The following is a 72,089-nucleotide window of genomic DNA, read 5'->3' as shown; positions in this document are numbered from 1 at the left end:
AACTGCAGGAAATAATCCCATATCATTCTTTAGTGTCTAGCTCAACCTCAGTCCTTCTATATCAGCATTCTTCAATGCAGGCTTGAGGGTCAGTGGCTGTGCCCATTCATGCTCTGATTCTTCCCTCTTTCCTTAAAGAATGATATGGAGATGGTTTCCCGCGGTTATCTACGGGGATGGGGATGGGATGGTCATGAATTTTGTCACTGTCATTCTCTTGTCCTGACTTTGCTCCCTTGGATTATTTCCTTTTCTGAGTTTTGAAGAAATCTTTCAGTGGATAGTGAAAAAGACATCAAGTGAAAAAGACATCAAGGAAGCTGTGACATCCTGGTTTGAAGGTCAAACAAAAGAATTCTGTTCAAAAGGGTTAAAGTCATTGCAGGAAAAATGGATGAAATGTATGGAGCTATATGGGGACTACATTGAAAAATAAAACAAAACGTTTTTGAATACAGTACTCTTTTCTTTCCTACTGAGGTAGATAAATTATTGAACACCCCATATAGTTCTTTTATGGTAAATAGAATGAGAAAGTCCTAATTCTGTTCTGCATACATTGTTGGGAGCAATGCATTGACACAAACTATATTTTCCTTTCTCGGTACAGTAGATTAGTCTATTTCATGATAAAAATATAGCATATGCAATTTAGTTTTAAAAGTTACATTCTTTATCTTTATATCATGCTTGCAACAAAAATTCCAAAGTGAAATTCTACATACTAGCACAACACTATAATAAAGAAGAAACTGACATTAAGATGATTCAAAGTCTGTTATTACAAATCTGTAAGGAGTTTTCATTAAATTGTAACTTTGTCTCTGCTTGGACACTATTATCTTATGTTGCAGTCTTGTGGTAGTCTTTTGTTCAATGAGTCAAAATGGAATTGATTTTAAAAATAATGACAAATCTGTTCAGATATAGTGAGTAGTTCTTAGGAATAGATATTGGAAGAAGATTAGACTTTGTAGTCACAGAAATTGTCTACTATACCATTTTAGAAAGAATAACAGAAACATTTCTATCACATACTTGAAGATAATTTTGTATAGGAAAATGGGCATTTTATATTTTTATATTCAAAACCAAAATAGTATTTTATAAAATGCTCAGCAACAAGCCATCTATAAAATATATTTAGCACTGCCAAAGAAGCATGCATATTTAGTGCAATGTACCTACAAAGATAGCCATTGTGTAAAAGAACATGTTCAAAAAGCACAGTTACTTACCGTAACAGGTGTTATCCAGGGACAGCAGGCAGATATTCTTTACGCATGGGTGACGTCACCGACGGAGCCCACGGTACGGACCTTTTTACTAGAAAGTTCTAGTTGGCCGCACCGCGCGTGCGCGAGTGCCTTCCCGCCCGACGGAGGAGTGCGTGGTCCCCAGTTAGTATAAGCCAGCTAAGAAGCCAACCCGGGGAGGAGGGTGGGACGTAAGAATATCTGCCTGCTGTCCCTGGATAACACCTGTTACGGTAAGTAACTGTGCTTTATCCCAGGACAAGCAGGCAGCATATTCTTTACGCATGGGTGACCTCCAAGCTAACAAAGAGGGAGGAGGGATGGTTGGCCATTAGGAAAATAAATTCTGAAGTACAGATTGGCCGAAGTGCCCATCCCGTCTGGAGAAAGCATCCAGACAGTAGTGAGTAGTGAATGTGTGAACTGAGGACCAGGTGGCCGCCTTGCAGATTTCCTCAATGGGTGTGGAACGGAGGAAAGCAACAGAAGCGGCCATAGCTCTTACCCTGTGGGCCGTGACAGCACCGTCTAGTGACAGACCGGCCCGAGCGTAACAGAACGCGATGCAAGCTGCAAGCCAGTTGGATACCGTCCGTTTAGAGACCGGTCGACCCAAACGATTCGGGTCGAAGGTCAGGAAGAGCTGAGGGGACAAGCGGTGAGCCCTTGTACGATCAAGATAGTAAGCCAGGGCACGCTTGCAGTCAAGACTGTGCAATGCCTGTTCTCCGGGATGTGAATGAGGTTTCGGGAAGAAAACAGGCAAAACAATGGACTGGTTGAGGTGAAAAGCTGAGACCACCTTTGGAAGGAACTTTGGATGGGTGCGCAGAACCACCTTGTCATGGTGAAAAATAGTGAACGGTGGATCGGCAACCAGTGCATGAAGCTCACTAACCCTCCTGGCAGAGGTGATGGCAATGAGGAAAAGAACCTTCCATGTCAGAAATTTGAGCGAAGTTGTGGCAAGTGGCTCAAAGGGAGGTTTCATGAGGGCAGACAAAACCACATTCAGGTCCCAGACGACCGGAGGAGGCTTCAGAGGTGGTTTGATGTTGAAGAGGCCCCTCATGAATCGGGAAACCAGAGGGTGAGCCGTGAGAGGTTTTCCTAGGACAGGTTCATGAAATGCCGTGATGGCACTGAGATGGACTCTGATTGAGGTAGACTTGAGGCCTGCGTTGGACAGGGAGAGTAAGTAGTCCAGAACAGTTTCCACCGCTAAAGAGGTGGGATTGTGATGATGACGGAGGCACCAAGAGGAGAACCTGGTCCACTTCTGATGGTAACATTGGAGGGTGGCCGGTTTCCTGGAGGCGTCCAAAATGAGACGGACAGGCTGAGACAGATTTCCTGAAGAGGTCAGCCCGAGAGAAACCAAGCTGTCAGGTGGAGCGAAGACAGATTGGGATGTAGTAGAGACTGATGTTGCTGTGTAAGTAGAGTAGGAAACACAGGTAGAGGAATGGGGTCCCTGGAGCTGAGCTGAAGTAGAAGGGAGAACCAGTGTTGACGAGGCCACCGGGGAGCTATGAGGATCATGGTGGCTCCGTCCCTGCGGAGTTTGGATAAAGTCCGCAACATCAGAGGTAGAGGAGGAAAGGCATAGAGGAACCGATCCGTCCAGTCGAGAAGGAATGCATCCGGGGCCAGACGATGAGGAGAGAAGAGTCTGGAGCAGAACTGGGGCAGCTGGTGGTTGTGAGGAGCTGCGAATAGGTCCACCTGCGGAGTGCCCCAGCGAGCAAAGATGGAGTGGAGCTTGGGAGGATCCAAAGTCCACTCGTGAGGTTGAAGGATGCGGCTGAGATTGTCGGCCAGGGAGTTCTGTTCGCCCTGGATGTAGACAGCCTTGAGGAAGAGACTGCGGGACGTGGCCCAGGTCCAAATGCGAAGAGCCTCCTGACAAAGGAGGCGAGATCCGGTGCCGCCCTGTTTGTTGATGTAGTACATGGCAACTTGGTTGTCCGTGCACAGGAGCAGAACCTGAGGGCAAAGAAGGTGCTGGAAGGCCTTGAGAGCATAGAACATGGCTCGTAGTTCCAGGAAATTGATGTGATGAAGACGCTCCTGCGGGGTCCAAAGACCTTGGGTGCGTAGGTCCCCCAGGTGAGCTCCCCATGCATAAGGGGAGGCATCCGTGGTGATGATCATGGAATGCGGGGGCAGATGAAAAAGAAGGCCCCTGGAAAGATTTGAGGAGTTCAACCACCATTGTAGAGATCGCTGAAGAGACGATGTCACAGAGATGGGATGAGAAAGAAGATTCGAGGTCTGTGACCACTGGTTGGCCAGAGTCCATTGAGGTGTCCTGAGGTGGAGTCGTGCCAGGGGAAGCACATGCACCGTCGAGGCCATGTGGCCCAGGAGGACCATCATTTGTCTGGCAGAAATGGAGTGATGAAGGAGCACCTGACGACACAGGCGGAGCAGAGTTCGCTGACGATCGGAGGGGAGAAACGCCCTCATTAGTGTGGTGTCGAGAACCGCTCCGATGAACTGAAGTCGCTGTGTGGGAAGCAGATGCGACTTGGGGTAGTTGATCTCGAACCCCAGAAGATGGAGGAGAGAGATGGTATGATGAGTGGCTTGTAGCACAAGTGGAGACGTAGGTGCTTTCACTAACCAATCGTCCAAGTAGGGAAACACCTGGAGGTTGTGAGACCTGAGGAAGGCCGCCGCCACAATGAGGCATTTGGTGAACACTCTGGGAGATGAAGCCAGGCCAAAAGGTAGCACTTTGTACTGATAATGGCGATGGTGCACCTGGAATCGTAGGTAGCGACGTGAGGATGGATTGATTGGGATGTGAGTGTAGGCCTCCTTGAGGTCCAGGGAACATAGCCAGTCGTTCCGAGAGAGATGAGGGTACAGCGTGGCAAGGGAGAGCATTCTGAACTTCTCCTTGACGAGACACTTGTTGAGGTCCCGGAGGTCGAGAATGGGACGTAGGTCTCCTGTCTTTTTTGGAACTAGAAAGTAACGGGAGTAGAATCCCCGGCCCCTTTGTTCCAGAGGTACTTCTTCGATGGCATTGAGTAGAAGGAGGGATTGGACCTCCCTCAGGAGGAGGGGGGTTTGAGTTGAAAGAGAAGCAGACTCTACAGGAGGATTGTCTGGTGGAAGAGTCTGGAAGTTGAGAGAGTAGCCGTGGCGGATGATGTTTAGGACCCACTGGTCCGATGTGATGACCTCCCAACGGCTGATGAAGATGTGGAGCCTGCCTCCGATTGGCTGAGGAAGAGGCAATGAGGGTGGAAGACTGGCTAAGCCCTGGAGAGAGGAGTCAAAAGGGCTGAGATGGTTTGGCAGTAGGAAGAGCCTTGGCCGGTTGATTAGACTGGGCACGAGCCTGGGCGTGCTGGTGTTGGCGGGCCCGCCTAGGTTGCTGTGGAGGTGGATTGAGCGGCCTAGCGGAGAACCTGCGCTGATATGAGGTCTGTGGCCTGTAAGGACGAGCAGGTGGAGCCTTTTTCTTAGGTTTTATGAGAGTGTCCCATCTGGTCTCATGGACAGAGAGTTTTTGCGTGGTGGTATCCAGGGACTCTCCGAATAATTCATCACCAAGACATGGGGCGTTGGCTAATCGGTCTTGATGGTTGACGTCCAGATCAGAGACCCTGAGCCAGGCCAGGCGGCGCATGGCCACGGCGATGGCAGATGCACGGGAGGTGAGCTCAAAAGAGTCATAGATAGAGCGCACCATAAATTTTCTTAGTTGAAGCAGGCTGGAGACGTGCTGTTGGAAAAGTGGAACCTTATGCTCTGGCATGTACTTTTGCATGGCGGAGAGTTGCATTACCAGATGTTTGAGGTAGAATGAAAAATGGAACGAGTAGTTGTTTGCCCTGTTGGCAAGCATGGCATTCTGATAGAGCCGCTTGCCAAACTTGTCCATAGTTTTGCCCTCTCTGCCAGGAGGGGTGGAGGCATAGATACTGGAGCCCTGAGTCTTTTTTAAAGTGGACTCCACCAGGAGAGACTCATGAGGGAGTTGGGGTTTATCAAATCCTGGGATTGGTATAACCCTATAGAGGCTGTCCAATTTACGGGGGGCCCCAGGAACAGTCAGCGGGTTCTCCCAATTTTTATAAAAAGTTTCCCGTAAGATATCATGCACGGGCAACTTTAGGAACTCTTTGGGAGGTTGATCGAAATCTAATGCCTCCAGGAAAGCTTGTGACTTCTTAGAGTCAGATTCCAGTGGCAAAGACAAAGCACCCGACAACTCCCTGAGGAATTTTGAGAAGGAAGATTGTTCAGGTTTAGATGCGGTATCGGGTGCCGAAGGCTCTTCGTCCGACGACGATGCATCCTCCTCGGTACCGGTAGGGGATTGTTCCCATAGGTCCGGGTCTCTGACATCGGTATGTGCGTGTCGAGAGACTGGAGTGGAAGGCTCGGCATGGTGAGTTTTAGACAAAGACTTGCCTGAGCGTACCGAGACGTTACCGGGTGATGCAGACCTGTGTCTGTCTCGGTCCCGGGAAGTACGGTGCCGGTCAGAGTCGTGGGGAGACCGGTGCCCTGCCCGGTCCCGAGGAGGATCGGTCGTCGTCAAGGCCATAGCCTCGGCATGGGAATGGAGATGTGGTGCCGAGAGAATGGGCATGGAGGAGTCCATAGGTACCGATGGAGTGGATACCGGTTGGACGGTGTGGGGCTCGGGCCGGTCTGGTACCGAGAGCAGCGGTGCCAAGATAGAGGGTAAGAGCTGCTTAAGTTGCTTGTGGAGTTGTTCCTGCAACTGGTCCTGGAGGATGGCCGCAATGCGGTCATCCAGGGGAGGCACCGGAACCACTTTTTTCTTCTTTGGTTCCATGGGTGCCGCTCTACACTCCGGCGATGAGGGGGCCGATGACGAGGCACTCACCGAAATCGGAGTAGAGCGTTTTTTGGCTCGGCGTGGAGCCGAAAGGACTGGTGTCGTCCCCGAGGTGGGAGGGCGCTCAAGGGTGGAAGGCTTCTTAGCCGGCTTACCTGGCGCCGGAGACGCCGATGTCGACTCAGGTGGTGTCGAAGTGGTCGGTGTCGATTTCGACGGTGCCGCAGATGAAGAGGTCGAATCCATAGTCGGGCCGGTGCCGAAAAGTAGATTTTGTTGGATTTGACGATTCTTCAAAGTGCGTTTTTTAAGAGTGGCACAGCGGGTGCAGGAATCCGCCCGATGATCCGGTCCCAAGCACTGTAAGCACCAGTTGTGTGGGTCAGTGAGGGAGATCGGGCGTGCACACCGCTGGCACTTCTTAAAACCGGGCTGCGGGGGCATGAATGGGAACACGGCCTCCGCAAAATCAAACCCCGAGGCCTGGATCGTGCTAACAGGCCCCGCCGGGGCAGGAACGAAAAATAAAGCAAAAAGAAAGGAAAATTTTTTTTTTTTTTTTTTAAATTGAAAGAAAAAAGCACCCGAAGGTGAAAAAACCGAAAAAAGAACGCGAGCGGGAAGGCAAAAGGAGTATTTCAACGACTTTGAAAAACACACGTCTTCTTCGCTCCGCGGAAACGAAGAAACTGGGGACCACGCACTCCTCCGTCGGGCGGGAAGGCACTCGCGCACGCGCGGTGCGGCCAACTAGAACTTTCTAGTAAAAAGGTCCGTACCGTGGGCTCCGTCGGTGACGTCACCCATGCGTAAAGAATATGCTGCCTGCTTGTCCTGGGATAAAAGAGCATTTGATGTTTATACGTACCATGTATAAGTAGTGCTATATAAATACAAGACTCAGTTTTCAATTAGTAAAAGTGATTTTAGAAAGGTTAGATGTCATTTACATGTATAATCAGCAAATACATATAAATAGCAATTTCCAATAAAGGTGCTTATACATGGAAGTGCCATTATTCAGAATTTTAAAGGGGCATGTTCTGAGTTTAATTTGGGTAGGTCTTCAGAGTGCCTGTGTATTACATGTCATAATTTACAACTGCTTTGAGTTAAGCATAACTTTATCAAGCCACTTGGAGTTATCTAAGGAACGGTCATGGCTTTGGCCATGAGTGCCTTAACTGGGCCTCACACACAGGAGTAGGTGGTGGATAAGGCAGAAGGTGGGTAGGAAGGGGTTAAGTTTGGGAAGATTTGATTGGTAGAGAAGGGAGGAAAAAAGGAGTTAGGAAAAGGGTTAAGAAGGATAATTTAGGTGGGATGTGGAAGAAGGGTGTTTTTGGAAATGGTGATGGGAGTAAAAGTAGAAATAAGGTTGTGTTGGAGTCAGTAAAAATGGTACTAGGATTTGGAACAGAAGCTCCTGGTATAAGGCGTCAAGAGCAGTGTTTTCAGTACCACAGGCCTGTCAGCTGTTGTCTGGCAGGTTTGCATTTTTCTTGGTTTGTGGGAGTTCCTTTGTCGTTTTAAGTTGTGGCAGCTATTGACATGGTTGTCAGGTGGAGTGGCCTGAAAACGGGTGCTGGCAGGGTGAGAGCAAGTTGTTGGTCGGCTCTGGTTGTGTTTGGCATCATAGTTAACATCATTGCTAGGTAGTTTATGTGTGAGGGCTTATTTGGAAGCAAATATGGAAAGGCATCAAGCTGCAGGGTGTGTTTATCCTGAGCTTGGGCCTTGGTCAGCTATGAGGTGGGTCATGGGGTAAAAGAGGGGTTGGTGTGTAGCTATTGGGGTATTTGGAGTGTGTGGATGTTGGGGAACAAGGACGTTTTTGTTGGTAGGAGGTGGGTGGGGGTCTGGGGTCTGTCAGGGCAGTTTGTCTGCTGAGGTGTGTGGGGAGGGTAGGTGCTGAGACTTTTAGTAAGGAACTGGGCAAGGGTTGTGAGTTTGGGAGGGTTGTTGGTTTATGTAGCTGTGGGCAGGTAGTGTCAGATGCCTCTGAAACATTGGGCAGCTGCTTGTAATGGATGTCCACAGGCAGCCAAATTGTGCCAGTAGGGCACTTCACAGATCTCCGCTAGTCGGAGTGGTCGGTCTCGTCAGTCAACAAGTACCAGCAGAACAGCTACTGTGGTGCGAGCGCCCACTACTAGAAGAGCGGTGTTGGGTTTCTACAAGCAGTGCCTCTCAGCAATTTCAGCACAGGCAGGTAGCCAGACACAACAAGAAGCTGCTCGGCCTTCAAAGAAGTGTGTTGAGGTCCTGCCTTCTCATGCGGTGCCTGTGTCTGAGGAGTTGGAAGCTGGTGAGTTGGCATCTTTGAAGGATATTTTTCGGTCTGATACCCTGCAGGGAGGTGTTAGTGGAGTTTCAGAGCCTGGGAGGAGATTGGGTGGGCGATTACCTGATAGGGACAGAGGGGTTCATAAATCTCTAGGAAGGCATTTACAGGACAAAAAATGTTTGCGTAGTTTGAGGCATATAGTTAAGCATTTGGTGGTGGAGAAGCAGAAGCGGAAGAATATTGGTAAGGACCCTTTGTGTGTATGAGAGTCCTCAGATTCTTGGGATTCCTCTGATGCTTCTTCATCTTCCTTGGAGTATTAAGAGGCTGATTGGAGACAAGGGTTGGGTGTATCGCAGGCAGTAGGGGGTGAATTGTCTGAGAGTGAATAAATTAATATAAACCGTTCTGAGCTCCCCTGGGAGAATGGTATAGAAAATTGAATTTAAAAAAATAAATAAAAAGTGTCTTTGCAAGGTCCCTGTGTGTGATTGCACCTTTAGATAATCAAATTTTGCACAAACTCCAGAGCACATTTTTGAAAGGGAAATTTGTTGATTTATTTTCTCTATTGGAAAAGAAGCAAGAGGTGGGGGATAAGAAAAGGAAGAAGCTTCTAAGGACGATTCTAAAAAGGAAAAGGTAAAGGTGTCTAAGAACATTTTTAACTGGCTACAAGGCTTTCATAGTTATAATAATAACTTTATTTTGTATAACACAATACCATGATAAGTTAGTTCTAAGCGGTTCACAATAAGAGGCAACTGACATCCAGGGAAGTACAAATAACGAGAAATACATAACAGTAGTAAAATGACAGAGAAAAGAAAAAAAGAAAACTATGCCAGTGTTATTGAGAGTGTTAAGCCTGCACTCTATCCTGGTTTATTTAATTATGCAGATTTCATTTAGTGAGCTTTTAGGGTTTACGGTTGAATTATGATATTCAATTCTAGAGGGGTTTAGAATGTGAAAAGTCGGAGATTTGGGGTTACATGATGTTGATATGTGGTTGAAGGAAATAGTAACATAGTAGATGACGGCAGATAAAGACCCGAATGGTCCATCCAGTCTGCCCAACCTGATTCAATTTAAAATTTTTTTTTTTTTTTCTTCTTAGCTATTTCTGGGCGAGAATCCAAAGCTTTACCCGGTACTGTGCTTGGGTTCCAACTGCTGAAATCTCTGTTAAGACTTACTCCAGCCCATCTACACCCTCCCAGCCATTGAAGCCTCCCCCCTGCCCATCCTCCTCCAAACGGCCATACATAGACGCAGACCGTACAAGTCTGCCCAATGATGCTGAATAGACATTCTTTTTGTGAGCCCCCATTTGGAGAAATTGTTGTCCTCAGTGGTAGTGGATTCCTGCCTATGATGGGAATGGGAAGAGGAGGACTTCCCACTAGTTTGGGTGGTAATGGCAGAACAGGGGGTCCTTCAGGGGGAGTGGGAGCTGGGACCTGCTTTCACTTTAACTCTGGGAGATGTGGTACAAGCCCAACTGTAGATTTCAACATTGTTGCAAAGGCTGTGGAGTCCCCACCCGGGCAGCCAGTGCCCCAGGTTGGGAGGATACTCCCAGAGTGGAAAGATGGCAGCATGGATGGGTAGAGGTTTGTTACAGTAAGGCCACTTTTCCTGTTAATTTGGATGTGCTGCACTTCTGGTTGCAAGACTATCCAGATCGCTGTGCAGCGCAATTATGGGACTGTTTTGCTTCGGGTTTTGTGATCCCCTTTTCTGGCCCTGTCTTGTCTCATTGATGTGTTAATAGTTCATCAATTCAGGCTCATAGGGCTATTGACCTAGAGAAACTGGAGAAAGAATTACGTTTGGGTTGAATTGCTGGTTCTCCTCAAAGGCATAACAAAAAAGGAAATAAGAAGACTCAAACTAGTACAAAACACTGCAGTAAAAATTATATTTAATACAAAAAAATACGACCATATTACCCCTCTTTTACATAAAGCTCATTGGTTACTAATAGAACATAGGATCATCTATAAAATTCTCCTACTAACTTTTAAAAACCAGAGAAAATAACCAGCCAGAATTCATTAATAACCTACTTATCCCTTATAATCAAACAAGGACTTTAAAATCTACAGCCTTCTTACCATCTCCTCATTGAAACAAATAAGCACAATAAGGACTTCAATTTTCTCTGTTAGTGCCCCCTCTCTCTGGAACAGTATTCCAAATTACTTACGTGAAAAATCAACTCTTGCCAACTTTCAGGTGAAGTTAAAGATATTTCTCTTTCTCGATGCTTTTGTAATATAAACTGTCTTTTTAAGGGCGACTTAGATCCAAGAAAGGTTTTTACCTTCAGCTCCACCCCCTCCCTTTGTTATTCTTCCCCTTGCATGTTTTATTTCTCTCTATCAATTGTAGTTCTAACTCTTCCTTCCCTTTTATTCCCATTTGTCAACATCTTTAACAATTGTTACTCTCAGTTTGTTTATGTTTAAAATGTATTTTATTAAGCACATTATTTTAGCATTTTTGTACACCGCCTAGAAGGCTTGATTGGGCGGTATAAGAAATTTTAAATAAACTTGAAACTTGAAACTTTTCCAACTCCTACTTTTCAGAATTTGGTGTTATCTCCTTTAGGTATTATTCCGAAGAAGGAGGAAGGGACATTTTGGCTTATTTATAATCAGTCATTTCCTTTGGGGGCAAGTATGAACTCTTTTATTGACAGGAGGTTTTGTTTGGTCCAGTATGCTTCCTTTGATTTGGCTGTGTCCATGTTGCACTCTTTAGGGGAAGGTGCGCTGTTTGCAAAGATGGATATAGAGTCTGCATTTCACTTTTTGCCAGTGTATCCCAATTCATTCCCATTATTGAGTTTTAAATTTGAAGTGAAATTTTATTCTGACAGTTGTATGTCTATGGGCTATTCAGTCTCTTGCTCATATTTTGAAGCTTTTTCTACTTTTGTCCCCTGGGTTGTCTGGAGAGTATCAAGTTCTAATAGGATTATTCATTATCTGGATGATATTTTGTTTGGTGGGAGCCCAGAAACTGCTGAGTGTGCGAGGCTTCTTGAGGTTTTTCAGCAAGAGGGCATCCGTGGAAAATCAAGGGCGGGAAACTACGAGGTGACACCAGGAAATTCTTTTTCACTGAAAGAGTGGTTGATCGTTGGAATAGTCTTCCACTACAGGTGATTGAGGCCAGCAGCGTGCCTGATTTTAAGGCCAAATGGGATCGGCACATGGGATCTATTCACAGGACAAAGGTAGGGGAGGGACATTAGGGTGGGCAGACTAGATGGGCTGTGGCCCTTATCTGCCGTCTATTTCTATGTTTCTATGTTTCTATGACCTCTGACAAGATTGAGGGACCAACTACTAAGTTGGTTTTCTGGGTATTGAGCTTGATTCTGTGGGTATGTTCTCTCGCCTTCCCATGGAAAAAGTCACATCCTTGAGACAGGAGATAATTTTGACGGTGGGTAAATTCAATTTTGTGGCTCGCATTATTCCTCAAAAGCATATTTTGCAAGAGTTTTTTGTTTTGTTGTTTGCGGCATTTGGCATTATTGTCATGAGGTTTGCAGAAGCAGCATCATAGGGTACACATTCTGATGTCAGAGAAAGAGGATCTCTAGATTTGGGATTTTCTTTTGGAGTCATTCAATGGTGTTCGGATGTGGCAGGATCTTGTAATATCCAATTGGGACTTGGAGGGTTTTTTTTATTACAGATGCTTCCAATGAAGTGGGTTTTGGGGATTTTCTTTTGGGGGTCTGGTGTGATGAAATTTGGCTTGAGAGTTGGAAGAGAGATAGTCATTGTCATAGCATTGCGTTTATGGAACTTTTTCCAGTGTGGGTGTCACTGAAGTTATGGGGTGATCAATTCAGGAATAGATGTATTGTGGTCTTTTCTGACAATGAAGTGGTAGTGAGGGTGCTTAATATGCATTCCATTCATTGTGGAATTATTTCAAAAAATTGTACTGTGTTGTCTCTCCTTGAATTGTACGCTGCTGGCTTGGCATGTGCCTGGCTCTATTAATGAAATTGCTAATGCTTTTCCTCATTTGTAGTTGTATTTCAAGCCTTGGCACCTGGGACAGATCTGGAGAGGACCGTCATGCTGAATTCCTAGTAGAAGATGGGAGAAGTCTGTTCCAGAGGCTGGTGAAGGATTATTTGGCGCCTGCTACGAGGAGGACTTACAATGTAGGCTGGCAGCATTTTCTAACTTTTCGTGGTTGGTATCAGTTGTTGGGGGGAGGCTCAGGGGCAAGTAGTTGTCCCACCTTCCCTGACATTTATTAGGGTGGGAGAGGTTTGGTTGGGAGGGATATTAAATCTAATGGTGATAGTTGGGGTAATGGGGTAGAGGGCTTATAGAACTGAATAACATGGTGGAATAAGGGCTATGAATTTCACCATCAAAGGGTGGGGAAGGGCAGGCATTTGGCTACTGGGTTATTTCAGCACAGGGTCTCATTGCATAAAATGGGACTTTGTACTAAAATAACTCAACTTGTGGCAAAATAACATGACTTAATAGTTCACATTTATAGCTCCCCCCCCCCCCCCCCCTATGTGTATTCATGGGGACTATCCACAAGGTACAGTGGATACCTCATTACAATTAGTTTCACAACTAGTTAGACAGTTGAGTGCAGCTGTAAAAAACTGAATTAGTGGGGCAAGAATTTAAGTTATTGCTCTATTTGAGAGGCCAAAATTTTGTTATTTACTGTGATGTTAAGTTGATATAATTAATAGAGTTGTGGCCCATCTTTATCATCACCTCTGTTTTTTGGGAAGCCTGAGTGGAGGTTGTCAGTGCTGTTAACAAAGTAAAGAATCAGGGATTTGATATACTCTTTAAAGTATATTCTTTAGAAGAAATCTTAACACACTGTTGTTCAAGAAATATGTTATGAGTTAACCTGTTATGTTATGCTATTTTTACATTATTTTGTTATTCTCGGGAGTTCGTCCTGGTTTTCTTGGATCTGTGAACTGCTTAGAAGTTAAAGATTATACCAGTCTAGAAGTACCATGGTCAATTATGTTATGCTACCTTTCTGTGGTACAGCCAAAGCAGCCTATACTGTATATACAGTATTATATGCAAGTACCTTCTCTGTCCCTAGCAAAATCACAATCTAAGATTTTTTTTTATCCTTGAAGCAATGGAGGGTTAAGTGACTTGCTCAAGATCACAAGGAGCTTGACTGTAGAAGACAAACGCAAATAAGGAAGAAGATGGTAGACTCTGATAGATTTTCAGAGGATTGTGTTCGTGAGGAGAAAATGATGGGGCCAGATGGTGCACATCTGAGGGTACTGAAGGAACTTACGGAAGATCTGGCAGCTCCGCTTGCTTACCTTTTCAATTCTTCTCTAAAATAGTAAGTGGTACTGGAAAACTGGACAAGGGCGGATGTGGCCCCTCTTCACAAAAGTAGAAGTGGCTAGTGAGTTCCATGTTTATGTAGTTTGATAGGTAAGTGAGTTGCAATGAATCTTTTTTATATTTTATTCCTTTTGGGGATAAAAAGGATAATATTAGACTGTGTTATGTTGTTTGGCAGATCTTCCTAGTAGTTCAGCAAATCTGGGGAACTACGGGGAGATGATAAGAACATAAGAATAGCCTTACTGGATCAGACCAATGGTCCATCAAGCCTAGTAGCCCGTTCTCATGGTGGCCAATCCAGGTCACTAATACCTGGCCAAAACCCAAGGAGTAGCAATATTCCATGCTACTGATTCAGGGCAAGCAGTGGCTTTTCCCCATGTCTTTCTCAATTAACTGACTATGGACTTTTCCTCAAGGAACTTGTCCAAATTTTTCTTAAAACCAGCTACACTATCTGCTCTTACCACAACCTCTGGCAATGCATTCCAGAGCTTAACTATTCTCTTGAGTGAAAAAAATTTCCTCCTATTGGTTTTAAGAGTATTTCCCTGTATCTTCATCGATTGTCCCCTAGTCTTTGTAATTTTTGATGGAGTGAAAAATCGATCCACTTGTACCCATTCTACTCCACTCAGGATTTTGTAGACTTCAATCGTATTTCCCGCTCATCCATCTCTTTTCCAAGCTAAAGAGCCCTAACCATTTTAGTCTTTCCTCATATAAGAGGAGTTCCATCCCTTTATCATCTTGGTTGCTCTTCTTTGAACCTTTTCTAGCACCATTATATCTTTCTTGAGAAAAGGAGACCAGAATTGAATGCAATACTCCAGATGAGGTTGCACCATGGAGCGATACAGGAGAATTATAACATCCTTAGTCTTCTTAATCATCCCTTTTTTAATAATTCCTAGCATCCTGTTTGCTTTTTTGGCTGCCACCACACTTTGGGTGGAAGGTTTCATCGTATTGTCTACGATGACACCCAGGTCCCTTTTTTGGGCACTAATTCCCAAGGTTGACCCTTGCATACAGTAACTGATTCAGGTTATTCATTCCAATGTGCATCACTTTGCATTTGTCCACATTATATTTCATCTGCCATTTGGATGCCCAGTCTTTCAATTTCCTAAGATCCACCTGCAATTTTTCATAATCGGCATGCTTTTTCACAACTTTGAATAGTTTAGTGTCATCTGCAAATTTAATCACCTCACTCATCGTTTCAATTTCCAGCTCATTTATAAATAAGTTAAATAGCACCAGTCCCAGTTCAAACCCCAGTGGCACTCCACTGTTTACTCTCCTCCATTGAAAAAAATTACTATTTAACCCTACCCTCTGTTTTCTATCCGATAACAAATTCTTAATCCACAACTGAACTTTGCCACCTATCCCATGACACTTTAATTTTCTCAGGAGCCTCTTATGAGGAACTTTATCGAAAGCTTTCTGAAAATCTAGATACACTATATCAACCGGCTCACCTTTATCCACACATTTATTCACACCTTCAAAGAAGTCAAGCAAATTGGTGAGGCAAGATCTCCCTCAGCTGAATCCATACTGACTCCATCTCATTAAATCATGTTTGTCTACGTGTTCCACAATTTTATTTTTTATAATTGTTTCCACCATTTTGCCCAGCACTGAAGTCAGGCTTACCGGTCTGTAATTTCCCAGATCTCCCCTGGAGCTGTTTTTAGAAATTGGTGTAACATTGGCCACCCTCCAATCTTCAGGTATTACAGATGATTTTAGCAACAGGTTACAGATCACTAACAACAGGTCAGCAATTTCATGTTTGAGATCTTTTAGTACCCTGGGATGTATACCATCTAGTCCAGGTGATTTATCACTTTTTAACGTGTCAATTTGGCTTAGTACATCTTCCAGATTCACAGAGATTTCTTTCATTTCCTCCACATCATCACCCTTAAAAACCATTTCCGGTTCAGGTAGAGCTCTTACATCTTTTTCCGTAAAGACCGAAGCAAAGAATTCATTCAGTCTTTCCACTATGGCCTTATCCTTCCTGACCGCCCCTTTTATTCCTTGATCATCCAGTGGTGCCACAGATTCCCTCATAGGTTTTCTGCTTCTGATGTACCTAAAACAATTGTTATGTAATGTTAAACAATGTACAGTGAACCCTCGATTTTCTGGACCTCGTTTATCTGGACTTCAGATTTAATGGACCACATATTTGGCATCAGGCACTTCCATGAATTGAAGTTCAGGCATGCGCATTGTCTCTCAAACAGCCATTTCTGTTTCTGCTTTAGAGAGAAAGAAGATCATTGTAATTGAATATGGTGGTGCGAATCTTTATACAATATTGAAAGTGGCCACTGAAATGACACACAAGATTTAGATCAGAGAATATCCCTGAGTGCCAAAACAGGTCTGGGTTTGGGGAAGTGCAGCTGAGTAAAGTAAGTTGTTTTTCAGATCAGCCATTTCGGGGACATTCAGATTTTCTGGGCATTCGCATTTAACAGACACCCCCCACCCCTCCACCCAAGCAGTCCATTAAATTGAGGGTTTACTGTAGTTTATGAACAGAAAAGGCAAGTGAAATGTCCAAATAAAACAATGGAGATTTTATTGAGTGTAGAAAACCTCTACAGGGTTGTTTGTCTCGTCAAATGGAATACGCAAACAAAGGTCCCAACTAGGATCCCAGTTTTGGCAGTATAAGCTGCCTTCCTCAGGGGACTTAATAAACAGCTGAACATATAAAATAAAAACAGATTATTATACTTTACTTATCAAAGAACATATAAAATTGCAAAAAATAAATATTACAACCATCTGTTCAAATAAAATATAAAAGTAAAAGTGAATATTAACATTCAATACAAACATTTATACAGGTAAAATATATAAAACAGAACAACGTAAAGAATAGTGTGATAGCATAAAATGCAGGATTGCCACTATATAGTTTGAATTTGATCCATTTGTCAACTGGGAGCCAATGTAACTCTATAAGTAGTGGTGTGATATGTAAGGGCTCCTTTTACTAAGGTGTGCTAGCATTTTTAGCGCACGCAAAAGATTAGCATGCGCAAACCACGCGCTAAATGAAAAATACTAAAGCAAACTCTATGGAGGCATTAGCGTTTAATGCGTGGGGCATTGTAGAGCGCACTAAGTGTGCGCTAAAACCGCTAGCGCACCTTAGTAAAAGGAGCCCTAAGTCTTGCTGCTGTGTTCTGTATTAATTGAAGCTATTTTTTGTTAATTTCCTGCATTAATTGAAACTTCCTGTATTAATTAAAGCTGAATCCTGTATTAATTTTTTTTGTTGTTAATTTATTCAAGGGTCCTGAAAGAATCACATTCTATAGTCTAGTAATGATAAGATTGTCAATTGGACCAGTATTCTGTAGTGTTGGTAGAGAAAATAAGGTCTAACACCCTTCTTAATATTTTGATCCACTCTCTTGTGATTTCCTGTATTGATTATTGCAATGCGCTCTACAAGGGCATAACTAAAAAAGAAATAAGAAGACTCCAAATTATACAGAACATGGCAGCAAAGATTATATTTAATGCAAAGAAGTTAGACCATGTCACTCCCCTCCTTTATAAAGCTCATTGGTTGCCAGTAGAACACAGAATCATATACAAAATTATTTTACTAACCTTTAAAACTAGATAAAGTAGTCAACCTGAATTTATTAATAATCTTTTTATTCCCTATAGTTCTTCTAAGACTTTAAGATCATCTTCTAAAAATTTTTTATCTATCCCATCTTTGAAGTGTATCAACACAATGAGGTCTACCATTTTCTCTGTCAGCGCTCCGTCTCTTTGGAATAATATTCTGGTCCACTTACGGGAAGAATCAACTCTTCACCATTTTAAGACGAAATTAAAAACATTTCTTTTTCTTGATGCCTTCGAGACCTAAATGTCCTTTTCAGGGCTACATAGTTTTATTCTACCTTTTAACACCCCTCCTTTTGTCTTTTCCCTATATGTTCTTTGTTTTTACTTGATAATTGCAGCTCTACCCTGTTTCCCTTTTTGTTTCTGTTTGTTTTTAAATTGTTTTTAATAACTATTATTGTTTTAAATGATGCATTGTTATCTCATATATGTTTTTAAGACAGTGTACACTAGTGCTGCCCGATTCACGATTCGTGAATCGATTCGAATCGGTTCGTTTTTGTGAAAAACCGGACTCACCAAATCAGCCCTGATTGAAGTTCATTATTTATTTCATTGCCAGCTTCCAGACTCGTTCCCATCTAATGTAACTTCCGGTTTTGCGAAATCGGAAGTTACATCAGAAAAAACGAAAGGACGTGGGAGCGTTGAGGGGGGAGCGAGCAGACCTCGTGCAGCAGACCTCAGAAGCAAACGGTATTTTTTGCTAGCTCTCTCTCCGCATTTCTCCTCTCTTCCCCGTGATTCCACATCTAGTCGAGTAAGTATATGAACCGCAGGGGGGGCTGAGAATCGACAGGAAGGGCTAAGAATCAGCAGGGGGGGGGCTAAGAATCGGCAGGGAGGGCTGAGAATCAGCAGGGAAGGCTGAGAATCAGCAGGGGGGCTGAGAATCAGCAGGGAGGGCTGAAAATCGACAGGAGGGCTGGTGAGTCTTGGCTGGGGATGGAAGCTGGGAATCGGCAGGGGGGCTGGTGAGTTTGGGGGGCTGGGGATGGAAGCTGGGAATTTTTAATATGATATTGCCTTGGTTAAATAAAATGTTTAAACTTAAAAAGCTGTGTCATTAAGTGAAACGAATCGAATCAAATCGAAAAATCAATTCAACAGGGTGAATTGAATCGAATTGAAATATTTTTCTCTGAATTGGGCAGCACTAGTGTACACTGCCTAGAAGGCTGATTGGGCGGTATATTAAATTTTAAATAAACTTGAAACTTAATTGTTATACTGTTACAAATTACTTTAAACTATCGTATATACTCTAATATAAACCAATCTAATTATAAAAGGGGGGAAAGGGGGGATTTATATTCAATTGTCCTACTTTGCACCCAGCTCTCCTTCCCTTCATCCTTTCTTCCCTTCCTGTCCAGCTCTGCACCCAGCTTTCAATGCCCACTGCAGGTTTGCCTTAAGCCCTGGTGGTCCAGTGGTAAGCCGAGCCAGGAGCAATCCTTCCTGCATCTTGTCCTGGCCAACTGTTAACCACCCCACCTCCTGGACACATTGCAGGCCTCCCATGGGCCTTAAGCCCTGGTGGTCCAGCGGTGAGTCAGGACAGGAGTGCAGAACTTACACTCTAAATGGTGAGACCGTAGCTAGGACTAAAGCAGAACGTGATTTAGGAGTGATCATTAGTGAAGACATGAAAACTGCCAATCAAGTGGAGAAAGCTTCATCCAAGGCTAGACAAATGATGGGTTGTACCGTAGAAGTTTCGTCAGCCAGAAGCCCGAAGTCATAATGCCTTTGTACAGATCCATGGTGAGACCTCATCTGGAATATTGTGTACAATTCTGGAGGCTACATTATCAAAAAGATGTGATGAGAATTGAGTCGGTTCAACGAATGGCCACCAGGATGGTCTCGGGGCTCAAGAATCTCCCATATGAGGAAAGACTGAATAAATTGCAGCTATACTCACTCAAAGAACGTAGAGAGAGGGGGGACATGATTGAGACGTTTAAATATATCACGGGCCGTATCGAGGTGGAAGACGATATCTTCTTTCTTAAAGGACCCTCGATCACTAGAGGGCACCCGCTGAAAATCAGGAGCGGACAATTTCATGGCGACACCAGGAAGTATTTCGATCATTGGAATGAACTTCCACTGCAAGTGATTAAGGCTAGCAGCGTGCCAGATTTTAAGAAAAAATGGGATACGCATGTGGGATCTCTAGTGGGGTGAAGTTATGAGGGTGGGTCATTAGAGTGGGCAGACTTGATGGGCTGTGGCCCTTTTCTGCCTTCATTTTCTATGTTTCTATCCTTCCCGTATCCTGTCCCAACCAGCTGTTGTCCCAGCTCACCGCTGGAAATCCAGGGCTTAAGGCAGGCCCATGGGGGGCCTGCAACAGGTCCAGGTGGGGGCAGGGGAACATGCAGGCTTGGGGACCCGAATATAAACCAAGACCCTCATTTGTGGGCTATTTTTTGGGCCCCCAAATCTCAGTTTATATTCAAGTATATATGGTAGGTTGTTGATATAATTTTCAAATGCCAGTGAGTTATCCAGGGTGACTCCCCCAGGACCCTGGAGGATTTCTTAATATTAAGAGGAACTCCATTTGTCAGTGTGATGGAATCAAGTGTGTCTGTAGTACAAACCATAGTAGCTTAGTTTTTTCAGCGTTTAGTTTAAGATGGTTTTTTGTTGCCCATTTTTGTACTCTAGTTAAGGCTTGGGACAATTTGATAGTGAGGTTAGTCAAATCCAAATCCACAGGAATTACAAAAACAATGCCATCTGCATTTCCCCAGGACTTAGTATAACTGTATTTAGAGTGATCATGTAGATGTTGTATAATAGCATTGAAATAGGGGATCATTGTGGTATTCTTCATGGTGGGGTCCAGTAGTCAGAAGAATAAGATTCCATCCTTCAGTACTCTGTATCATTTATTTGGGGGGAAAAAACCCCCCCACCAAAAAAACAACTCTTGAAACCATTGTAGGACTTGTCCTATGATTCCTAGTTCAGATAATATATTTAATAATACAGTAGACTGTCAACCGGAACTCAAGCAACCAGCAAAAAAATTTCTATGAAATACTGTTATACCTTAAATAAAAACGAAAATAAAATAAATTTCTAGCAAAAATTTAAGTATAAACTTGACTACGCCCACGCTTTACCTACCACATGTCTGGTAGTTTGTCTGGAACAGTTTATGGTATGGCATAGTGTGGGATATAGTATTGGCTAGGCCTATTTTTAATAGCAACACTCAAGCAACCAGAAACTACATTTATCCGGAATATATCAATCACCACGGGTGCCGGTTAACTGAGAGTTCTTGGATCTAGTAAAACTAATCTACAACATTTATGGTTAGTCCAGAACACTCCTGCCAGAATACATATGGAAGTTGACAAAACTGAACATAGTATTCCAGTTTTGTACAATCTTCATTGGTTACCTGTTGCTAAATGTATGGAATTTAAATTGCATAGTTTGATGTTCAAAGATTGAAATTTAGGCCAACCAATATATCTGCAGAACAAACTGTTTAAATATCAAGGCTTCTGCATTCCTCACAGAAAGATCAATTTCATTTGCCTGGGCTGAAAGTGATTAAACACTCTTCAACAAAGAACACAGTTTTTTCTTATGCTGGACCTTCCCTTTGGAATCAGTTGTTTGACAATTTTCATAATGACTTTTCCTATCCAGCTTTTCGAAAGAAGATTAAGTCTGTTTTGTTTGAACAGTATTTTGGATCAAATCACTAAGACTATTAAGCTATTTTGTCAACTATATTTGACTCTGCAGGGAACACTTGTTTAATATATTGCAAGTTATTCCATCGATATAAATGGACTTTGTAGTTTTTAATCTTGTTATCTTGCTTATGTTATATTATGTTGCTTAATATATAATTGTCTGATATTTGCTCATGAATTATTTTATAATGTTGTATTATATAATGCAACTTTTGTAATTGTTTTAAACTGTATTTTGTACACCACTTAAATATTTTTTGTCAATAGCAGTATATCAAAAAGAGTAAATCCAATCCAAATTACTGTGTCGAATGCTGCTGAAATGTCAAATTGTATAGCAGCATTTGTCTACCTTTACTTAGTGCTGGTCTTACTCTGGATACCAGATCTATTAAACATGTCTCTGTGCTGTGTGAGTTTCTGAAACCGTGCTGGGAAGGTAACAGCAGGTTCCAGCATATAATGTAATCTTTTAGCTGGGTTGCAATTGAAATTCAATCAGTGTGGTTATAAAAGGTATGCCAGTTATCAGTCTGTAACTGGCAGCTTGGAATGGGTCTAAGTCTGATCCTTTCAGGATGAAAGTAAGATTTCACCAAATGCTTCTGAGAACTATCCTTGTGCTAAAATAGAGTTTATCAATCTCTGTTAACCATTTGAGTACTTCATCCGACATGTCATGATATGGATATGGTAGGTAGAGATCTAGTTTGTAGCCCATTCTAGATAATCTGTTTATTAGAGATCTTAATTTGTTTGCTGTGACTATATTAAAAGTTGCTTGGATGGAAGAGTGTGGGTACACCTCTCCAATAGTCTGAGGCTTTTCTTTCCCTTGATATAATCATTTTGGGTACAGAGTGGCTTGTCTTTAATGGAGTGATTTTTGCTGTTTATTTGTATATTAAAAGTTGTCCATATTCAGTCTGTTGGGATGAAAAACAAAGTGGTGCTACTTAGACGTGCACAGCCCTGAATGATGTTACTTTTTTAAACATTTTTTGTATGTACAATGCAAGGCTCTTAAGTGGGAGAAGGGTGAGAGGGGAAGTGCTATGGTTATTTTTATAAAAGGCTCAGCATTCAACTATCCTTTTACTATGTACTAGAGGTTTTTGATGCATGGATCTAAGCATACATTTTCCTGTCTAGATACCCTATACATTTTTGTATAACTGGGCTCCTATAATAAGTAAGTACCCAGAGGGTGCTGGTAACATAAGAACATAAGAAGTGCCTCTGCTGGGTCAGACCCGAGGTCCATCGTGCCCAGCAGTCCGCTCACGCGGCGGCCCAACAGGTCCAGGACCTGTGCAGTAATCTTCTATCTATACCCCTCTATCCCCATTTCCAGTAGGAATTTGTCCAATCCTTTCTTGAACCCCAGTACCGTACTCTGCCTTATAACGTCCTCTGGAAGCGCATTCCAGGTGTCCACCACACGTTGGGTAAAGAAGAACTTCCTAGCATTTGTTTTGAATCTGTCCCCTTTCAACTTTTCCGAATGCCCTCTTGTTCTCTTATTTTTCGAAAGTTCGAAGAATCTGTCCCTCTCTACTCTCTCTATGCCCTTCATGATCTTGTAAGTCTCTATCATATCCCCTCTAAGTCTCCTCTTCTCCAGGGAAAAGAGACCCAGCTTCTCCAATCTCTCAGAATATGACAGGTTTTCCATACCTATTATCAGACGTGTTGCTCTCCTTTGAACCCTCTCGACTAATGCCATATCCTTCTTAAGATACGGCGACCAATATTGGACGCAGTACTCCAAATGCGGGCGCACCATCGCCCGATACAACGGCAGGATAACTTCTTTCGTTCTGGCTGTAATACCCTTTTTGATTATACCAAGCATTCTATTCGCTCTCTTAGCGGCCGCTGCACACTGTGCTGACGGCTTCATTGTCATATCCACCATTACCCCCAAGTCCCTTTCCTGGGTACTCTTATTCAATAACATCCCTCCCATTGTATAGTTGTACCTCGAGTTTCTGCTCCCCACATGTAATACTTTACATTTTTCAATGTTGAACTTCATCTGCCATTTCGCCGCCCATTCTTCTAATTTGTTCAAGTCCCTTTGCAACTTTTCGCAGTCCTCTGTAGTCCGAGCTCCATTAAATAGTTTGGTGTCGTCTGCAAATTTTATTATCTCGCACTTCGTTCCTGTTTCTAGATCATTTATGAAGATATTAAATAGCAGCGGCCCGAGCACCGAGCCCTGCGGGACACCACTCGTGACCCTCCTCCAGTCGGAGTAGTGACCCTTCACTCCTACCCTTTGTTTTCTACCCTCCAACCAGTTTCTGATCCATCTATGTACGTCTCCTTCCACCCCATGGTTCTTCAGTTTCCGGAGTAGACGTTCATGGGGCACCTTGTCAAAGGCTTTTTGGAAATCTAGATATATGATGTCTATGGGGTCTCCTTTGTCCATCCGTTTGTTGATCCCTTCGAAGAAGTGCAATAAGTTCGTTAGGCACGATCTTCCCTTGCAGAAACCATGCTGGCTGGTTATCAGAAGTTCATTTTTTTCAAAATGTTGATCGATGTTTTCTTTTATCAGTGCTTCTGCCATTTTCCCCGGAACCGAAGTCAGGCTCACCGGCCTGTAGTTTCCCGGGTCACCTCTTGATCCCTTTTTAAAGATGAGCGTAACGTTGGCTATCTTCCAATCTTCCGGGATCTCGCCTGTTTTCAGGGATAAGTTGCAAATTTGCTGCAGTAGTTCCGTTATCTCCTCCTTTAATTCCTTCAGAACCCTTGGATGTATGCCATCCGGACCCGGGGATTTGTCTGTTTTTAGTTTTTCTATCTGCCTACGAACGTCCTCAAGGCTCACTTCTATGGATGTTAATTTTTCTGCCTGACTTCCGTTGAAGAATTGCTCAGGTTCAGGTATGTTGGACGTGTTTTCGTTTGTAAATACAGACGAGAAGAACATGTTAAGCTTTTCTGCCACTACCTTCTCCTCCTTCACCACTCCCTTCCTGTCTCCGTCGTCCAGCGGTCCCACTTCCTCTCTAGCCGGCTGCTTCCCTTTAACATATCTGAAGAATGGTTTGAAATTTCTTGCTTCCCTGGCTAGCCTCTCTTCATACTCTCTTTTGGCTTTCCGAACCTCACGGTGACATTCTTTTTGATGCTTCTTGTGCTCTTTCCAGTTCCCCTCAGTTTTGTCCTTTTTCCATTTCTTGAATGATTTTTTCTTATTGCCTATCGCTTCCTTCACTGTTTTGGTTATCCACGCCGGGTCTTTTGTTCGATTCTTTTTACACCCCTTCCTGAATCTGGGGATATACAGATTTTGCGCCTCGCTCACCATGTCCCTGAAGAAGGACCAGGCATGATTTACCGTTAGCCATGTTTTGGAGGCGTTCCTAAGTTTCTTCCTTACCAATTCCCTCATTGCTTCGTAGTTTCCTTTCCTGAAGTTAAAAGTTGTCGCAATGGATCTCTTGCCTTTTGATACTCCTACCTCAACCTTGAACTTGATCATATTATGATCGCTGTTTCCCAACGGTCCCACTACTTCTACTTCCTTTGCAGGTCCCCTTAACCCATTTAGGATTAGATCCAGAGTGGCATTTCCTCTCGTCGGTTCTCTAACAAGCTGTTCCATGAAACAATCCTGTGTAGCTTCCAGGAATTTTGTCTCCCTAGTGCATTTCGAGCTTCCAAGCCTCCAGTCTATCCCAGGGTAGTTGAAGTCTCCCATAATAACCGTGTTGCCACTTTTGCATTCACGCTTCATCTCGGCTTCCATTTCCTCATCGATATCTCTGGTTTGCCCCGGTTTGCGATAAAATAGGTAGGAGCCTGTTACCATAAAGGAATGTAAGTACTTACCTTTAGAAAATATTAACATAGTAAATACATGGCTTTAAGTTAAGTACAAACATGCCAGTCATAGAGCGTTTAGGTGTTCATGGCTTGATGCCAGAGATATGCATGAACTATTCTGTAACTTAGAGGCCCCTTTACTAAGTGCATTAAGATTTGCAGTTAACATGGCTTAACATGGAATTTTACCATGGGTTAGCTGCATATATAATGCAGCAATTACATTACATTACATTACATTAGTGATTTCTATTCCGCTTGTGCCTTGCGGTTCTAAGCGGATTACATTAGAAGATGGCTGGTCATTTCCAGGCGATGACAATACAATTATTTGTATAACTTTACAAACTTTGCATACCTAACTTTACATAACTTTTCGTACATAACTTTACATAACTTTACGTGGGTTACTTTGCGTTACTTTACATTATCCTTACCGTGCTTGCATAAATTGCATTAAGTTTACATAATTTATCTTATATAACTTTACAAGACTTTACGTATGTTATTTTACCTTATTATTCCAGTACATTGCATAACTTACATTACATAATATTACAAAGCATAACCTTATGTTATATTACAACGTATAACCTTATGTTACATTACATAATATTACAAAGTATAATCTTATGTTACCAAAAAATCGTCTGTTCATAGGTTGTTATATCTGATTTTTTCGGTATTTGGGGTGACAGTGTTTCTAGATATGAATTGGCTTATCGCCCGTTGCGACTAGGTTGGAAGTTGCCTATGGGGACGAAATTGCAGTAGGTTGTGAGTTGCAGGAGGTTATGAAGGGTGAGACGATGAGGGTATATTATAATATTGGGATGTGTTTTTTGAATAGTATAGTTTTTATATCTTTTCGAAACGCTTTGTAGTCCGTAGTTGTGGTCAGCAGCTTGGATATGATGGGGTCAATTTTCGCGGCTTGTGTAGCAAGTAGGTTGTCATATAGCTTTTTGCGTTTTGTGCCTTTGAGTGAGGGGTAGGTGAATGGGGTCTGGGTTCTCCTTACTCTAGTTGAGAGGTTTCGGATTAGGCGGCTGTTTAGGTAGAGAGGTGCTGTTCCGTTTATTGCTTTGAATAATAGACAGTGTAGTTTGAATTGAGTTCTTGCTTGTATCGGAAGCCAGGGTGAGTCGAGATAGGCATTAGTGATGTGATCGTATTTTCCTAGCGAGTAGATAAGTCTGAGTGCTGTGTTATGTACTGTCTGTAATTGTTTGGTCATGTAAGCGGGGCAGGGTAGATAAAGGCTGTTGCAGTAGTCTACAAGTCCTAGTACAAGTGATTGGACTAAGATCCTGTATTGTATTTTGTCAAATAATTTTCTTATTTTTCGCAGGTTGCGCATGGTGTAGAAGGCTTTTTGGATGGTTTTGTTAGTATGAGTCTGCATTGTGCATCTCCTGTCTATTATTGGAAGCCTTTATAGTATTATTTTATTCATTTTGGGCCAGAATCTCTAAAGGGTGCCTAAAGTTCAGTTCTCTGAGCTGTTCCACAGTTCCAGTTCATATATCCTTTATAGAAAGCCTCTGCTCATGCACAGTCACTTTATTAATCACCTCAGAAATCTTTGCATCCAGTACAAATGAAACAGTTTATGGGAAGCATCCATTGTCTTAATAGTATCCCATAGAACAGTATTTTTCAACTTCTTCAAGCCAAATACCCTCTAAGTCTAACAAATATCAACTGAGTATCCCCGCCCAAGCTTCACCCCAGACCCGCCCAAGCTCTGCCCCAGACTCCAACCTCATAATAGTACTAATTGTAATGCAATTCCGTCCATCCATTTTCATATACACACAATATAATCTCCAACATCAGCTCTGATGTTGGAGAGAAGGCTTCTGGATCAATCATGTGCAGCAGCTGCCCGTATCCCTGCAACAAGTACCGCTGAAGGCAGGAAGGAGCAGCAGCCTACCTGGAAGGAGGTAACTCTGATCCCCCACTGACTCAGAAAGCTTCCCTCTAATGTCAGCTCAGACATCGTAGGAAGCCTTCTGGGTTGGCTTCGACAGAGGGGAGCAGGCAGAAAGGAGGGCATGGGATCCCCAGTGGCTATTAAGTAGGAAGGGGGAGGAGATCCATGTAGTGCGTACCCCCACAAGTAACTCTTATACCCCTAAGGGTACATATACCACGTGTTGAGAACCTCTGCCATAGAATTTCTAATGTAACTGCCGATGGTTTTCTTAACTCTCCAAGAGATGCTTGCAAGCCCCTAAAGCAGTTCCCCTCCTCTGGTTTTATTGTATGAGGGAGATTTCCTTCCAGCCAACCCTCCTCAGTAAACTGTTGGGAAGCATTTTATTGCCCTCCATGCCCAGGCAAGCCTTTGGTCACCACTAAAGCTGCACCTCATCTATCAAACTGCTTCTGTGTCTAGGGGTTATTATATCAAACTGGACACTCAGCAAGACTGATCATCATTAAGGTCTGCAGTAACTTCTGCAGGCTCCATCAAAGCTGCAGCAGCTTTTCTTTCTACTGTAGAGGTAGTAGTGATATCCAGCTTTGTTTGTACTAGCCATTGGCTCCCGGTTTATCTCAGAATCCAGTTTAAATGTATATGTATTATTTTTAAAATTTTATATGGTATTTTTATTCCTCTTGTTTTTCTTCTATGGAATGTTTATAGATTTTCATATGTGAGAGGCACTCAACGTTTTAAACTTTCCCTCCCTTCTAGGAAAGGAATTAAAGGAGTCAAAAATGTCAGCCTTTCTTTGGCTTTTAAATTTCCCCAATTATGGAATGAACTTCCTTTAATTTCCAATTTTTCATAACTCTTTAAAAACTTTTCTATTTACTAAACATTTTTTAAATTAATCCCCTTGTATTTTAGCATATTTCTTAACTCACTGCATTTTTTAATTTATTGTTAACCGTGTCGAGCTTCCTTTCGTTGAAGACCTGGTATATAAGATTAAGTTTTAGTTTAGTTTAGTTTAATTTGCTATTTTCAAAGCCAATGCTCTAGATGAATTTATATGGTGGTTGTCTGCAGAGCATTTAAATCTCAAGGGGGTGTGTTAGAGGCATGGTGTGGATGGGTCTAGGGCAGGCATATGACATGGACATTTATCTGTCATAACTGAACATTTATGAATATGTTCAGGGTACAATTTGAATGTCTGAAGCTAGACCTATTTTAACAATGAATAAGTGTCAAAAAGGTGCCCAAACTGGCCAGATGATCACTGGAAGGATATAAGCACGAATCCCCAAACACTCCCTCAGTGGTCACTGACCCCCCCCCCTCTCACCCCCAAAATATGAATAAAATAGTACATATGACAGCTCCAGATGTTATGGTCAGTCCCAGTAGAGCAGAAAACAGGTTTCTGGAGTAACCTGGTGGGCAGTTTAGTCAGCCATAGAGATGGGGACTCAGACCCATACTTCACTCTAACTACTACACTTACAGTGGAATTTGTGTCTTCCAAACCCCATCCTAATCCTACTATGCCCATATATGGGTGTTACCTGCAGGCATAAGGACTATTGGTGTGGTGTACAGTAGGTTTTGGAGGGATCACCATGCAATATAATGGGACTATGGTAAGATAGCATTCTCGGAGATCCTGCCGGTCCCGAGGGCAGATGCAAGGAGGCAGGCCGAGCTCCAGGAGGTGAATGCGTGGCTGAGGAGGTGGTGCAAGGAGGAGGGCTTCCACTTTGTGAGGAACTGGTCGTCCTTCTGGGGAAAGAGCAAGCTCTACAGGCGGGATGGCCTGCACCTGAGCACGGCGGGAACAAGAATACTAGCAGCCAACGTAAAGAAGGAGATCGAGAGGGCTTTAAACTACAGAGAGGGGGAAAGCCGACAGCTGACCTGATGACGCTTTGGACAGCAGTATCAAGAAAAGATGCTGAATGGGCTGACTGCAGGGAGGAGGACGGGGGTCCGATGGAACTCGCGATCAGACAGCGAGGGAAACACCAGGTAACAGCAACTTGCTGGGAGAAGTCTAAGGGGAAGGGGAAAACAGGGGATTCAGGAGGACAAGATGGCACCAGGGTGCAAACAGAAGGCAATAAGGTGGAGCCACAGAGCAAAGGGGAGACACAAGGCAAGGGGGAACAAACCAAGGCCCAGGGGACGATAGCACAGGAGGGGGCTGGTACTCCCCGGGGAAAAGCGGGGAGGTGGGGTGGAGGGGACATGGGGAGGAAGAGAGTTGAGAGGGTAAAGGCGGAGGGCACAGCAGAGGCACCGGGAGCGGGAAAACGGCCCGAGACCCAAGGGAAGGCGGCCCAGGTAAAGGCAGAGCTGGAGGACAAACACCGGGACCTACAGTGCTTATACGCAAATGCAAGAAGCCTCATGGCTAAGATGGGTGAACTGGAAGTCATGGCCAAGGGGGAGGACCTGGATATAATAGGAATTATAGAAACCTGGTGGACAGAGGAAAATCAATGGGATGTGGCGCTGCCAGGGTACAAGCTCTACAGGAGGGACAGGACCCACAAGAAGGGGGGAGGCATAGCGCTGTATATAAAGGACTATATCTACTCGATTGGGATCGATACGGCAACAAAGGCAGAGGAGCTAGAATCGCTATGGGTCAAATTGCCGGGAAAGAAGAGTGCAGACATAAAGCTGGGGCTGTATTATCGCCCGCCTGGTGCGTCAGAAACAATAGGACAAGACTTGGAAGCAGAACTGAGACAGGAATGCAGGACTGGAAGTGTAACAGTGATGGGGGACTTCAACTACCCAGGGATAGACTGGAGTACGGGACACTCCAACTCCACGAGGGAAGCAGGATTCGTAGAAGCTGTGAGGGACTGTTTCATGGAGCAACTAGTCAAGGAACCGACGCGAGGGGATGCTACTCTTGACCTCATCCTTAACGGATTAGGGGGGCCTGCAAGAGGGGTAGAAGTGGGAGGAACACTAGGCAACAGTGATCACAACGTGATCAGATTCACATTAGAAAGAGGGTCACCCATAGTGGGGAAGACCGCAACGACTGCGCTCAACTTCAGGAAAGGGAACTATGTTGCTATGAGGAAAATGGTGGGGAGGAAGCTCAGGAACGGCTTTAGGATGGAGACTGTAGGGAGCGCCTGGACCCTTCTCAGGGACACACTGCAGGAAGCGCAAAAACTGTACATCCCCAGTTTCAGGAAAGGCCGCAAGAACAAGCGGTCAAAAGACCCGGTTTGGATGACACATGAAGTAAAGAAGGTAATCAGTGACAAGAAAGTGTCCTTCCGGAAATGGAAAAGGGATCCAATGGAGGGAAATCACCAGGAGCACAGGAAATGCCAAAAGGAATGCCACCGAGAGATTAGAAAAGCAAAAGGGAAATACGAGGAGGGGCTGGCCAGGGAGGCGAAAAACTTCAAGGCATTCTTCAGTTACGTAAAGGGGAAGCAACCAGTGAGAGAGGAGGTGGGGCCATTGGACGATGGAGATAGGAAGGGAGTGATTAAGGAGAATAAAGAGGTAGCTGAGAGGTTGAACACGTTCTTCTCGTCGGTCTTCACGAGCGAGGATACGTCCAATATACCGGACTCAGAGGAGCTCATGAGTGGGGAGCAGGCCAAAAGATTGGGGCATATAGAGGTAAGTCGGGAGGATGTCCTCAAGCAGATTGACAGACTGAAAAGCGGCAAATCACCGGGACCGGACGGGATCCACCCAAGGGTTCTAAAGGAACTAAGTCAGGAAATAGCGGGCGCAATCCAGCATGTTTGCAACCTATCCTTGAAAACTGGAGAGGTACCAGAGGACTGGAAACTGGCGAATGTCACACCTATCTTTAAGAAGGGATCGAGAGGTGACCCCGGGAACTACAGGCCGGTGAGCCTGACTTCAGTTATAGGGAAGATGGTGGAAGCAATGATCAAGGACAGCATTTGCGAGCACATCGAGAAAAATGGCCTACTGCGGACAAGCCAGCACGGATTCTGTAAGGGAAGGTCGTGCCTGACAAACCTTCTGTACTTCTTTGAGGGAATAAGCAGTCAGGTGGACAAAGGGGAACCCATAGACATCATTTACCTCGATTTTCAAAAAGCCTTTGACAAGGTGCCACATGAAAGGCTGCTTAGGAAGCTGTGGAACCACGGGGTGGGCGGGGATGTACACACATGGATCAAGCACTGGCTGTCAGGTAGACTACAGAGGGTCGGAGTAAAGGGCCAATATTCTGACTGGCGGGGAGTCACGAGCGGTGTGCCGCAGGGATCGGTGCTGGGGCCGCTACTCTTCAACATATTTATCAATGACCTGGAAACGGAGGCAAAGTGTGAGGTTATAAAATTTGCAGACGATACCAAGCTCTGCGCCAGAGTTAGGACCAGGGAGGAGTGTGAGGAACTGCAAAGGGACCTCGATAAGCTGGAGGACTGGGCAAACAAATGGCAAATGCGCTTTAACGTAGATAAATGCAAGGTCATGCACATAGGGAAAAAGAACCCGTTGTTCGAGTATAAAATGGGGGGGAGATTGCTGGAAGACACCGGACTTGAGAGAGACTTGGGTGTGCTAGTGGATCCATCCATGAAACCATCGGCACAGTGTGCAGCAGCCTCGAAGAAAGCCAACAGGATGCTGGGCATCATCAAGAGGGGCATATCAACCAGGACGCGGGAAGTCATCATGCCGCTGTATCGAGCGATGGTGCGCCCACATCTGGAATACTGCGTTCAATATTGGTCGCCGCACCTCAAGAAGGACATAGCAGTTCTTGAGAGAGTCCAAAGGAGGGCAACGAAACTGGTAAGAGGGCTGGAAAACTGCCCATATGCTGAGAGGCTGGATAAACTGGGGCTCTTCTCTCTGGAAAAGAGGAGGCTCAGGGGGGATATGATAGAGACCTTCAAAATACTTAGGGGCATAGAGAGGGTGGACAGGGACAGGTTCTTCAGACTAAAAGGGACGACAGGTACGAGGGGGCACTCAGAGAAACTGAAGGGAGATAGGTTCAAATCAAATGCAAGGAAGTTTTTCTTCACCCAAAGGGTCTTGGACAAATGGAATGCGCTCCCGGAGGAAGTGATCCGGCAGAGTACAGTACAGGGATTCAAACAGGGATTGGACAGATTCCTGAGGGAAAAGGGGATCGTGGGGTACTGAGGGAGGTGCTGGGGTGTTGCATAAGTATAGACAGCTCACCAGGTCGTGCAGGTGCAAGGCCGGAGGGTTAGGACATTGATGGGAAGATAGGACTTCGATGAGAAACCTAGGGGGCAAGGGGGCCCCTTCTGGTGATTAAGGCAGGTCATGACCTGTTGGGCCGCCGCGGGGGCGGACTGCTGGGCGGGATGGACCTCTGGTCTGACCCGGCAGAGGCACTGCTTATGTTCTTATGTTCTTATATGTGCCTGGGACATTATATGTGAGGTTCACTGCAGTGTCGCCTAGGGTTCCTCACTGCTAGGATGTCTGTGTGGCCAATCTACTATGAATTCTGGCCTCTCCTACATCCCAATGGCTTATTCTGTGGGGTTTTCTTTTTGAATATGTTTTTCAAAAATGATTCTAAAAGATAGACGCACTGAGCACAAACACATATTAAAAAAATATAGATATGAACCCTTTTTATAATGTGATGATACATTGGCCACCTTGAAGATATTATACAACCCCAACTCAGGCTCTTGGTGTCAAAACATGGCCCTGTGTTGGGTTCTTGTGCTGTCTTCACCAAAATTTAATAAAATTGTGCACTCAACCACTAGCTCTCCTCTGGTAATTTGTTAGTTCAAGTCTGTCGTTTACCTTCACTACTCCCCCTTTCTGACATTGACCACCGTTTAATTTTCAGGTATCACCAAGGTGACCATATGTCCCATTTTGAACGGGACCGTCCCGTTATTACATTGCCTGTCCCGTTGTCCCCACACACCACTTCGGGATGCCAAAATGTCCCATTTTCAGTGGTGAGGGCAATCTAATAATGGGACGGACCCGTTCAAAACCCTGGAAGAGCTGGGGACACGGCTTTCTTTACTCGCTGCCACCATTTGTGATCCTGCCCTGATCTCTTCCTGTTCCTGCACTGGCTCTTGGATTCGCCGTGCCGCCTCGCCCTGCCCCTTGGAGCAGCAATCTTCTTTGTAAGTGGCTGGCCCAGAAGCTTTCATGGCCGGAAAGTCCAGAAGTGCTGGGCCATCATCCGCCATCCAGGAGTGCTAGAGTATGGAGCAGTTCAAAGAGTTGGAAAGACTAAGAGGAGCAGTTCCACAAGTAAGAAGAGAGGTGTTGCAAGGTGGGGGATTGGACATAGTGATGCGGGGAGTGCTGTTGGGGACAAATGCTGGAGGCAGGGAGGGGGAGAAAACTGAGATGAGTTTTTATATGGTGGTGGAGAGGGAACAGAGAGGATGCAGGGTGAGGGGGATATTGGACATAGTGATGCAGGTAGTGCTGCTGGGAACAAAGGAGCAGTTCAACAAGGGGGACAAATGCTAGAAGGCAGTGAAGGGGAGGGGCAGTTTTGAAAATTTATATCTGCTTATATTTTGCACTAAATTTGTCTATTTTTCTATACTTGTTACTGGGGTGACATTGCGTATTTTAAAGTCATCTTCCTTGACTTTTTTGAAAAATAAACCAAATATAAATGATTAACATTTTCTCTGCATACAGTGTGCTTTGTGGGTTTTTTTTATTTTGTGGTTATTATGAATTAATAAGATATTGTGTGTACATGAAAAATAAATGGAAGAAATTGGGGGTGGGATTGGGGGCAGGACTGAAAATTGGTAGATGTCCCCATCTGAGGAAAAAAAATAAATGGTCACGTTAGGTATCACAGACAATTTTAATGACAGGTTTCGGATCACTAATAATAGATCAGCAATCTCATTTTTCAGTTCTTTCAGTACTATGGGGTGTATACCAACCAGACTAGGTAATTTACTGCTCTTTAACATGTCTATGTCAAGCAGTATGTCTTCCAGGTTCACTGAGATTTTTTTTAGTTCCGCTGTGTAGTCACCCTTGAATACCATTTCTGGTACAGGTAGATCTTTTACATCCTACCAGGGAAGCCTGAAGCAAAGAATTCAATTAGAACCCCTTTTACTAAGTGGTGGTAAACACTAACGCATGCTAACTGCCACCTAAAAATGATGCTAGTGGCACATGCTAACTGAGGGTTTGGCGCATGCCATCCATGTGTAAAAAATTACATTTTATTTTATAGAGCGAGGGGGCGTGTTTGGGGGCAGAAAGTAGGTGTGCTCATGGGCACTGGCATGTGCTGACTGATTAACTCAGGATTAGTGTGGGAGCCCTTAACATCCGTTAAATACGTGCATTGAAGACTCATGTACTAATGGCCATGTGCTAATTTGTAATTTGTGTGTGGCCATAAATAAGAAAATTATATTGTCAGTCATCTTAGAACTGCACTACAAAGAGGCCTTAGCTTTTGAGAAACCTATGCACTTTTTAGCGTGACTTAGTAAAAAGACCCTTAATCTCTCCACTATGGCCTTGTCTTCCTTTAGTGCCCCTTTTACTCCTTGATAATTTAATGGTCGCATTGATTTCCTTGCAGGCTTTCTGCTTCTAATATATCTAAAAAAGTTATTACTATGAGTTTTTATCTCTATGGTAGAGAATGACACGGGGATAAATTTGTCCCTGTCCCTGAGGGGTCTATTTCCATCCCAGTCCCATCCCCGCGAGTTCTGTCCCTGTCCCTGCCCAAACCCTGCAAGTTCCGTCCTCATCTGCACAATCCTTGAACACTTATGATTTTAAAGTATTCGAGGCTTGTGCGATGAGGACAGAGCTTGCAGGGATGGGGTAGAAACAGGGATAGAAATTATGGAGACGGCATAGGGATGGAGATAGATCCACAGACGGGGACAAATTTATCCCTGTACCATTCTCTGCATGGCAAGTTTCTTTTAAAATGCTCTTTTAGCCTTCTTTATCAATTCTTTCAACTAACTTGCCAGTATTTATGCTACTTCCTTTTTTTTCTTCCATTTCTTTGACAAATGCTCTTTTGGTTCTAATAGTCTTTTCCACTTTTGAACAATATTTGTTGATTTTATTTCTTCATATTTATATTTGACACTTTGGATTGCTAATTCTTATATATTAGAGAAGGATTATGAAGCCTGTGAGGATGGCATCATTATTCTATGAGGGCATGCTGAAAAGTTCTCAGCCCAACCAATGTCAAAACGTAGAATTCTGTTTCTGCAGATTGGCACTTAACGAAATAAGATAACACTCCTTTCAACTACAGTGGCAAAATAATGCTCAGAAATTAGGAAGTTGGTTGGTTGGGTTAAGAACTTTTCAGCACCCCCTCGTAATAAGGTACCTCAGTACATTAAAGCATTTTACAGCAGATTCCCCCTTTTAATGCACTAATGATATGTTACTTCTTTGAGGGGGTAAACAGCCAGGTGGATAAAGGGGAATCTATAGACATCATTTATCTTGACTTCCAAAAAGCCTTCGACAAGGTACCACACGAAAGACTGCTAAGAAAGCTATGGAACCACGGGGTGCAAGGGGAGGTCCACCGATGGATCAAAAACTGTCTGGCGGACAGGAAACAGAGGGTTGGAGTAAAGGGCCATTACTCGGACTGGCAATGGGTCACGAGCGGAGTTCCGCAGGGGTCGGTGCTGGGACCGCTCCTGTTCAATATATTTATTAACGACCTGGAAGCAGGAACAAAATGTGAGGTTATTAAATTTGCGAATGACACCAAACTATACAGCAGGGTTGAAAACACGGAAGACTGCAAAGATCTCCCAAAAGATCTGACAGCGCTGGAAGAGTGGGCCAAAAAGTGGCAAATGAGCTTCAACATAGGGAAATGCAAGGTCATGCATATAGGGAAAAAGAACCCGATGTTCACTTACAAAATGGGGGGATCACCGCTAGGGGTGAGTAACCTTGAAAGAGACCTGGGAGTGATGGTAGACACATCATTGAAGGCGTCGGCGCAGTGCGCCACAGCCTCAAGGAAGGCAAACAAAATGTTGGGCATCATTAAGAAGGGTATCACGTCCAGGACGAAGGAAGTCATCCTGCCACTGTACCGTGCAATGGTGCGCCCGCACCTGGAGTACTGCGTCCAGTACTGGTCGCCGTACCTCAAGAAGGACATGGCGGTACTTGAGAGAGTCCAGAGAAGAGCAACTAAGCTAATAAAGGGTATGGAGGACCTCTCATATACTGACAGACTGAAGAAGCTGGGGATTTTCTCCCTGGAAAAGCTGAGACTTAGGGGAGACATGATAGAAACCTTCAAGATCATGAAGGGCATAGAAAGAGTAGACAGGGACAGATTTTTTAAATTATGGGGAACCACAAGTACAAGGGGACACTCAGAGAAATTGAAAGGGGGAAGGTTTAAAACAAACGCCAGGAAGTTCTTTTTCACCCAGAGGGTGGTGGATACATGGAACGCGCTGCCGGAGGATGTGATAAGCAGGAGTACCCTACAGGGCTTCAAAGAAGGTTTGGATAGGTACCTGGAGGACAAAGGGATTGAGGGGTATAGATAGGAGTAGAGGTAGGTTATAGAGATAGGATTAGAGGCTGTTACAAAATTAGTCAGGGGCACTCTTCAGGCAATTAGGCCTGATGGGCCGCCGCGGGTGCGGACCACTGGGCAAGATGGACCTCTGGTCTGCCTCAGTGGAGACAACTTCTTAAGTTCTTATGTTCTTTTTCTGATTTTTTTTGCAGGGGGAAGAAGTGGGCATGGAAGTATTAACCAGCTAGCAGATTTGCATTACTGCATGATGTGTAAATAAAAACAAAGCCTCGTTTTACTGCCACATTAAATATGGGCTTAGTATGTGGGAAAGATCTCAAACCTCACTGATGACATTCCGAAGAGCAGTGAAGAACCTCCTTTTCAGCTACACAGACTCTGACAGACTGCCACCTTCTTTTCTGTAACCCTTCTATTATTTTATGACCAATCTGGACCTTAGCCTTTGTGAAAGTTCAGCAATTATCTCCCCCTTTGTATCCCATTAACTTATGACCAGTCATGCCCTTAGTTTTTGTGAAATGTCTGCTTTATGAAAGTTCTTATGTAATCCGTCCTGAGCTTTTGGGAGAACGGGCTAGAAAATGAGATTAATTAATTAAATTAAGGAGCCCTTTTACCAAGTTGTGGCAAGTACTAAGAGCTGGATCCTATAAGGTGGCCACTTATCACATGTCAATCACGCAACAGCACTGTTTATAGAATCATGGCTACCTCAAATATAGGCACCGGAAACGTAGGCCAGGGTTTTCAAAGCCTACATTTCTGGTGCCTATGTTTGACGTGAATCACATCTACAGTGGTGCCTACGTATACCTAAGGTCATTTCCGGCATTAACCAAGCTTACTTCAACCTTAGGCGTCCTTAGACGCAATCTAGACGATGGGTTTATATCTGTGTGTGAGAGATAAATTAAGAAATAACATAATGATATAAGGTGAATTACTAATAAATATGTGATGTACATACTGAGGGAGCTATCAAAATCCATTTATCTTAACAAACAGTATTGAATGGACTCAAGCAGTATTCAAACAAATGCAAATGTATTCTCCAATGTTATTCAGCTTTAAAGGCCTCTTTTACCTCACTAATTAACCATGCTAGAAATCTATAAAATTATGAGTAAGGTGGAACAGCTAGATAAATAACAGTTGTTTATCATTTCAAAAAATAGAATGACTATGAAACGTGTAGGTAGTACATTTAGAACAAACCAGAGAAAGTATTTTTTCATTCGCTATAATAAAACCCATAGCGCGCATGCGCACTTGAAACTCCATGCGTCTGTGCTTTGTGCCTCCGCATGCGCAGAAGAAGGAGCCTGCTTTCCCATCGCAAGAAGGAGCCTGTGATGGTTTCCACATCGCCCTCCCTCCACAACGCTGCAAGTCTGGAGCCAGTGTAGATGGCTGAAGCCTGGCTGGAGGAGGACGAGGAGGAGCTGCGAGAGCTCTGCAGAGGCAGGAGGTGCTGGATTCGGGGGAGGGAGTGATTATCAAATTTCCTATGATGTCGCAAAAATCAAAAGAAAGGTTGCCATTCATATACGGTGTTGAGACCACGAGGCTCTAGAGTTTGTAAACGATTGATCCATTGTTGTTCTTTCTGCCATAGCACTCTCCTGATATCCCCTCTGAGATGTTGGGTGATTGAGAAGCTGACTGTATCTTTAAGGAGAGGGGATATCAGGAGAGTGCTATGGCAGAAAGAACAACAATGGATCAATCGTTTACAAATTCTAGAGCCTCGTGGTCTCAACACCGTATATGAATGGCAACCTTTCTTTTGATTTTTGCGACATCATAGGAAATTTGATAATCGCTAATCTTGAACTTTGTAATGTCCTATGAAATATAAGATTTGCAATCTAATTTGGTTTGTTTATAGCTGGGGTTTAGCCTATCACGCATCACGTTTTTGTGATGACGTCAAGCCGCCCGGTTCGCTCATCTTTTTGTTCGAGCCGGGCGCGTCTCGCAATCCCGGAACCATTTTGAGAGGAGCCAGCTTTACAATTGTGGCGTTGGAAGAAGCGTAAGATATTTGGACATTGAATTTTCCCCTGAAGTAGCCTTCTTGGCGAAACAGAAAGACTTTTCTGTCGGGATAAGGAACTGAGAATCTTTTGAGTCAAGTCGCATCTCCAGATGAGTGGATGTTTTTCTCTTATTTTTGTTCCAAACTCCTTGCTTCAACAATTGCTTTTCCCTATAAAGTTGAGCTGTAGCCCTCGTCTAGTTTTTAGTTAGTTTGGGATCCTGTTTATGCTATAAATAAGTTCTAAATTATTGGACTCTGCTTATATTGCTCACACCATTTTTAAAAAAATCTTTTGGAAAAGAAAAAATCATTGAAAAATACTAATTGCGTATGAATGAAGTCATTTATTTAAATGTACACGGAGTTTTTTTATAAATCAATGATGATGTGAGTTGGCTCGGGTACTTGTGTAGTCCCGGCCTCTCGCAATTGAGGTTTATTTTTCTCCGTTGTTTTATACTTTATGATTTTGATGGTGTGATGTCAAGAGTTGTTGTTAATGTGGTATGAATGATTCCCTACTGCTAAAACACTATTTTCAATATGTCTTTTTTACATTCTGCTTTATTACCAAACAGGGACAGTAATGACTTGACCACTGAAGAGAGTCATAGGACATGTGGTACATGTCAAATGTGTAAGATCATGGAATGTACGACTGTTTTTCACAATCCTCTTGATAATAGAGATTACAGGTTGCAGCATGTTTCTAACTACAAGACTCCAAAAACTAGATCTGCTCTCTAATCTCCAGACACCTGAAGGGTTTCAGGCTAACTGAGCCCCTTATACCAAATGTTTGTTTGGAAGTTGTAAACAGAGTGTTACATCAGTAAGTGGGAACTCGTGTGGAAGGTTTTATCTGAGTTCACCAGGGTTCAACACCACCAAATACACCAACGTGCTTGGCAGACATTACCCACTCACATCATTTTAAAACACTCTGGGCTAATCTAAAAATCTGTAATTCATAGTGCAAAAGTTTTTTTTAAACTGCTTTTTTTCTTTTTCTCTTTAAACTATAAGTAAATGCAAAAATTGTTATCAATCACCCAAACCCTAGTGTCTATATAGTGTGGAGAATTAAATTTAAATAGGACTGAAATAAATAAATCAACAATGCTTTTAAATGACATTGGTGAAAAAGCTCCTGAGAAATATAAAGCCTGGTGAATTTTAAACCCTTAATAAAATGGCTGAAAAACAGGAACTTATCTGCAAACCGCTGTTTGTTATATCATGCAGGGTGCCAGCTGATTGCCCTACAGAGCCCCATTTCGTATCCTTTATCAGGGGCAATCTCAGGGGTATCTCCCAAAGCAGTAAGGATCAAAAGCTGGTTCTCCGCGGTGCACTTATACTGCAAATAAAAGCAAGAGTATTTAAACCTTATGGAACACTCCCCAGCCCCCTCACTCCAGTTGAAATTAATCCTCCTATTCCCAGTAAGTCCGCCCTTCTAGCATCATAGATTGTCTCTCCAATGCTAGCTCAATCCTACAGCAAAGGGAGACACGCTCCACCCCCTAGTGGACCGGCTCAAGTCAGAGCTAGGAAAATAACATTCTGATTTCCTGAATGAAAAAACAGAAATTACTGGAGCACCCTTATACGGGTTATGAGATGTGTGTATATATATATATATATATATATATATATATATATATATATATATATATATATATATATATATATATATATCTGTCTATAAATCTCAGCTACAGGGGACTAGAAGGTTAATCATAGAAAGTTTTTTACGATTGAGGAGATGTTGTTAGTATATTCCTGTGCTGAAAGGAAACCCTTATAAATGTGATACATATTGTGGTCCAGAATCCAAAAGCCTAAAAGAGTTCAATGTTAATATGTCGCTTATTGATACCATGTTTGTGACTGCTCTCATGCATATTCTGAAAAATTGGAAATCATCTTCGTTATTAGATTATACTTTTTGGTGGAACTCTCTATGTATGTACCACAGATTTGAATCATATGCATATGAAAATAAAATTTCACTCCGTAAATCCATGAATTGGAAAAACAAAAAATCACCCTGGTCATTTTTAGATTCATATGTACACTCTACTATGTAGACACTCCTGTCTTCTCTTAAAATTTTTTTTTTTTTTCTCTTTCTCTTCTTTTTTCCTCTCTCTTTCAATTTTTACTTTGTCCTATTTCACTTTCTATTGTCATACATCACCACAAACAAATCCAATACTCTGAGCTTTTCTTAATAATATGGGCCTTTATAAATAACTGTATATTAATGCAAAATGTTATACTACTTTTATGTATTTGAATTGCTCCTTGTATTTTTTAAAATACTGAATAAAAATTTATTGAACTAAAAAAAAAATATGTTGCTTATAAGTTGGCAAACAATAATTCTGGTCTTGTCTTGTAATAAATGATCAACTGTTTATATTGCTTGCCACATGCCAATCTATAGCTTCATTCATAATGAAAGGTCACTTGGACACACAAAATCAGAGGCGTGAAGAAAGTACAAGAGGTTTATTACAGCATACCGGACTCTAGTGCAGTTAACAGCCTGCCTACTAGAGTGTTAGAATCAGGAAATGCATGGACTTTTATGCCCTTTTCACTAAACATAGGCAAACTTAATATATGCAAAAACTACAATTTTCATTTGTTACTTCTATAACTTTCTACAATTATTATTGGTCCTAAGCCAGCACTTATGATAGGTTCAGGGATATAACTTATAATCCTATAGGAAACTAGCTCATTTCTCTGCTTATCTAAATCTTACAGGTCTAAATGTTACATGTACAGAAGGGTAGGGCACATCATGGCTCAAACTCTTATCTATTTAGCTTACAATGTGGTAAGGTAGGGACATACATTTTAGGCAGATGAGGTCAATAGATTGTACACTGATTTCAACTCTGTAGGCCAGAGCAATATTTTAAACAACAGTTAACCATTTCAAGACCCTACATTCCCCCCTTTCAGGCTGGCGTACCTAAGGAGCCAAACCTGACAAAATAAAGTTAGGGGTCAGGAAAGTCAGGGTCCCCAGTGGGTAAGGGACGATACTGGGAGACGGCAAGGTCCAATGCAGCAGTGGAACGGTTGACAGCAGAGTCCACAGTTCAGTGGAGCAGCTTTATGGCTATGGGGACCACACAGGGCAGGCAGCAAAGGAGCAGAGAAGACAGGGCGGCAATCAGCAAAATGGTCTCCAGTGCTGAACCAGAGGGCAACCAGGAGCTGAAGGTACCAGACATCTAGTCTGCAGTAAGGTCACGCCAGGTCTGGTCAGGAACATGAGTCAGTTTGGTGATACGATCCACAACGTCCTCAATCACTTTACTCAAGTTCAAGGCAGCAATTGGAGAGGTTAAATTTACCACAGACACCACCTTCTGTCTAGAACTAGGCAGTTCTGATAGATAGCAGTGTGCATTTTAGCATTCGCTCTGCCAATGGTACTCAAAGCTCAGGTGGTCTCATTAGTTATCAGTTCAAATACAGCTTGTAGATGAATAATGCAGTTCAGCATATAGATTGGGGTCCGATAGCCCCAGGTGTCGTCCTCGGTCCATGTGGCAGGTCCGTAAACAGCAATGATCCATTCTGCAGGCCAATCATCACCCCATTCACCTATTTTAAGGGAATTGGTGGAAGTAGACCGCTTTTGGCGACCCCTGGTGTTGAATACAGGGGCTCCCAGGTATTCACCCAGCGGTAGCAGGAAGAAGCTGGGACGGATCATGCAAAGTACACATGTACCAGTCCAGTTAACAGACAACCAACAGTAGGCAAACAGATCACAGAGCCAATATCAACTATCAGGAGCGGACCATCATTCATGGGAAGTTTCATTAAGCAGTGTCTGAAGGGCGCTGAAGACAGTGGGAAGCAACAATGGAGGTTCGCAAGGCCCATCGTGAAGGTCGTGGACCTGACGTAAAAGTGAGGGTCTGTGAAGTCACATTTAACATGTCCAGCTGCTTTGCCTCCCATAGCCACTGTTCTCCCATACCAGTCCCTCCTCATACAAAACAATTGCTAATATTAAGAGTCTGACCTATAGTTTCAGCAAACTGTATAAACAGATTTCTAGTGATTACAGGATATCAGCATCTACTTTCATAATTTCATAAAACTGGGGAAACACCACAGAGTGATGGACAGGAGCACATGAGCGGGATACAATACGGACATATACATCAGTACCTGGGTCTCACCTTTTACCATCAATATACAATACCATGCGGTCTCTGGCCTTCTGGACTTGGACATTGGCATTCCAGTTATATGGGTCAGTGATAGTGAAAACCATGGGATTACAGTGGCCTGTAGTATACAAGGGGCCGGAGCTAGGACCTATAGTAAGGAATGCAGAGGGGTATTGGATGGGTATTTATGAGGGTTTTTGTAGGTGGCCCACGAGACACTTTCTCATAAAGGACAGGCTCCACCATTAGTGAAGGTTTCCTCATAGGGGCAGTTCTTAAAGGCATCAGGTTATACAGACATATATACTTAGCACATTTGGTATAATAATCTAGGGAGCCACACAAAACTGTATTAGGAGCAAAACCATGACCATGGGCAACATCAAATAGCACACATGTATCACAATACAAAGACACCGGGCGAGTGGGGTCTACAATAAGAGTCTGGTTGATAAGTGGACACTCAACATTATCAATGCAGATTTCCGCCCACTTTTAAACTTCATCACCAGTAGATTGGAAACAGAAAATACTCTCAGATGTTTGACACTTTCTGTACTTAACCCCTTCATGCAAACAAACAACAGGCAAAAGGGCTAGGGGCACTTGTTAAGTACAATAGGAAAGAAATACAGAAGAAAGAAACATAAGTGAGGGCAACACAAATATCAGATATATATAAGACAAAAGATGCCTACAATGCTAACATAGGAAGCTCATTTTTCTTTCAGGCACAACTTAGAAAACTTCAAACAGTTATACTCAAGACACTTGCTAAAGGCAGTGGTGAACCACAGGCAGTCAATTAAACTCAAACACTTATAAAGAATTATATTCAGAACACCTGCTAAGTACAGTGGTAAATATTCAGAACTTTTTGAGGTCTTAGAAAGCTTCAGCTGAAGATCCGTGTTGTAGTGGAACCAAGTTTCATGTCCGGACACCTTGACAACTGTAAGAGAAGAAATTAGGACAGTAAAAGGACCTATCCCATCTAGGTTTCAGGGGGTCTGACTTCCAAGTTTTCAGCCATACTGTATTTCCAGGGATATACCCATGGACTTGTGTAGCTATTGGTAGTGGGACTCCAGGACCCATTTGTGGAGCTCTTGAAGGGCCTTAGCTAAAGATTGGACCTGACTCTGGAGGATATCTGATCCCAGAGTAGCAAAGGAACCAGGGTCTGGATTCATAATGGGTGGTGGTCGGCCGAACATGAGCTGAAATGGGGACAATTTAGTGGGTTTAAATGGGGTGCATCTAATCTGAAATAGGACAGAGGGTAACAGGACAGGCCAGGACAGATTGGTTTCTTCAATTCGTTTCGTGAGAAGGGTCTTAAGATTTCTGTTCATTCTTTTGACCTGACCAGAGCTCTCAGGATGGTAAGCAGCATATAATTTCTATTCAATTTGGAGGGTCTGAGCAGTTTGTTGGACAACATCGGCAATGAAAGCAGGGCCGTTGTCACTGCCTATAGAAACAGGGAGACCAAAGAGTGGAAGTATGTCGTTTGGAAGTGTTGGGTTACTTCCCTGGCGCGTTCAGTGACGACTAGGAGGTGACTGAGGGAACGAGAAGTGGGCATGTGGGTGAAGTCTACAGACAGAACCTGCATCGGATATGTTCCAATGGGTTGGTGTCCAAGAGGTGGCAATCATCTGATTGGGGATTTTATTCTAGAACCAACAACACACTGTCGGACCATAATCTTTTGACAATCGTGAGGGCCAGGTGTTGAGGAATGAATATGAGGGTACCCACTGTGCTTGCGTTTGAAGTATCAGTGTATCCACCCCCCTTTCAGGAAAGACTGGCCCAAAATAGTGCATGCCCAAGTCTGTTCCTGAGAAGTGTCTTGGGTGTATGGGTGTCTAGAAAAGGAATGATTGTATACAGAGGAGCCGAAAGAGGGGGCAGAGACTGGCAGCTCGGGCTGTGCAGTCGGCAAGGGCATTGCCACGAGAGACAAGGTCCGTCACGCATCTGTAAGCATGGCAGTGCATAACAGAAACACGTGAGGGTAGTTGTAAGGCCTCAAGAAGGTCAAGAATGAGGGGAGCATGATGGATCAGGCGTCCGGAGGTTGTAATGAAACCTCAATATTTCCAGATGGCCCTATGGGAATGCAAGGTAAGGAAAGCATATTTGGAGTCAGTGTAGATGTTGCAAGACTGAGAGGCAGAGTGGCGCAGGGCAGAAGTGAGGGCATACAGCTCAGCTGCTTGGGCAGAAGGGCCAGAGGGCAGGGGCCTGAGTCAGAAGTTTTGGAGGCATCATACAGAGGGTGGGCAATAGTAGAAAAATCAGGGATCCAGATACGACAGTATCTGACAATACCAAGGAAGGTGCAGAGCCTTGCGATTGTCAGAAACAGGGAGACTACAGACAGCCTGGACACGGGTTTAGGAAGGGACCTGGTACCCTGGGAGATTTGAAAGCCAAGGTAGGTGACACAAGGAAGGCATACTTGGAATCAATGGAAATATGGCCACAGGAAAATTTAAAAGGCAGACCCACTATCTGTATCAGGTTCCTACCCCAAAGAGCTGACTTGTAAAATTAAGCTAAAATTCAGCTTCAGTCCCTTCACTATCATCTGACTGGCAAAAATATTTACTTCCATACAAAAGCATTCCTAAAAATTACACTCTTATACCTAAACTTACATGATTTATAAACAGAAATACAAAACAAAGATTGGAATATACAGTAAAACTTTGGATTGCAAATAACTTGGTTTGCAAGTGTTCTATAAGACAAGCAATGATTAAATTTTAACTTGCTATACCAGCAGCGTCTTGCAATACCCATACATACAGTATGCAAGCATCACATTATCACAACTGAGCCAATGGTTCCTCTCTATATGACGCTGCAGAAGTACAGTGACTGTTCCAAACGAGCAAGGGCTTGCAATACAAGTATGTATATTTTTGTACACGAGTGCCCTGGACTACAAGCATGCTTCTGGAACAAATTATGCTCCCAAACCAAGGTTTTACTGTACTCACAAGTTTAAACATTTTTCATTTTTGTTTTTTTACAATCAACATGGGTCTCAGTAGAGACTTACTCCTCTGTACAGAATTTCACAAAGGAGAGAGAGTTGCTTAAAGATCAAAGAGATTAAATTACAGATGTAGTCTTTTCAGAATTATTTCCTTAGGTTTAACTTTTTAGCATGGAATATAAGTACCAGAAATCATATTTTTTGTTTTCATTCATTTCTGAATATACATAAACATTTTATAACATAGCCAAAAACTTTAAATCTAACCCTACTTATCTGTTTCAGGAGAAATTGCATTTGAAGTGCTATACACTTCATAGCCCTTATCAGCACAAAATGAGGAGGAGGGGTACTCTCCCCCAGTGGCGTACCTAGGGTATGTGGCACCCGGGGCCCATAATTTTTTGACAATCCCCCCCCCATGTAAAAAAATATTTTTTTGTAATAACCATGAAACTGAATAAATGGTCATAATAGAAACAGGCAGTGAAAATTTTCTTTTATTGAACCTCATATATGTAACCATTATTCCAAACATACCATAATATAACATAAATTATGTCTGAATTGTCATGACATCAGAAGTACATATGGAGTAGTTGCAGGTGATGCTTGGGACAGTTCTGATTGTGTTAGTTCGGTTTTATGTGTTTTTTGAATAGAAGGGTTTTTATTTCTTTTTTGAAGGTTTTGTAGTTTGTGGTCGAGGTCAATAGGTTGTAGAGTTGGGGGTCGACTGTTGCAGCTCAAATGGCTAGGAGGTTGTCGAACTGTTTTTTTCTTTTGACGTTTTTGGTTGGAGGGTGTGTGAATGGTGCATGAGTTCTCCTATGTCTGGTTGAGGTGGATTGAATTATTTAGCTGAAGAAGTTAGTTCCCCCCCCGCCCCCCATTCCACACACATTAATTCTCTTCCATTTTTGTTCCCATTATAAAAAACACTGAAAAGTTCTCAGAAAAAAAATACATTAAAATAAGAAGTGAAAACAAAGGCCCCTACAGATGAGAACATAACATAAGAATAGCCTAACTGGGTCAGACCAATGGTCCATCATGCCCAGTAACCCATTCTCATGGAAGCCAATCCAGGTTACTAGTACCTGGTCAAAAAACCAAAGAGTAGCAACAATCCATGCTACCGATCCAGGGCAAGCAGATGTTTCCCCCATGTCTTAATAACAGACTATGGACTTTTCCTCCAGGAATTTGTCCAAACCTTTCTTAAAACCAGCTACGCTATCTGCTTTTACCATAACTTCTGGCCACTTCATTTTTAAGCTGAGATCTTTCCTTCCAAACAGAGACTTTGCTAGATGTCAAATACAGCACAAGGTAACTTCACACGGATTTAGCTGTGCAGGAAATGTGAATCTCCTCATACACCCATCATATAGTGCAAAAATGTGCAAAGGTCTGGTTTTTTCTTTTGATCACTACATAGACTAATGCCACACAAGCAACGCTGTTACAAACATATTCTGTAGGTCAATGCTAAGGTTAACAAAGTTTACTTCCTTGGACCAGAAGGAGATACTGACAAACCACTGGAAGAGATCCCAAAACAACTACCCAGGAACAACACCCAAAGACCCACTCAGTGTGTGAACCAGTTGAGTGGAGTGGACTAACTGGGGGGTGGAAATGGGCCCGGAGTTTGCTCAGCAGAATTTCCCAGATCACCTCTTCCTCTCAACACATTGACACGCTGTCGCCACCACCACTAGGAACACCTCACCGGGTAAGCCAGCAATGCTATAAACTTTATAAAACACATTATTATATTTTCTTATAAAGCACATATTTTAACTGAACTCTCTGACATCCTCAGCCTTTCCATTCACAATAATAGAAGGAAGAAAAGTTCCCATTTCCTGCTGTCTCATATCCCCGGCCTATACAATATTTTTCTTCTGCAGAGTGCAGACCCTTCAAAAATCTGACCAAATCCTCATTTCACTTGCATTATAAAGTACTGAGGATGCCATCTCTCCCCAATCCCAGGTCCTAAAGTCTAAGACAGTAGCGCAAACTAGTGCTGCCAGATTCAGGAAAAAAAATTTCGATTCGATTCAGCCTATTGAATTGGTTTATCGATTCAATTTTCCTGCCTAATTGGGTGTTTTTTTCAAACATCCTGGTGGGTTTATTTTATAGCTTTTTCACCCCCCTTTGGCTTCTCCTAACCACACTGGCGCTGTGGTGTAAATAAAATAAAGAAACAAAAGGAATTTTCCTCTCTCTGTTAAATCCTAGCTCACTTTTGCGGTCTAACACCAGCTCTGGCAGGATACACATTTCAAATCTGACATATTGTAATCACAAAACAGAAAATAAAATTAGTTTTTCTACCTTTTTGTTGTCTGGTTATTTTTCAAATCTTGTTGGTCCAAGGCTCTGGTTGTCTTCTGATAACTTGCTTGCCAGGGTCTCCTTCTTTCTTCTTTCTCCGTGCTAACCATCCATCTGCCATCTCTGTCCTCCCCTTCCATTTCCCTTCTCTCCCCTGGATGTCTGGCATCTTTCCTTTTTTTGTCTCCCTCCACAGATCCACCTTTTCTTAACTACTCTTTCATCCAGCAGCTCTCCCTCCTTCCCCACCACCCCAGGGTCCACCATCTCTCCCTTTCTTTTCCCAACTACCCTCCTAACCAGTATCTCTATCCCCCCTCCACACCATCTCTTGTGTCCAACTTCTCTCCCTTTCTATTCCTTCCCTCCCTAAAACCCATGTCCATCATCTCTCTCTCTCTCCTCTATTTTCAGACCCATTATTTCTTCCCACCCAAAGTCCGGCATATGCACGTCTCTTTGAACCCCTCCCCCTTCCCTCCGTGTACTTCTACACCAGGGCCCCCCTCCCCTGAAGGCCTGTCCCCCCTTAAAGGTCTGCATCCCACCCCTGAAGGCCTACACCCCCCCTGAAGGCCTCTCACCCCCCGAAGGCCTGTCCCCCCCTTGAAGGCCTGCCTGCCTGTTCCCCTTGAAGGCCTGCCCCCCTGAAGGCCTGTCCCCCCTTGAAGGCCTGCACTCCCACCTAAGGCCTGCACCCCCCCGAAGACCTGCATCCCCCGAAGGCCAAAACTCCCCTCGAAGGCCTGTCCCCTCCTTGAAGGCCTGCCTGCCTGTCCCCCCCTTGAAGGCCTGTGCCCTCCCTGGAAGGCCTGCCCCCCCCTAAGGCCTGCACCCCCCCCCGACGGCCTGTCACCACCCCCAAGGCCTGCCTGTCCCCCTTGAAGGCCTGCCCCCCCTGAAGGCCTGTCCCCCCCGAAGGCTTGTCCCCCCCAAAGGCTTGTCCCCCCTTTGAAAGTTTGCCTGCCTGTTCTCTATGAAGGCCTGTCCCCCTGAAGGCCTGTCTCCCCCCTCTCCACAAGGTCTGCCTGCCCGTCCCACCCTGAAGGCCTGCTGCCCCCCCCCACTACCTCAAAGGACCGCTCGGCCCCACCACCACCACCACCACGAAGCACTGCTTATTCCCCCGGCCTCCCCGCTTCATTTCCCTGGGGAAACAGCCTGAAGCAATATCGCACGATGCCAGCGATCTTTGCTTGCTTCGGCTGTTTCCTCCACCGCGTTCTCGCCCCTCCTCTGATGTCAGAGGAGGGGCGGGACCGGGGCGGAGGAAACAGCCGAAGCAGGCAAAGATCGCTGGCATCGCGATCTTGCTGCAGGCTGTTTCCAGACGCGACACCCGGAACAGAGGGTGGAGAACCAGACCAGACCAGGAGCACCCCCTCAGGGCTTGGCACCCGGGGCGGACCGCCCCCCACGCCCCCCCCCCTTGGTACGCCACTGCTCTCCCCTCTTGCTTTAAACAACTGACAGTTTGAAAGTACACTGATACATTTGGATAGACAGAACTCATAAAGAATCCGGAATACTGCAGGACTTGGGAATCAGATGAAGGGAAGAAATTGGCATGGTCTGAAGCAAGGGCGGTACTGAATTGAGTGGGGCTATTTTTTAAAGCCCTGGGGTGGACGGGTCCAGGTTACTTGGGCAGTTTGTCCAGTGGAAGGGTTTTCCCATTGGAATGCAAAATGGGCTGACTGGAAGAGGAACCAACAGCAAACGAATGCATAAAAACCTGACGGGTTATGTCCTTTTCCAGGGAGCCAGAGGGGGCCAGCCCACACCAAACGTCGGCCATTCTAACTGGCACAGACGAATAAGGGTTGATTTGTTAAGTGTAGTCCCATAATCAGAGCCAAATCCCTTTTTAAAATTAGCTAACATTGTATCAAGGGGTCCCCACAAGTAGACTGACATACCCCCATTGTGCAATGGAGGACAAAAACACTTCCCTGTATTCCTGGCCCTGCCCATCTCCGGACTAGGGAAACGCGGTACTAACAGGTCCACACTCACTTCGTCCTCAAGGACATCTCAGACACTCTCAAACACACAAAACACAACAGACTTCAGTTCAGTTACTCAATCAGAAAATAACAGTTCCTAGAATCCCTCCCCATGACTTCAGCAATGGATCAAGTGGCTTACTAGGCAGGAGACAAGAGACAGGATAGGGATGATCAATTTCCACTTACTAGATGGTGGCCACTGTAGGACAGAATTAAACTGATACAGATTCTTGTACTTTAAACTGAGACTAGATAAGTCAGTTGAAGTGGTCGAACGTCCTGAGGTCTGCCAACCCCACAAAAGGAAGGCAGCCGGCTAAGCAGACACGTCAGCCATAGGACCAGAAACAAGTGACCAATCGAGTAACCAATGGTCAAGAGACCTTCAAGTCCCTGTTCGGAAGCCAAATGAAAGATCACTTGGACACACAAAGTCAGAGGCATGAAGAAAGTACAAGAGGTTTATTACAGCATACCGGACTCTAGTGCAGTTAACAGCCTGCCTACTAGAGTGTTAGAATCAGGAAATGCATGGACTTTTATGCCCTTTTCACTAAACACATGCAAACTTAATATATGCAAAAACTACAATTTTCATTTGTTACTTCTATAACTTTCTACAATTATTATTGATCCTAAGCCAGCACTTATGATAGGTTCAGGGATACACAATCATTCGTATTATAGTCCTATAGGAAACTAGCGCATTTCTCTGCTTATCTAAATCTTACAGGTCTAAATGTTACATGTACAGAAGGGTAGGGCACATCATGGCTCAAACTCTTATCTATTTAGCTTACAATGTGGTAAGGTAGGGACATACATTTTAGGCAGATGAGGTCAGTAGATTGTACACTGTTTTCAACTATGTAGGCCAGAGCAATATTTTAAACAACAGTTAACCATTTCATGACCCTACAATACCAAATGGAAAATACGATTTTAAACTATAAATCCAGTATTGTTCTCTGGCTGAAAGGTCACTCAGACACAATAATCAGAGACTTGAAGAAAGCAACAGGGTTTATTCAGCATATATGCGACTCATATCTATTCCTGAAATACTTAGGAAACCAACCTATTCAATCTTAGTCCTTAACAACCGAGCGCAAGAACCACCTGTCGCTAAATCTGTACTTTGTTTATTCATTCAATCTGTAACTTTGTTTATTCACTCAATCTGTAACATTTCTAATCATTGTAAACCGCATAGAACTTCAAGGTCTTGCGGTATATAAACTGTTATTATTATTATTATCTGATCCCAGAGTAGCAAAGGAACCAGGGTCTGGATTCATGATGGGCGGTGGGTGGCCAAACATGAGCTCAAGCGGGGACAGTCCAGTGGGTTTTGACGGGGTACACCTGATCTGAAAAAGAACGGAAGGCAACAGGACAGGGCAGGTTTATTCAATTCATTTGGTGAGAAGGGTCTTAAGAGTTCTGTTCATCCTTTCAGCTCTGGGGGTGGTAAGCAGCATATAATTTCCATTTAATTTGGAGAGCCTGAGCAGTTTGTTGGACGACATCAGCAATGAAGACGGGGCCGTTGTCGCTGCCTATGAAAACGGGGAGACCAAAGCATGGAATTATATCATTCAAGAGGTGTTTGGTTATGTCCCTGGTGTGTTCAGTGCGAGTAGGGAAGGCTTCGACCCATCTAGTCAGGGTGTCTGTGAAAACTAGGAGGTGACTGAGGGAACGGGAAGTGGGCATGTGGGTAAAATCTACAGACAGGACCTGCATCAAATGTGTTCCAATGGGTTGGTGTCCAGGAGGTGGTAGTCATCTAATTGGGGGATTTTCGGACCGTATTCCGGATTAGCTGGTTAAGGTGATTGATAAAGAAATGTATTTTGAGGGTCATTTTCATAGCAGGGTCTCCAGAGTGCGCCAGGTCATGGCATCTTTTGACAATCGTGAGGGTCAGATGTTGAGGAATGAATATGAGGGTACCCGCTGTGCTCGCGTTTGATGTATCAGTGTGTGGGTCTGGATTGGCACTTGAATTGGCACATATTTGTATCCACCCCCCTTTCAGGACAGACTGGCCCAAAAGAGTGCAGGCCCAAGTCTGTTCCTGAGAAGTGTACTGGGTGTAAGGGTGTCCAGAAAAGGAATGATTGTGTACAGAGGAGCCGAAGGAGGATGGAAGAGGCTGGCAGCTTGGGCTGTGCGGTCAGCAAGGGCATTGCCGCGGGAGACGAGATCAGTGACACGACGGTGGGCTTGACAGGGCATAACTGCGACCCGGGAGGGCAATTTGATGGCCTTAAGGAGGTCAAGAATGAGGGGAGCATGATGGATCAGGCAGCCAGAGGCTGTAACGAAACCTCAATGTTTCCAGATGGGCATGCAAGGTAAGGAAAGCATATTTGGAGTCAGTGTAGATGTTGCAAGACTGAGATGCAGAGGGGCGCAGGGCAGAAGTGAGGCCTACAGCTCAGCTTTTTGGGCGGAAGTGCCAGAGGGCAGGGGGCCAATGAGTAAAGGGGAAGTGGCAGAGACCACTGCATAGCCAGCGATATGGGCATCTGAAGGGGTGACAGATGAACTGCTATCCGTGAAAAGAGTGAGATCAGGGTCCCAGAGTGGGATGTCAGTGAGACCACGATGGGAAGAATAAACTAAGTCAACGGTGTCAAGGCAGTTGTGCACTGGCTGGGAGGAGACGGGAAGGAGAGTGGAGGGGTCAAGGAGTAAAGAGACAACAAGAGAGACCTGAGGGTTTTCGCAAAGAAGGAATTGGTATTTAAGGAGGCGTCCATTCGTGCACCACAGGGAGCCTTTATGTTCTAGAAGAGAGGTCACACAGTGTGGGACAAAGAGGTCAATATGCTGGCCAAAAGTGAGTTTGTTAGCATGCTGTAAGAGATCTGAGACAGCGGCAACAGGATCCAATTGTCAAGAGAGATAGGCGATGGACCTACGCCATCAGCCAAGGAACTGGACAAGGACCCTGGCTACGATACCGGATCCTTCATGAACATAGAGCTGGAAAGGTTTGGAGGGGTCAGGAAGGCCAAGGGCAGGAGCCTGAGTCAGAAGTTTTGCAGGCAGCGGATAGCCCGATCCTGGAGTTGGGTCCAGACAAAAGAGGCTGAGTCCGCGCCCCTAGTGGAATCGCATAGGGGATGGGCGATGAAAGAGAAATCAGGAATCCAGATGCAACAGTATCCTGCGATACCGAGGAAGGTGCACAGAGCCTTGCAGTTATCAGGGACAGGGAGACTACAGACGGCCTGAACCTGGGTACGAGGAAGGGACCGAGTACCCTGGAAGATGTGAAAGCCAAGGTAGGTGACACGAGGATGGCATACTTGGAATCAGTGTAAATATAGCCACAGGAAAATTTAAAAGGCAGACCCACTATCTAAAAGACTCAAATAAACTGTCTACTAGCACATAAGAATTGTTCTCAATCCCTATTCTGTATCAGGTTCCTACCCCAAAGAGCTGACATGTAAAAATTAAGTAAAATTCAGCTCCGAGTCCACCCACTAAGCAGGGTAGTCTGACACAAGTGCACTCTAAAAGTGACAGTCCCTTCACTATCATCTGACTGGCAAAAATATTTGCTTCCATATAAGGCTTGCTTTTATACCTTCATATGGATGTGTCACAAAAACATTCCTAAAAATTACATTCTTATACCTAAAAGTTACATTCTTATACTAAGCTTACATGATTTATAAAAAGAAATACAAAACAAAGATTGGAATATACTCACAAAACATAATCCATACACACAGCTTTCAGCCCTTTCTGTTAGTCAGATTGCGTCTCAGTACTGATAAGTTCGTATCCTTGTGGTAAAAGTGAAGCAAGAGAAACCTATTCCCCCTCCCTTCAGAATTTCACAGTGGAGAGAGAGTTGCTTAAAAATCAAAGAAGTCAAATTACAGATGTAGTACTTTTCAGAATTTCCTTAGGTTTAAAATATGTAAATATGTTTAATATATAAAATATGTTTAATATACATTCACACACATGCCTTCTCTAAAATACTTTCAACATACATGTACATTCTTGATTCCACTGCCTGCTCTGAGCAGCTAGAAACACATAAACCATCCAGCTGTTCAGACGTCCTTTAACTCATTCACTTCCACCTCATTTTAAAGCCTGGTTCCTTACATACTTAAAGCACCACTCTTGTCTCCTTCTTAAAGCACTTCCTGTCTCTCTCTTCAAATTACATGCTCTAATCTTTCATGAAACCTAGCAGTGTCAGTCATTAACAAGCCTAGCAGGCAGAAATCCAACAGATATTTATTACCTCTCCTCCATCTTCCTTTACAAATACAGCACAATAGAAATATAGCCAGTTCTAACCAATTCCCTGACTCCTGAAATGTTCAACCTACACCATTTGTTTTTGGTTTTTATTATAGGATGCATCCGAATCATGCTGAGCCCTGTAAATACAAACAGCTTACGTCTATTGTCTAATTTCTGATCTACAGATTAGTTCAGTTTAGTTTCCCAGACAGGCACAGTTCCTAGAATCCCTCCCCGCTATTTCAATGATGGATCAAGTCATTTACTAAAGCAAGGGAAAAGAAACAGTTTGGTGGTCAACCCTAGACACATACCTGCACTTTAACCCAGGACTCGATTAATCAGTTGAGCCAGCCAGAGCCACAAGTGATATCGATCCCAAGAGGAATTCAGCCGGCTTGGCAGACAGGTCAGTTCTCAGACCAGACACAAGTGACCAATCGAGTAGCCGGTGGTCAAAAGACCTTCAAGTCCCTGTTCAGGCGTCAAATGAAAGGTCACTCAGACACAGTAATCAGAGACTTGAAGAAAGCAACAGGGTTTATTCAACATATATGCGACTCCCGAGCACCAAGTTGGCAGCTTCAGAAGTCCCAAAACCAGAAAGTTACAGAGATATTTATTCATTTTTCTGGCTATATAATTGAATTCTAGAAAAAACTTTTCATGTGTTACTTTTCTTAACAATCTCTCACACTAGCAGGTCACTTATCTAAGCCCTGCTGTCTTTCTGTTACTTGTCCAGGAGGGCAGAATACAATATCATATATGCTGAGATAACCTTAAGAAGCTAAAATGCTCAAGCTAAAACACCCAGTGCTAGAACATCAGATAAGTTAGGTCTGCAGCTAAACATATTTCAGCATTTTATTAAAGAGAAAACTTAGTTCAACACTCAGGAAAAACAGTCCCAGACTCCTTCATGGCAAGCAAAAAGTTCCTTTTATTTCCTTGAAATCCATTCATAACTTGCTCAATAATAGTCCAATGCATATCTGTGAACAAATGTCCCATTTCCACAATATGGCTCACCATAGGAGCATTTTCCCTCAAGTTTTTCATGCAACTTTTATGTTCTTTAATTCACACTTTGATGGCTCGAGTGGTACTCCCTACATACAAGAAGTTGCAAGTGCATTGTTTAACATATACAACATATGTAATGTCACAAGAGGTGTTACTCCATAACTTGTATATCTGTTTAGTTTTTGGGTGCTCCCATTGATCTCCTTCCAACAGTTGTTTACATGCTAGACAATGTCCACAAGCTTTGTGATCCAGAAAAATTGGAGAGATATTAGTCCTTTCCTGAAAATTGGCCTGAACCAGCCTATCTGCCAGATTTTCCCCCCTGGAATATGCTATGCAGGGGTGTTCTTGAAACACTTCATACAGTTGTAGCACGTGCCAGTGTTTGTGAATACTAAAGGCAATTTGTTAAGCTAAGATGGAATAAGAGAGCACGCAAAATTGTTTAGAATTCTCTTGTCTTGATTGGTTATCCAAAAGTAAATCTTTATTAGCATGTTTTGCTCTGAGAAATGCTTCATGAATAATCTTTTATGGATATCCCTCCTCAACAATTTGTCAGAGAGTAATTCTGCCTCTTTGTAGAAGTCTTCAATAGAAGTACAGATACGGTGGATTCTAAGAAGTTGTCCTATGGGTAAGGCCTTTTTAAGATTGATGAGATGACAACTTGAATATTTGAGGTAGTTGTTTCTTTCTGTAACTTTGTGATGAACTTTGGTGTAAGGAGTTGCCATGCTTGATAACTTCAGTATCTAGAAAGGTTACCGGTACTTGATGTAGATCCATAGTACCTGTGAACTGTATGTGCGTGTCTCTATTGTTCAACCAGAGGAGAAAAGAGTTCAGTTCCTCCTGGGAGCCAGTCCAAATCATGAATACATTGTTTAAAAATCTGGTCCACAAACTGATATACTTAAAAAATGTTGAGACATACAGATGTTTGAAGAAAGACTGCACACACTCGATTGTTCCCCTCGACCCTGAAGAAAAACATTGTTTAAAACATGCATGTCGGGAGAGGTGGCATTGATGAACATTTGAGAGCTAACCTCAAAGCTAAGTAGCTAAGTAATAAGAATAAATTAGAAGAAAAAGACATTAAGTAAGGAAATGAAGGAAACTAAAATGAAATACAATGAAGAAATAGTTATGGAATTATGAAATTACGAATAAGTATGAAACTAAATGAATTTTAGAGTTTTGAGTAAATAAACAATAAAGTGGACTGATGAAGACAAGAAATTGCTGGGCATTATTCATGATCCAGTTGATATCCAAAAGTCCATACAAATGAAAAAATAAAGAATTAATATACATATACATATATTATGAAGTATATGTTAGTACTAGACCAATAATCTCTTTACAGTGTATATGGGGCCGCAATATATCAACAGGCACCATATAGCTTTACAATATTAGAGATTTCAAAAGAGTACAGAGAATAGTTAGTGATTTAGAGAGAAGTGAATAAGTTCCTCGAATTGGGACATATACAGATTGGCTATGCTTGGGGCGGCCACTGTACCCTTGGCCACCCCTTGGCACTGTAGATAAAAACTCCCATTGAATTGAAAATAGTTTTATAAAAGTACCAGATTGGTTAATTCCATCAAAAATTCAGTAGGGGTACAGACCTCTGCTGTTCTGGATTGAAGGGTCTGTTGGACTATCTGAATAGCTTTGCCCTGCGGAATATTACTATATAGAGACACTACATCAAGAGTAACAAGAATATCTGTTGACTGCATATTCATTACCTTGTCAATTTTTTGGATGGAATGAGCGGTATCTTTAGTGAAACACCGTGAAAGTTTAAGAAAAGGTTGCAAAAAATGGTCAATAAAGCGAGTCAGAGGTTCCAGGATTGTACCCATTAAAGATACTAACTACAAAACTTCAGGAGTAGTTTACATTCTTAAATGCCCCTGTAACTTAATATACGTGGGGCAAACCTCCAGACCATTTAACATTTGGTTAAACGAACATAAAAGTAATATTACAAGGGAGATCTTAACTGCATCCCTTGCATTACACTGCAAAAGACAAATTCATGATTTTTTTTCTCTTTAAAAGCACTAGTAATTAGAGAGAGGAGAGGCTTTAGCTCAGAAAGGGCAGTGCTGGATCTTTAAGCTGAGAATGCTTGAACTGGAAGGTCTGAACAAAGTTCTAGAGTGGCAACACTTCTATTAAACAACTCCAGTGGTTTAAACTTGATATGTACATTTATGGCTTTATTTAGGTTTTGTAAGATGTTACCAAGTTTGAACATATCTTTCATGTGAGTCATAATTTAAAAACTCTACCTAATAAAAAGTTTTCTTAAAACTTCGAATTTCTAAAGCTCTGGGGCATTTCTTCCAATCAGATTCGAGCATGCTAATTAGGTAGACATCAATATGTCTTTTTAAATGCGTGGGGCCTCTTCTCTTGTTGTTCAGAATCAGCAGGAGTTTTTGCACTGTCTACAAAAGGTATGGAGCTATAAATAAAGCTTTTAGTAAGTAATGATTGTTTATAAATGAATTATATAGTAATCTTGGATTGTTTAACTTTTCAGCGTTGCTTAAATATTTCCCTGATGCAGCGTGAGTGTTGTTTGCCCCGCAAACGCTGGCCGCATTGGAGGATGAACTAAGAATATTAAAACAAGCAACAGTTTAAGCTCCATAGATATGGAGCATGAATCAAAAGCACTTTAAAAATCAACTAAAGCACTTTTAAACACAAGAGCACTTTCTCAAGATAAGTATCAGTGATTTTATTAATTTTGACTTTGCATTCATTTGCCGAATCTATTTAGAGATGAGCTACTAGGTTAATGTGTATATAGAATAAAGTTATTATGATTTGAAAGGAAAGAATTAAAGAGAAAACATTTTTAAAAATAACTTTATTTAAAATATAATTCAATAAAGATAACAAAATAAATATATAAATTTAATTTTATGGAGCCACGCTAGCAGGTTTAACGCGCACGACTTTTCATCACGCGCTAACCCCCATGCTGGCCGATAAACTACCGCCTGCTCAAAAGGAGGTGGTAGCGGCTAGTGCATCTGGCAGTTTAGCACGCGCTATTACACGTGTTAAACCGCTAACGCACCTTTGTAAAAGGAGCCCTTAGTGAGTGGTAGGGCGGGTTCAAGCCAGTGACGTTACAAAAAGGAGCAGGTGAAAAAATCATCTCTACAGAATCTAAAGTGATTACACAGCAACACCATCTGAGGCTTCAGTTGCATTTCTGTTTTTACCAGTGGTTGTTTTGTGATAAATACTGAAAGAAAGATGCTATTAAGATTGCATACTTTTTCAAAGAGCTCATACTTTTCATGCAGAGTGTGCATCCATATATTTATTCATTCAGTTTTCTATACTGTTATTCCAGGTGAGCTCACAATGGTTTACATGAATTTACTCAGGTTCTCAAGCATTTTTCCCTGTCTTTCCCAATAGGCTTACAATCTATCTAATGTACCTTGGGCAGTGGGGGGAGCAAGTGACCTGCCCAGGGTCACAAGGAGCAGTTTGGGTTTGAATCCACAACCTGAGGGTGCTAAGACTACAGCTTTAACCACTGTGCCAATCTCTCAGCATGACATGACATGACATGGTATGGCAAGGCAAACATTGTTAACTACCTTATATACTCAAATATAAGACGAGATTTTTGGGCCAAAAACATGGCCGAAAAATGGGGGTCTCGTCCTATATTCGGGTCATCACACAATCACCACCCGACCCCCTCCCGGACTTGTTGCAGGGCTTGAGGGAAGGGACAGTACTTGAGGGAAGGAACAGTGGGTGCAGATCCTGCAGAGCATGGCACTGCAATCAAATATTAAGCCCCCATCTTATATTTGAGTCAACCATTTTTCCTCTTTTTGGGAGGAAAAATTGGAGTCTCGACTTAGATTCGGATCAACTTATATCGGAATATATACGGTATGTCTTGTCTTCTATATCAGATAAAGTATGGTAAAAACATAATATGACAAAACATGGCATGATGAGACAGCATGGTGAGCATAGTACAGTAAACATAGTATTACAAAACATGGCTAACATGGTGTGGCATGACTTGACAATAATGGTAAGGTGAGCATGCATGACAAAACAGCATGGAAGACATGGCATGGCAAACGTGTGGCAAAAATGGCATGAGAGATCGTAGCATGGCAGACATAATATTTCATAGTATGGTAAATATGGCATATAGTATAGTAGGACAAGGATGGCGAACAGTATGACAGAGTGTGGTGCAATATTGTATGACAAAACATGGCAGGGTCAAGGATAGGACAAAGCACATCAGCATTTAAGACTAGACAGTGGAGGGTCGGGGACTTTTCTCAAAAGGTCTGGGGAATTTGGATCAGCGCACTATCATAGAGGGTCAGGGGAAGAGGTGAGTGTTCATTGCCTTCCTGAAGTTCAGACATACAGGGCCAGATTCTGTATAGGACGCCCAGTCTCAAAAGCCTAAGCGGCTTTTGAGAATTGCACTTGGGTATCCTATATAGAATTGGGTATCCTATATAGAATTGCAGACTCCTAAGCCTGCCTAACCACCACGATTCTCTAACCAGTGTCCATGTCACAGGTGCCGGTTAGAGAATTGCATTGTTGCTGAGCTGATTGCAGCAAGGGAATCTCCCTGCCGCAATCAATTTAGTGGCCGCAGCTGCAGCAGGGAACCCGTCCACACCCAAGACATCCTGCCAGAAACCTCCCAATTCCCCTGAGACATCCCTCAGCAGGAAGGATGCCCAGACCCTCCTGCCAGAACCCCCCCCCTCCCTAAGATATCCTATCCTTCCTGCTGGAACCCCCCTGCAGGCATGCTCCCCCAACACCTCCCCCAAAGCCCACCTAGACCCCACCAGTACCTTTTTTCATTTGCCGGCCGGAGGGCTGCTTACTCCCTCCGTCCGGCAGGCCCGCCTCCAAAGAATGGTGGACCTTCCCCTTCCCAGTGCTTCATGGGAGGCACTGCCGAGGAGCCTAAGGCCCTGATTGGCCCAGGCACTTAAGGTCTCTCCCATAGAAATATCCTTAGGCACCTGGGCCAACCGGAATCTTAGGCCTCTCTCCCAGTGCATTCTGAGATGCATTGGATGTGGCATGACTCCGATTGGCCAGATCTCTTAGGCCACTCCCATAGGGATGTCTCAGGGGATGGTGGCAGGAGGAATTGGGCATGACTCCTGCCGCAGACATTAAGAGTGAAGGGCAGCTTTGGGGGTTCCAGCAGGAGGGACTGGGTATCTCTCCTGCCAGGAGATATCGAGTGAAGTGGCGGCAGGAGGAATTGGGCACTCCTCCGGCCACAGACATTCGGGATAGGAGGGACTTCAGGGGTTTCAGCAGGAGGGACTGAGTATCCCTCCTGCTGGTCATATTCATGGGAGATATGCATTCTTTGCCGTAGCCGCTAAACTGATCGTGGCAGGGAGATTCCCTTACCGTGATCGGCTCAGCAGCTGCGTCTATTTGAAATGTAAACCGGCATTTTGCTGACCTACATTTCAGGCACCTATCATGGCACTAGGTAGACGCCTAGAGCTGCCCAAGCTCACCTAAGTCCACTTTTGGGTAAAACTACGCCCACACCTAGTTCTTCCCCTTAGTCTGTTGTGTCTGTGCCTCATGGTATTTTGTTTTTCAAGAGTTTTTTTTTTCATTTTTTGTTTTAAGAGATTGTCTGTTTAATTTACTGTTTTTAAGGATTAATTTACCTTTGTATGTACTTTTTTACCTTTGTAAACCACCTAGAATTCTGATTAGGCGGTATAACAAATTTTAATAAAACTTGAAACTTTGGGCGGCCCTACATGCCTTCCTAGGTTTGCAAAAATGCCTACTAACTAAACTAAACTAAACTAAACCTTAGGTTTGTATACTGCGCCATCTCCGCGAGCGCAGAGCTCGGCACGGTTTATAGAGTTAAGAGGAAAGGAACTACAATGAGGGATAAAGGAGAGGGACAAGTAGGTGACCCTCCTTGGGGTTTGTTTTTTTAAAAAACATTTATCCTGATTGGCTGGTTAGACAGTGGTAGGATGCCTACCACTGCCTACAATCGGGACGCCGTTAATAGAATTTGCTCCATAATGTGCATCTGCAATGGTTTGAGCATGCATGCGTATTCATGAAAGTACACACTTTTTGGACCCGATTCCATATATGTCACCTAAAAAATTGGCACCAACTAGTGCAGTGCTAAGAGTGATTATATAAAAGTTAGGTGCCCATTATAGAATCATATACTATGTATACTATGAGGAATGTGCCTGGTGCATGAACACAAGAGTTTCATGGTAAGCGCTTCTTTTTGGATGGAGAGACACTGACGCAATCACACGCACAGTTTTCAGAGCTTTGCAAATTCAAACCTGTCCCGTGAGGAAAGCAATGGTATCGCCAAAACTCGGATCCTAGTCAGGACTTTGTTGTTTTTGGGGGGAACTTTACTTGTTTTAAGGCTTGTTATGGAACTTTGATACAAACTGCAAATAAAGGCTCAGTGACCACAGGTTGGATGAGAAATCTTCAGTGCCTCTCTTTGTTGATTGTGCATACCTAGGCCAGACCAGAAGTGCAAGCACACATTGGTACTGTTCTTCTGTGCCTTTAAATATAAGCATTTTAAAAATTGTTTTAACTTGAAATACTCATATGTGTGCTTTTCTATATTGCTGGGACTCTCACACATTTGTTTTTCAATATCAGAGTTTATAGCAGGGGTAGGGAACTCCGGTCCTCGAGAGCTATATTCCAGTAGGGTTTTCAGGATTTCCCCAATGAATATACCTGAGATCTGTTTGCATGCACTGCTTTCAATGCATATTCATTGGGAAAATCCTGAAAATCCGACTGGAATACGGCTCTCGAGGACCGGAGTTCCCTACCCCTAGTTTATAAGCTGCACATGCTACCTTTTGCTTAAAAACAACAACAAAACCAAACCTGCAGTTTAAAGTGAGAAATTCTGAAATCTTTCCTTAATAAGCTTCAATGCTGCAGCATTAAGGGCAGAATTTGTTTTCTGTTCTGTTCTCTGAACATTGGGAGAGAATACCAAAAGCTCGGGGGCTGGCAACCCATGAGGAGGTTGGCAGGGGCGCCAAACCACGAGGAAAACCAGCGGAAAAGGCAAACAACCAGGACTTAAATTGCCTATACACTAATGCTAGGAGCCTAAGAGCCAAAATGGGAGAACTAGAAGTCATAGCCAGTACAAAGGACCTGGACATAATAGGAGTCACAGAAACGTGGTGGACTGACGACAACAAATGGGATGTGGCCATACCAGGGTACAAACTCTACAGGAGGGACAGAACACACAAGAAGGGTGGAGGAATAGCGCTTTATATAAAGGACTCCATACCTTCAACCAAGATAGAAACAACAGTAAGGTCGGACAACTTGGAATCACTATGGATTAAGCTACCTGGAGGAGCTGGAGCAGACATAAAATTGGGCCTGTACTATCGCCCACCTGGACAACCGGAAGCACTCGACCAGAACCTGGAGGCTGAGCTGAGGCAGATATGCAAAAGCGGAAGCGTGATGGTGATGGGAGACTTCAACTACCCTGGGATAGACTGGAGTATTGGACACTCAAACTGCACAAGGGAGACCAAATTCCTGGAAACCACGAGGGACTGTTTCATGGAACAGCTGGTCACGGAACCAACACGGGGGGATGCAACTCTCGACCTAATTCTCAATGGGCTAGGGGGACCTGCAAAGGAGGTGGCGGTGCTAGAACCCCTAGGAAACAGCGATCACAACATGATCCAGTGCAAGCTGGAAATTGGACCATCAAAGGTGAAAAGAACCACAGCGACAGCACTCAACTTCAAAAAAGGGAATTATGATGGCATGAGGAAATTGGTGGGAAAGAAACTCAACGGTAGTGCAAGGAAGATGGAGTCTGTAGAAAATGCCTGGTCCCTACTCAAGGGCACGGTGCAAGAGGCACAGAACCTGTACATCCCCAGATTCAGGAAGGGGTGCAAAAAAAACCGAACAAAAAACCCAGCGTGGATAACAACTGCGGTGAAAAAGGCGATAAGTGACAAGAAAGCATCGTTCAAAAAATGGAAAAAGGACCAAACAAAGGACAACCAAAAGGAGCACAAAGAACACCAAAGGGAGTGTCACCGTGTGGTTAGAAAAGCTAAAAGAGAATATGAGGAGAGACTGGCGGGGGAAGCAAGAAACTTCAAAACGTTCTTCAGATATGTGAAGGGGAAGCAACCGGCAAGGGAAGAAGTGGGGCCATTGGATGATGGAGACAAAAAAGGAGTGGTAAAAGAGGAAAAAGAGATAGCAGACATGTTAAATAAGTTTTTCACGTCAGTCTTCACGAGGGAGGACACATCCAATATTCCGGAACCGGAGGACATCGTAAATGGGGATCGCGATGAAAAGCTGGTCCAACTAGAGGTAAGCCAAGAGGATGTCCTCAGGCAGATAGACAGACTAAAGAGCGACAAATCGCCAGGTCCAGACGGCATTCACCCAAGGGTACTCAAGGAACTAAGGAACGTAATAGCAGAGCCACTTCGCCAAATATGTAACCTATCCTTAAAAACTGGAGAGATCCCGGAGGATTGGAAAATTGCAAATGTCACACCCATCTTCAAGAAGGGTTCAAGGGGGGACCCGGGGAACTACAGGCCGGTGAGCTTGACCTCGGTCCCGGGAAAAATGATGGAAGCACTGATTAAGGACAGTATCTGTGAACACATAGAAAACAATGGACAGCTAAAGTCGAGCCAGCACGGCTTCTGCAAGCGTAAGTCATGCCTCACAAACTTATTGTACTTCTTTGAGGGGGTAAACAGACAGGTGGATAAAGGGGAATCCATTGACATCATTTACCTTGACTTTCAAAAAGCCTTTGACAAGGTACCGCACGAAAGACTGCTTAAAAAACTATGGAGACACGGGGTGCAAGGGGAGGTCCACCGATGGATCAAAAACAGGCTGGCAGACAGAAAACAGAGGGTTGGAGTGAAGGGCCATTACTCAGACTGGCATAGGGTCACGAGCGGAGTTCCGCAGGGGTCGGTGCTGGGACCGCTCCTGTTCAATATATTTATTAATGACCTGGAGGCAGGAACAAATTGCGAAGTTATTAAATTTGCGGATGACACCAAACTCTACCGCAGGGTTGAAACCATGGAAGACTGCGAAGATCTGCAAAGGGACCTAACGACGCTAGAAGAATGGGCCAAAAAATGGCAAATGAACTTTAACGTAGGGAAATGCAAGGTCATGCATGTAGGGAAAAAGAACCCGATGCTCAGCTACAAAATGGGAGGATCACTGCTAGGGGTAAGTAACCTTGAAAGAGACCTGGGAGTGATGGTGGACACGTCTTTGAAGGCGTCGGCACAGTGCGCCACAGCCTCAAGAAAAGCAAACAAAATGTTGGGTATCATTAAGAAGGGTATCACGACCAGGACAAAGGAGGTCATCCTGCCACTGTATCGTGCAATGGTGCGACCGCATCTGGAGTAGTGTGATCAGTATTGGTCGCCGTACCTCAAAAAGGACATGGCGGTACTTGAGGGAGTCCAGAGAAGAGCAACTAAACTTATAAGAGGTATGGAAAACCTCTCATATACTGACAGACTGAAAAAGCTGGGGCTGTTCTCCCTGGAAAAGCGGAGACTTAGAGGAGACATGATAGAAACCTTCAAGATCCTGAAGGGTATAGAAAAAGTAGACAGGGACAGATTTTTCAGATTATGGGGAACCACAAGTACAAGGGGGCACTCGGAAAAATTAAAAGGAGACAGGTTTAAAACAAATGCCAGAAAGTTCTTTTTCACCCAGAGGGTGGTGGACACATGGAACGCGCTTCCGGAGGCTGTGATAGGCCGGAGCACGTTACAAGGCTTCAAAGAAGGTTTGGATAGGTTCCTAGAGGATAAAGGAATTGAGGGGTACAGATAAGAGTAGTGGTAGGTTATAGGGATAGCCTGGGACCATTGCTCAGGCAATGGGCCTGATGGGCTGCCGCGGGAGCGGACCGCTGGGCGAGATGGACCTCTGGTCTGCCTCAGCGGAGGCAACTTCTTATGTTCTTATGACTTCATTAACATCTGTTTAGTACATTTAAATACAATTTGTGGCCATCTTTAGTGCGCGAGTTGTTTCTTGTGCTAGAACCCTCTGAAGCCAACCAAACGATAATTAAACAGAAGTAATACCTATAGCAAGTAAGGACATTGACATAGAGAGAAACAGATCATATGTTCAAAAACTTCAAAGGACCCTAAGTAATTAACAGAAACTGAGATGGGATTGCTTGTATCAAAGTGACTATTATAAGAAATACTGAACAAAGAAAAATCTAAGTTCAAATTGAAATAGCAAATGCCATAAACCTATTAAAGTTAAGGGGCATTCAAAGCATAATGAAATTTTTCAAGCCAACCAAACAAAAATATCTATAGCAAGTAGGGAGAATGACATAGAGAAAACCAAATTATATGTTGCAACACTTCAAAGAACCTAAAATAAATAATAGAAACTGAGATTGTATTTCTTGTATCAAGTGAATATTGAACAAAGAAAGAACTAAGTTCAAATTAAAATAGCAAAAGATATTTGAATGATCTGTCAAAGGAAGATGCTGTAATCAGTTTCTGTATTCAGACCTGAAGGTTGGAGGGTATTGAAATCATGAATCAGCTTTTGTGCTACCTGTAATAAGATTTTATCAATATCGCCTCCTCTCGGATTCTGCTTAATGATTTTGTACACCAAGAATCTTAGATCTTTATATTTTTGTCTTCCCAATGCAGTACTAGCAGTGCAGATTCAATATGTCTCTTAATATTGCTTCTGTGTTCTATAATGCACGTTTTGACCATTCTCAGTTTTTCTCACATAGATAAAACTGCAAGAACACTGTATGAGGTAAATGACACAACTTGTATTGCAGTCTGAAGAATGGGGTAGAACGTATTCTCTTTTGATAATGGGATATATAAATATCTCGGTCTCTATGCTTAATGGGCACACTATGCATTTACTACATCTTTTATGTCCAATGTTTGTCTCTGAGTTTATAGTTGTAGGCAGGTCTGGAAGTCTTGATGGTACCACTCTTTCCTTTAAATTTTTGTCTCTTGAGTGAACAATTACCAATTTCTTGGTTTTTAAACATTTATGTCCTTCCAAAATTTTCCAATGTTTTCTAATAATTTTGTTAATATCTTTAGATAAGTGAATGTATCATAGTGTACAAACAACATCAGGAGTTGGTTTAATGGATGGTTGAAGCAGTTGATATCTTTCTTTTGCACATGCTTTACTGTATCCAATATGTATTTTAGAAGATGGGTAGCTCCTGCTATGGAATCTATCAGCAAGGTCTTTTGCATTCTGTTTGAAATCTTGATCATTTGTACAGATATGTTTAAGTCTTAAAAACTGTGTATAAGGCAAATTGTTTTTAAGAGATGGATTGTGATTGCTGGTATAATGTAGATAAGCATTTTTATGTGTAGGTTTCCTATATATTGTAGTAAGGAAATGGTTCCCCTCTGTATGTATCAAAAGGTCTAAAAATTTGATCTTGGTATCATCTGAGCTCATTTTGAATTTAAGGTTAGAATCTCTTGAATTAAACCAATCATAAAAAATATCCAATTTATTCTCATCACCTCTCCACAGAATAAATATGTCATCGATGCAACATTTGTAGAATATTATATTTTCAGCAAATGGAGGACTTTGTAGATAATTATTTTCAAAGTTAAAGACATATAAATTTGCAAGGTCAGCTGCCATAGCTGCTCCCATGGCAGTACCAGTGATTTGTTGGTAGAATGATCCTTGAAATTCAAAGTAATTTTCAGTAAAAGCAATAGTGGCTATTGCTAATATTAGACGGTTTGGGATTCTTCGATCAAAGAATATCCTATCTAAGGTGTTTTCATTTATAGCCAAGGCGCTGGTCCAAATTGACCAAAATAACATCTGAGAGGTCCTCTTCAAGGCTGTCCAAAAAATTAATAAGATGTGCAGAATCACAAATGTATAAATCTATCTTGGGGATATAGAGCCTTAGGAAATAATCAAGTTTCAAGTTTAAGTTTCAAGTTTTATTCAACATTTGATTAATCGCTTATCATAATTACTAAGCGATTTACATTTACAAAAATACACAGTAAAATGTTAACAATAATATAATAAAAATCTAAAAATCATTTTTAAAAAAAACTGGACAAATTTAGACAGAAAAACATTGGGAATGAGGGGGAAGAAATACAATTTATAATAGGAAAGGAGGGACCAATAAGGGTTAAAACACAAAATGGCTGGGAAAACAAAATACATATTTAGATATAGTGTAAATATATAGCTGACTGAAATGAAAGGGAGTTGTGAAGAGCAATTGGCATTTCAATTAAGTATTGAAAGCGTCTTTAAAAAGAAAACTCTTGAGTTGGCTTTTGAATTTATCAAGGTTTTTCTCCTCCCTTAAATAAAGTGGGAGAGAATTCCATGTTTGCGGTGCTGTGACAGAGAAGATATACTGTCTTCTGATATTTATGATTTTAAGAGAGGGAATGACCAATAAAAGTTGTTGATTGGATCGTAAAGTTTTTTGAGAGGTGTAAGGAATTAGAACTTTATAAATGAAAGATGGAGTTTTGGATAATAACGATTTGAAGGTGAGTAAAGATAACTTGTATAATATTTGGTGTGCCACTGGGAGCCAATGTGCTTTTTGTAATAACGGGGTTACATGATCAAACTTTTTGGCCCCCATGATTAATTTGATAGATGTATTTTGTATGATCTGTAATTTTCTAATTTCTTTTTGGGCCATTCCTTTGAATAAAGCGTTACAATAGTCAATTTTTGCAATGATCAATGAATGAATTAATATGTTTAAAGATTTGGGACAAAGAAATCCACAAAAATTGACAAAGGCTCTGACACTGAACCATTTGCTGAAACAATTGTTCTACCTGGTGGGTTTGTGACAGATTTGTGGATTTTAGGTAACATATAGATGGTAGGTCTGATAGGATGTTGAACTTTTAAAAAGTCGCTTTTATTGGATGTGAGAAGACCTGCACCAAGAAATATCATCCAATTCCTCTATTTCTTCTTGAAACCCCTCTGTCGGATTGTCTTTCAAAGGTAAATAGTATCACCTGTCTTCAACTTGGCTCATCACCTCCTGTACATAATCTGATCTATTGAGAATAATGATACCCCCACCCTTACCTGCTGGTTTGATATCAATATCCTTGTTATTTAATAGGAATTTCACCACACAGGATTCTTCTCTTGTAAGGCTGAAATATTGCTGTTTCTTCCAGTTGTCTAATCCCCTCCTTTACAAAGCCATGCTAGCATTTTTAGCACCGGCCACAGTGGTAACAGCTTGGATGCTCATAGGAATTCGGGGATAGATGAGTAATATCATTCTGAACACAAATAGAGAAAGCTTCTATCGAAGGATCTTTCGGGCCTGGTGGGGTTCCATTTTGAAGGTTTCTTTACAACTTAATAATCTATGTGAGTGCTGGATGTTTTGGAGAATAATTGAATGATTTGCAATTTTCAGGTAAAACGGAATCGATTTGTGTCTGGAAGGTATTATAATGACTGGATGGAATGAAGCTTAATCCCTTTTTAAGAATTTCTTTTTCAAAGCATATGAGCTTGATATGCAAAAGATTAAAAATAGGTATATTTAACTCTGTTGCTGATCCATGTGTGAGGTCATTTCGTTCGGTAAGGTGTACGTCCACATGATGGGTATCTGCCTCTTTCTCTGCCCCTGCCTCTGTTAATTAATTAATTAATTAAATAATTTATATTCCACATATCTTACAATTCAATGCAGGTTACAAATTATTCAGGCTCAAGCATTATTCCTGAAGGTGGATGATTATACTGATTCAATGGCATAGTTGGGCCCCTGCCCTAAATCTTGTCTAAAATAGAAGAGCTGATATATCCAGCTTCTGAACTCTGGGCTCCTTTTATAAATCTTTGATAGCGTTTTTAGCGCAGGCAGAATTGCCGCGCATGCTAAACCCGTGCTACGTGGCTAGAACTAACGCCAGCTCAATGCTGGCGTTAGCGTCTAGCGCGCGCTAAAACTACTATCACAGCTTTGTAAAAGAAGCCCTCTGTCTTCCTTGTGTAGTGGAGCTGCTTAATGGTGATGCGTATAGATCGCCAGAATCACTTCTAATGTATTTTTTCCTTCTTTCATCTGTGGTCACTGTTGGTCCTTGTCTTGTTTTATCTGTATATATAGTGTTCTATATTAGAGGTGTGAATTTCTTCTTGTGAAGGACTATAGTTCTGGCCTTGGAAAACAGATAGATAGAGCCTTTATTGTAGTCTCCTTCATCTCTTTTGAATTTCCGGTTCTTATCTTTTTGTTCTCATCTGAAGGCATCTAGACGTCTGCTGTTGTCATTAAATATAATTTCAAAATGAGGATCTGTGATCTGTAGGTTTCCGATCTTTTCTTCGACAATTGTGTTTAAATCCTCACATGAAGACTCAGCAGCCATTTTGGAAAGCTTCAGACCTGCGGCGCTGGCTCTAGCAGTGGCAGGAACAGGAAAGCTCTTTCCTTCCCCTGAAGAAGCCACTAGACCAGGGGTGCCCAAATGGCCAATCGCGATCGACCAGTAGATCGCAAAAACAACACGAGTCAATTGCGTTGCCTTTGTGATCTTTTTCTCCCTGCTGCTTTCTTGAGCCAGGCCTGGCGCATACAAGTGCCGGACTCACAAGACTTCACCTCCGACGTCAATTCTGATGTCAGAAAGGAAGTTCTGGGCCAGCCAATTGCTGCCTGGGGGGACAGAGAAAGAAAGAGAGGGGCAGGGGGAGAGAGAAAGAAAGACAGGCAGGCAGGGGGAGAGAGAAAGAAAGGCAGAAAGAAAGAAATATTGGCTTTACAGAAGAAGGAAGTGCAACCAGAGACTCATGAAATCACCAGGCAAAAAGGTAGGAAAAATGATTTTATTTTCAATTTAGTGATCAAAATGTGTCTATTTTGAAAATTTATATCTGATGTCTATATTTTGCACTATGGCCCCTTTTTACTAAACTGTGATAGTAGTTTTTAGTGCAGGGAGCCTATGAGCGTCGGGAGCTGCGAGGGGCATTCAGCGCAGCTCCCTGCGCTAAAAACGCTATTGCGGTTTAGTAAAAGGGGAGGGGTATATTTGTCTATTTTTGTATAGTTGTTACTGAGGTGACATTGTATATTTTAAAGTCATCTGCCTTGACCTCTGAAAAAAAACCCGAATACAAATGATAATTAACATTTTCTCTGCATACAGTGTGCTTTGTGTTTTTTAAAATTTTATTGTTGGTAGATCATTTTTACTTGGTCATTTTAAAAGTAGCTCTCAAGCCAAAAAAGTGTGGGCACCTCTGCACTAGACCAGGGCATGCCAGATCAGCATTGGGATTGCACCACTCAGGTGTTAGGTGGGAGGAAGGGATGGATAGCAGAGGAGGGGAGAGATGGAGGGATGGATGACAGGCAAAGCAGGAAGGGAGAGAGGGATGATGGATGGATGGCAGAGCAAAGGAAGGGGGGCATGAGTGCCAGTCCTTCCTGCCCACCCAGCCCAGCCCAGCCGTAGAGAATTTTTCTATACCAGCATCAGGGAAGCAGGCTGGGCTCCGTTCCTGCACCTCCGTCTTTTCACTTTCCAGCTTCAATGGGTCAAAGTCAGTGGCAGCAATCACTACAGGCGGTCTGCCAGTAAACCGGAAGCCTCTCCTCTGCCGCATCCTGCCCCAGCAGAAACAGGAAATTGTAACAGCAGCATAGGAGAGGCTTCTGGGTTACTGGCAGGCAGCCTGCAGCGATTGCTGCTGCTGAATGACCCATTGAAGTTAGTGGACAGTGAAGAGAGAGAGGTGCAGGAACCCAGCCTGTTCTTCCTACACCAGCAAGAGAGATATTTAGCTGTAAGTATGGTGGTGGAAGGATAGGAAGGAAAGATGCTGCATCCGGTTTGAGAGAACAAGAGAAGAAGGATTGTAGGACATGATGTGGCAGGGAGGAAGGGAGAGATACTGCAAAGGAGTGGAGGGGTGAGAAAGGAAAATGATACATGTGGGGTAAAGGGGAGGAGAGAGACTGCAAGGAGGAAGGGAGGGAGGAAGACATGTTGGGGAATAGGGGTGCATGGGGAGAGAGGAATAAATGTTAAAAATTATGGTGGAAAGGAGAGATGTTTGACCCAGAGCACAAAAGAGGGGGAGAAAGATGGTAGATAGTGGAAACGAGGCAGAGATGTTGGACATGACAGAGAAAGAGAATGCTGCAAAGGGGAAGGAAGAAAAGAGATGATGGACCAAGGGTGCAAGGGAAGGAGAGAGAGACAGACAGAGAGAGAGATGTTGAACATGGGGGTGCATGAGAGGGAGGGAGAAATACATAGCAGATGTTAACTTTTAATGTAGTGATTGTAATACGTCAGGTTTTTTATTGTAATTTTCAAAATTATACATTACACAAAGTATAACAATGGAATTAAAAAAAAAAAGAAAGAAACTACATCTGTAGTAATACTAAAACAACCAACATTTTCCATCAAGC

This window comes from Geotrypetes seraphini, chromosome 5 (assembly GCF_902459505.1).
Source record: "Geotrypetes seraphini chromosome 5, aGeoSer1.1, whole genome shotgun sequence".
Lineage (NCBI taxonomy): Eukaryota > Metazoa > Chordata > Amphibia > Gymnophiona > Dermophiidae > Geotrypetes > Geotrypetes seraphini.
The sequence above is the reverse complement of the archived record's forward strand: the minus strand, read 5'-3'. Positions refer to the sequence as shown.